The 61,593-nt window shown below is 31.6% G+C and overlaps 4 protein-coding genes, 1 long non-coding RNA gene and 2 pseudogenes across 34 annotated transcripts; 4 read left to right on the plus strand and 3 right to left on the minus strand.

Moving 5' to 3' along the window:
• Positions 1 to 9,015: 9,015 nt before the first annotated feature.
• On the minus strand, positions 9,016 to 20,781 carry LOC146887238 (uncharacterized). Of its 2 annotated transcripts, none has more exons than XR_014994298.1 (5): positions 20,541 to 20,781; positions 20,101 to 20,197; positions 18,894 to 19,010; positions 9,400 to 9,523; positions 9,016 to 9,279 (listed from the first exon to the last, which is right to left on the minus strand). It is a non-coding gene; the product is annotated as an uncharacterized LOC146887238 (long non-coding RNA). The 2 variants fall into 2 exon arrangements; XR_014994299.1 differs by lacking the exon at positions 20,541 to 20,781 and adding an exon at positions 20,380 to 20,532.
• On the minus strand, positions 11,947 to 14,350 carry LOC146887239 (uncharacterized; annotated as a pseudogene).
• A 3,438-nt stretch (positions 20,782 to 24,219) lies between the features above and the next one.
• LOC146887240 (receptor-like protein EIX2) lies at positions 24,220 to 28,594 on the plus strand. Its single transcript, XM_085672361.1, has 2 exons — positions 24,220 to 27,844; positions 28,368 to 28,594. Exon 1 carries the CDS (start codon positions 24,401 to 24,403, stop codon positions 27,839 to 27,841), a length of 3,441 nt encoding a protein of 1,146 aa, XP_085528487.1. The 5' UTR covers positions 24,220 to 24,400; the 3' UTR covers positions 27,842 to 27,844; positions 28,368 to 28,594.
• A 9,948-nt stretch (positions 28,595 to 38,542) lies between these two features.
• LOC114180839 (uncharacterized) lies at positions 38,543 to 40,818 on the minus strand (annotated as a pseudogene).
• Positions 40,819 to 45,366: 4,548 nt separating this feature from the next.
• LOC146887241 (uncharacterized) lies at positions 45,367 to 56,073 on the plus strand. 29 transcript variants are annotated; one of them, XM_085672346.1, is made up of 9 exons: positions 46,327 to 47,406; positions 47,504 to 47,552; positions 48,927 to 49,054; positions 53,480 to 53,829; positions 53,918 to 53,985; positions 54,882 to 54,921; positions 55,021 to 55,251; positions 55,536 to 55,612; positions 55,838 to 56,073. In XM_085672346.1, exons 4-9 carry the CDS (start codon positions 53,630 to 53,632, stop codon positions 55,846 to 55,848), a joined length of 627 nt encoding a protein of 208 aa, XP_085528472.1. In that variant the 5' UTR covers positions 46,327 to 47,406; positions 47,504 to 47,552; positions 48,927 to 49,054; positions 53,480 to 53,629; the 3' UTR covers positions 55,849 to 56,073. The 29 variants fall into 29 exon arrangements, 4 of the variants coding, with proteins under 4 accessions (XP_085528472.1, XP_085528473.1, XP_085528474.1 ...); XM_085672347.1 differs by having other exon boundaries at positions 46,328 to 47,406; positions 53,921 to 53,985; XM_085672348.1 differs by having other exon boundaries at positions 46,328 to 47,406; positions 53,480 to 53,985; positions 55,059 to 55,251.
• On the plus strand, positions 49,061 to 52,548 carry LOC146887242 (uncharacterized). Its single transcript, XM_085672342.1, has 2 exons — positions 49,061 to 52,089; positions 52,120 to 52,548. Exons 1-2 carry the CDS (start codon positions 49,856 to 49,858, stop codon positions 52,430 to 52,432), a joined length of 2,547 nt encoding a protein of 848 aa, XP_085528468.1. The 5' UTR covers positions 49,061 to 49,855; the 3' UTR covers positions 52,433 to 52,548.
• A 545-nt stretch (positions 56,074 to 56,618) lies between the features above and the next one.
• LOC114181233 (receptor-like protein EIX2) lies at positions 56,619 to 58,933 on the plus strand. Its single transcript, XM_085672343.1, has one exon. It carries the CDS (start codon positions 56,744 to 56,746, stop codon positions 58,850 to 58,852), a length of 2,109 nt encoding a protein of 702 aa, XP_085528469.1. The 5' UTR covers positions 56,619 to 56,743; the 3' UTR covers positions 58,853 to 58,933.
• The last annotated feature ends 2,660 nt before the right edge of the window (positions 58,934 to 61,593 follow it).

Here is a 61,593-nt window from a genome sequence, read left to right on the forward strand (position 1 = left end):
GTAGTTGCATGAGAGCATAGTTGGTGAATTCTAACCCCGGCAATATCAAGTCATTTCATTTCTAACCTTTTCCATTACTAAGTGCCTTTAACTTCCAAAGTTCAATTTTAATTATTTATGCAAAATTTAATTTCATACAAAAAAAACCCAAATTATGAATTTATTCATTAGTTTAAATTAGTCACTAATTGCGCAAATACTTAGTATACACGAGTCTCTTGGGAAACGATATCCCGGTCTTACCGGTTACTACTTGCATGACTTGGTACACTTGCCAAAGTCTTAACAGCTTTTCGCAATGTTTTGTGGTTTTACGTCGTGGGTTACGACATGGTTCCGAAAAAGGGTGTATAATGTTTATGTGCAAGCATTGACTAACATTTATGCAATATGTGTGGTGATTATACACGAGCATGAGTTAGCATTGATGCAAGGTGCATGGAAATTCTTGGGATGACTATTCGGAGTGGAAATTCTTGGGATGGTTTGATTTCAAATGGAAATTCTTGAGATGGTTTGATTCCTAGTGAAATTCTTGGGATAGTTTGATTTCAAGTGGAAATTCTCGGGACAACTTGATTCCAAGTGATACCCCTTATGGTGGAGTATGATTGCTGGTATAGACAATGAAGATGTGTTTATTTTAATCAGGGTGGAGAATGTTGGGCTGATGAAAATAACATGTCTTGAAAAGTCCCATATCGCCTAAGACAACCAAGGGAGTAAGTGTTAGTGACTATATAATGGGTCTAAAGTACATGATGTTCTTTGTGTTGTGTCAAAGACACTTCAAGCTTATATTTGACTTTTCTTATTTCTTATACTGTTGTAATAAGAGCTTTCGAGAGTGTGGGTGTAATCGGGGTTAAAGGGCATGAGTGTATTGTCTGTATGTTTCCTTGTGTTTATTTTATTTCTCTATTAATAAAGTGATTCTAAACTTCTTGTTTTTATTATTAACTTACATGATACTATCTAAATAAAATAATGTTCACTTCTTGTTTTTATAGTATAAACATAATAAAGATTATATGAAATTGAAACTCAAACAATATTGAAAAAAAATTATATTAGATTTCCGTTTTTTAATTGGGTCGTGTAATTCACTTTTATTATAATGTTTATGTTGTTTGTAACATTTTTTTTGAAACATTACACTAAAAAAATCACATAAAATATTTGGACTTAAATAAATAATATCATAGTTTAAAATTATAAACTTGTTGTTCAGAAAATATTTATCCTAACAAAAAATCAAAATTTGGACGTGGATTATTAACAAATATCCGAATACAACATTTTCATATTTTGACCATGTCTAAGTGGATTATGTTATGTTGGGTCTTTCGAGAGAGGATCATCAAGGGATATAACACTAATGAAATATGAGCTTAACTCACATACAAAGGATTAACATCACTCTTAATCCAAAACCTTAAGACAATGAGTTTATGGGGTCTTCATCCTTATATGGTACTCAACTTTCTCATCTTTACTCAACGTGAGACTTAGACTCACACTTGAATTCTTAACAATCTTTCATTCAAGTGTGAGTCCCTTCACATTGGCACTTCTCCCTCGAGCGGAAGTATTTTTTTTAAGCCAGGAGTAGCCTTTACTTGTATCGACGTTCATCTTAACGAGACACACTTAACTTAACTGACTCACATTGTTAGGAAGACTTTCAATACAATTGTCTGAGCTGATCACCACACGAACCTTTGCCCCTGATACCACTGTTGGGTCTTTTGAGAGAAGAGATTACCGGGAAGATACAACATCAATGAGACATGAGGACAATCCACACATAAGAGATTGACATGACTCTTAATCCAAAACCTTAAAACAATAAGTTTATGAGTCTTCATTCTTATATAGTGCTCACTTTCTCTCAGTTTTACTCAGTATGAGACTTAGACTCATACTTAAATTCCCAACCAATAAATATTGTGTTTATGAGTAGATCATATGATTCGGTATATACATTTTCAGATTTATATATAGATGTATATATGATCCGTCCAAATGGTGTTTTACAATTATAAAATAAAATAAGTATTATATTATTATTTCCAATTAAATATTTATAATTATAATAAACCTCTTCTAGTTTAAAATAGTATCGATTTTTATATATTTCTTTAATGAGCCCTATTTTCTTATATTGCTTTTATATTGTAATAGTTTAGTTATTTAAATTTATTAATATTTTAGACATCTTTAAGGGTGCTAAATACGGTAGCCTTATCCATTATCTTTTAAAACTATCGGAAACACGCGAAATGTTGAGTTAATGTGTTCAAATTATTTTAGGATAGTAAAATATAGATATAATTAGTTATTAGTTCCTAATTTTTTTTGTTTGGTTCAATTTGGTCCTTTTAGTATTGGTTGGTTTAATTTAATTCTTCAATTATTTAAAAGGTTTCAATTTGGTTCTTTTCGTTAAATTGGAGTTAACATCGTATCCATACAGGACACATGTCAAGCCGTGAAATTTTTCATTTTTTTTTTCTAAAAATTTATAAACTGACACATGTCATGTTATCATCATGTCACGTGGCAATTTATCATCATGACATGTGTTTTTTCAATTTAGTCCTCTATTTAAATTTTTGGTTCAATTTAGTACCATATTTATTTAAAAGGATCCAATTTTGTCCTTTTCAAATTGATACCAAATTAGTAAATAAGCTTAATTATAACTTGTATATACATTTTAAAATAATTTTTTTGAATTTATACATCAAATCACTACACCTAAATACTCAAATTATTTTATTTTTTACAAGTGTAAAAAATTACAAAGGTAATAATGTAAAAAATAAAATAATTTGTATATTTAGGTAGAGTGATTTGATGTATATATTAAAAAAAATGATTGTAACATTATATATGTATATATAAACTGTAATTAAGCTTATTTAATAATTTGATCTCAAATTAGAGAGGATAAAATTGGATCATTTTACAAAATAAGAGTACTGGATTGAACTAAAGATTTAAATAGGAAAGTAAACTGAAAACAACTATTACCACTACTACGTGTCAAGATGGTAAACTACCACATGGCACGACGGTAACCTGACACGTGGTAGTTTATAAATTTTTAAAATAAAAATTCAAAAAAAATTCAAAAAAAAAAAAATTCAAAACTTGACATGTGTCCTATACGGACACGATGTTAACTCCAACTTGACGAAAAATGACCAAATTGAACATTTTTAAATAATTGGGAGACTAAATTAAACAAACCAATAATAAGATGACCAAATTGAACCAAATCAAAAAATTAGAGGACTAAATCAGTAATTATACCAAAAATATATGAATATAATTAATTTTTTATACAAATATTGTTATAATAAAAAATAATAAAATGTAAAAAGTAAAATTAAAATAAAATACGCGTACCAAGTAAATTGAGTTGAGGTGGATTGAACATGAAATGTGCTCGATATGTGGTTGTATTTACTGTAATGTGACGAATCTTTTTGTTTTGTTTGGAAAATGTGGTATAAGGGACCATCCCATTATACACGACTTAAGTCTTTTTTCTGTTTGTTTTGTGGAATGTGATACAAGGACAATTGCACTTCATAATATTTTCCACGTATAATTAATCGCTAGTATGATAATACTATGAGAGTAGGTGAAACAATAAAATTAATCCATTTTGTTATGATAAAATCTATTAGTATGTTTGATATTATATTAAAATATAAATTTTAAATATAATTCAACTTTAACAAATTCATTTATAAAATAATATTATATTTATTTATATATTATAAATTCATCTCATTTTTTATCGACCTAAAACTTATTATATAAATTATAAAAGTACTATTAAATAATAAAATTCTCTTTTTCTTTGCGGTACGTTCTGACAAGTCATTTGAAGAATTATTGTTGTGTTGCTTGATTATTATTTTTTCTGACAGTATCTTCTGACAAGTCATTTAAAGTATTATTTTTAGTGTTTGATTTTCTGTTGACGGTATCTTCTGACAAGTCATTTCAAGGATTATTGTAGTGTAATAATTCAATTTTCTTTTTTATATTTATTATAAAGAAAATGATGTAATGACTACCAAAATTTGATTACTTTGTTACTCCCTAACGTGGCTTTCTAATTTTTAATTTTTAATTTTTTTTAACAATCCAAACTCAACTTGTTATGTAGTCTCTCCATATGGATATAGTGGAGCAAGTCGGCAATGAAGAAGTGCTCTAACTTTCGAAAGTTCCTCGAAGTCTTTTGATCGTAACTTTTTTCCAACCATTCACCTCATTCTCCCCAACCTTGATTGCGAGCTTGGAAAGGAGAGAGCGGTGTTGGTTCAAATGTAGCCTAGAATTTTTATTTTTGCTTCTTCTTGGTGACTCTATGCTTCTTCTTGGTTTAACCCACTCCCTTGCTATTCATTTTTTGGGGACGATGGGCACTCTCAGCTTTGCCTTTGGAGCAAAAATGAGCTATTCAACAAGTCTTGCCAAATTTACGAAATATAATGTTGGTTTGTGCTTTAAAAAGCCAAGTTCTAGTGCTTCAGTAATCTTGTAAGTAAATCAGGTGTTTTTAATGGTCAAATGTTAAATCAGTACTTGGAATGCATATTTGCAAAGCCAAGTATTTATAGTTGGAATCTTTAGTTGTCTGTAAAATGAAAATAGAATGTTCTTTCTATAATAACTTTCAGTTTTTTCTTTTTTAGGGAGGATAGTGTTAGCAAAAAGTTTTCTGAAACGTTTGTTCTGTTGAACCTATTACCAGTTGAAACTTAGTGGTAATTAATTGGCTTAACTAGACTTCAAAACAAATGACACAAAACTGTTAGAATTAATTGACAAATTAATTCTATTAGTGACTCATTTGAAATATTATACCTAGTACTTCTTTATCAAGAGTTGTTGTTCCTATACCTAGTACTTATTTATCAAGAGTTGTTGTTCCACATGTTGTAGAAACTCACAACAATCAAGAAGAACAACAAATTAATGATCCCGAAGTTAATAATGAACCAATAGTAGAACAACCACAAGAAATAGTATTAAGAAGGTCTCACAGAGATAGAAAGTCTGCTATTTCAAATGACTATGTGGTTTATCTACAAGAGTCAGAAAATGACTTAAGTATTGATAATGATCCAATTTCTTTTTCAGAAGCCATTAATGGTGATAATTTTGATAAGTAGTTAGAGGCCATGAAAGATGAGCTTAAATCAATGGCATATAATGACGTATGGGACCTTGTGGAATTGCCAGAAGGATGCAAGAGAGTTGGGTGTAAATGGGTCTTTAAGACTAAGTGTGACTCTCAAGGAAATATTGAACGTTACAAGGCCCGTCTTGTTGCCAAAGGTTTTACTCAGAAAGATGACATTGACTATAAGGAAACATTTTCGCCTGTTTCCTTATAGTCAATGACATATAATGACGTATGGGACCTTGTGGAATTGCCAGAAGGATTCAAGAGAGTTGGGTGTAAATGGGTCTTTAAGACTAAGTGTGACTCTCAAGGAAATATTGAACGTTACAAGGCCCGTGTTTTTGCCAAAGGTTTTACTCAGAAAGATGGCATTGACTATAAGGAAACATTTTCGCATGTTTCTAAGAAAGATGCTTTTAGAGTTATCATGACATTAGTAGCTCATTATGATCTTGAGTTGCATCAAATGAATGTTAAAACTGCTTTTCTGAATGGGGATTTAGAAGAGGATGTCTATATGGATCAACCGGTGGGTTTCACTGAAGAATGAAAGGAACACATGGTGTGTAAACTTAAGAGATCGATATATGGACTTAAACAAGCTTCTCGGCAATGGTATCTTAAGTTCAATGATACTATTGTGTCCTTTGGATTTAAAGAAAACACCATTGATCGGTGTATATATCTGAAGGTCAGTGGGAGTAAGTTTATATTTCTGATCCTGTATGTTGATGATATCTTTCTTGCGACTAATGATCTTGGTCTATTAAGTGAGACTAAGAGGTTTCTCTCTAATAACTTTGAAATTAAAGATATGGGTGAGGCATACTATGTGATAGGAATATAAATATTTCGTGACAGATCACAAGGACTATTAGGTTTGTCTCAGAATGCATATATTAATAAAGTTTTAGAGAGATTCAGAATGGATAAATGTTCAGCATCTCCTATTCCAATACAGAAAGGAGACAAGTTTAGTCTCATGCAATGTCCAAAGAATGATTTGGAACGGAAACAGATGGAAAATATCCCTTATGCATCTGTTGTTGGGAGTTTGATGTATGCTCAAACATGTACGAGGCCAGATATTAGCTTTGCAGTTGGTATGCTTGGTAGATACCAAAGTAATCCAGAACTGGAGCATTGAAAAGCTGCAAAGAAAGTTTTAAGATACCTACAAGGAACAAAGAATCACATGCTTACTTATAGAAAATCTGATCACCTTGAGGTGATAGGTTATACAGATTCAGACTTTGCCAGTTGTGTGGATACAAGAAAGTCTACATTTAGTTATGTGTATCTTTTAGCCGGAGGAGCGATTTCATGGAAAAGTGCGAAGCAGTCTGTCATTGCTGCATCCACCATGGAAGCTGAATTTGTGGCATGCTTTGAGGCCGCAGTTCAGGCTAATTAGTTACGGAACTTTATTTCAGGACTTGGAATAGTCGACAGTATTTCCAAGCTGCTGAAAATTTATTGTGATAATTTCGCAGTAGTCTTCTTTTCTAAAAACGACAAGTATTCTAAAGGTGCTAAGCATATGGAGTTGAAATACTTTGCCGTTAAAGAAGAAGTTCAGAAACGTAAAGTGTCAATAAAACATATTAGTACAGATCTTATGATTCCTGACGCTTTAACAAAAGGGTTACCGCCCAAATTGTATGCTAGTCATGTCAAGAATATGGACATTATGTCTACTAGTGAATGTTAAATGTTGAATGTGAATGTTTTTAATGTTTATGTGACACTTTGAGCTCCCTAATGTATAAATTTCTGAAATCTGTGTTTTCTTCTTTATGTTTATGCATGCAAATTATGATGAAGAAAACAAATTATGTTATGTTATTGCTTTGTAAAATGACATTATGTTTGAACCCATTATGGACTTCTCGTTTTTAAGGTCATATTAAGGAGAAAGGGATGATATAGTAGTACATGGAAGGGATCATGTCGACCAAATGATGTGTGATCGTCATGACTCTTATTATTTCTATATCTTTAATTATGAATAATGATGGAACCAATTTATGCAAGTTCTTTTAATGCGCATTATGTTTATGTATTAAATCAAATAAAGTTATGGCATCATATAAGTCAAGTGGGAGAATGTTAGAATTAATTGACGAATTAATTCTATTAGTGACTCATTTGAAATATTATGATGGGCCCAATTGTAATTTAATAAAATCTAAAGACTTATTGGTTATTATTATGAGAAGTGATAATAAAATAAAATAAAGATAAAGATAAAATAAAAATCAACTTGATGGACATTGGTTTATAAAAGGGATTGAGGTTTTGTCTCTGGCCATAAGGTTCCTTTCACAGTAACTCATCAAGAACGTGTGAGAAGAGAAAGAAAGACAAAGAGATAGATTGGATAACGGTGGTTGAAGAGCACACAAGATTATAAATTTGAAGAACGCATATTCACAGGATCTCCCATGGATCAAGGTTAGTGCTCTATTATGTTTTATCGTGTGAGAATCATAAATCTTAAAGATCCTTAATTAGTTTTACAAAAACCTGTCAAACATATATGGTGATCCAATTGCAAATAAGTGATGAGTTGGAGAAGACTTTTTGTATAAGTCTAATAAAACTTGCAAAATTAATATTTTGTATACATATAAACTTACATGTACTTGTTATGGACCAACAATGTAATTACAATTAGCTACTTATGAATCCAAACTATTTAACTTGCTTGATTGGTCTTCAAATAAAATGACACAAAACCTGTCAAACATATATGGTGGTGACCCAAATGCAAATAAATGACGAGCTGAAAAAGACTTTTTGTACAAGTCTACCAAAACTTGTAAAATTAATTGTTTCTTCAAAACCAACTTACATTTACTTCTTATGGACCACCAATGTGATTACAATTAAATGGTTGTGAACTCAAACTAATTAACTTGCTTGACTGATATCCAATAAAAATGACACAACCTATCAAACATATATGGTAACCCAAGTGCAAATAAAGGAGGAGCTGAAAAAAACTTTTTGTACAAGTCTACCAAAATTTGTAAACTTAATTTTTTTTGTACATACCAACTTACATGTACATGTTATGGACAACCAATGTAATTATAATAAATTGGTTATGAACCCAAACTAATTAACTAGCTTGACTGGTCTCCTAAAAAAATGACACAAAACTTGTCAAACATATCTAGTTACCCAAGTGCAAATAAGTGAGGAGTTGAAAAAGACTTTTTGCACAAGTCTACCAAAACTTGTAAAATTAATTTTTTCTGTACACAACTCACATGTACTTGTTATGTTCCACCAATGTTATTACATTTAACTGGTTATGAACCCAAATAATTAATTGACTTGACTAGTCTCTAAAAAACATGACACAATACCTGTTAAACATATATGGTGACCCAAGTACAAATAAGTGAGGAGTTGGAAAGGACATTTTGTACAAGTCTACCAAAACTTGTAAAATTAGTATTTTTTTCGTACACACCTAACTTACATGTACTTGTTATAGACCACCCATGTAATTACAATTAACAAGTTATGAACCCAAACTAATTAATTAACTTGACTGGTTTCCAAAAAAAAAATGACACAAAACTTGTCAAACATATTTATTGACCTAAGTACAAATAAGTGAGGAACTGGAGAAGACTTTTTGTACAAGTCTACCTAAGTTGACACATGAATATTTTTTCATGATTATCCAATTATGTGTTAATTTATATATAAAATTTATTAATTTTTAACTTTTACTAAAAGGAATCCATGTTTAATTGATGAAATACATTATTTTCTATTTCCACAAAACATATTAACTAAAAAATGCTAATAAATTGTATTTTTGTTTTTATTCTTGTATGTGTTTGATGAGATAACAAGATACATTAATAATACTAATAATACATATAAAAGTCATGAAAAATTGGATATTCTTGAAATTGTGACAAATTTTGCTATTCTTCTTCTCCTTGATCTCAAAGGTCTTCATCATGTTGTCGCTGTTGCAGGTTCTTCTTCTCTCAAGCTTAAAAGAACTCCAAAACTATATTTGTCACTCCTTGTCCTTAGGTGACCTTCACAATATACACAATTGAAAAAATGTCAATGGTTATAATATAAAGGATCACTTTTTCCTTAAACTGTTTATGAACTAATTTTTCAGACAACACATCCATTTTTGAAAAGCTTAATACCTGTGGCAATATAATCAAGAGCAATGTAGCCAAAGGTGCCCATCACCCTTGTAGAAACATGACTCTTGTCACCTTCTGGTCCATTTTTTGTCAACCCATTATTAGAGAGTTTTGGATTATAACTCTGTCATTCACAAAAACAAATTTTAGAAACTCAGGACTAACTAATAAACTTATCTCTAGCTTGTATGATCAATCTTATTTCACTAGAATCAAGTAAAATATTAGAAGTTTTGAGGTCCTGAATATTACGTCAACTTCATTAGTGAAGAAATTTAAGGCCCTTGGCAGCATGAGCAATATTCATAATAAATATCTAAACAGAAATGTGAATGTTGAATTTAAATTTGTCTAACAGAAATTAAATGACAATAACTGTATAATGTGAGATGATTTGCTTACTATAGAAAATTGGTTCATGCAAATCAAAGAAAGAGAAGATTATCTTCTCCATTACATCCTTTGACATCGCTTCCTTGAATAGATTACGAGAAATCGATTTTTGATGCAACCATCTTAAGTATGAGAAATCACATAACATGTAGCCAACTTCAAAGAAAAACGAAAAAAGCTACATAATTTTACTTCTATCTATTTAAGAAAGCATGAAATCTAAAATATGACCTATGAACCTAAGAGACTAGCTAAAACCAGTACAAACAGAACTTAAAACTACACAGGCTTAAAACAACTATGACAAACTATCAACTAATTCATGCACACTTAAAAATAGCAAAAGGTTAATGGAAATAAAAATAACTACTAAAAATTATGCAGAAATTTAAATTTTTCCTCTGTGCCACTTGATAAACTACTCTAGAAGACTACTAAAATGAGTATTTAAAACTGAAACGGGATTAATACCATTAGAATTAACTAGAAACAGCAACTACAAAAATATCAATTTCAACTACTAAAAAACTATTGCAAGTATTTATAAAATTAAAATTCAAATAAAAAAAATCATTTATACTTAGAATTTACTTCTTTAGTCATCCACTCCACCTCCTCATCACTTAATTTCTCACCAAGAATTATCATAACATGTATCAAGTACATTTAAAGGCCCAAGTTCAAAGAATAATGAAGAGACTAATTACCCTCATTGAAGACTACAAATTTTAAACTATTTTTTTAAATCACAACTAACATGCCGCTTATGTCGTTGATTCCAATCCCTTAGCTTTTCACAAACTAATACAGTAACATTAAACAAGTCTTTTGTATCAGGATGGAACTCATGAAAAATGTTTTTTTCACTAATTCCCAACTTTATATATCTGCAAAAAAATTTAATTATAGGCTCAAAGCTAATTTTAGGATATTAAATCAATTTATTTACTGGTATAAATGAAAAACTCCTTTCAGGATTATCATGATAATCCACTTCATTTCCTATGCATTTGTCTCAAAGTTCATCCAATTTTTTCTCAAAATTTTCCCACTATCAGAACTTATACAACCTCGCATAGCCAAGTATTTATAGTTGGAATCTTTAGTTGTCTGTAAAATGAAAATGGGATGTTCTTTCTATAACAATTTTCAATTTTTTCTTTTTTAGGGAGGATAGTGTCAGCAAAAAGTTTTCTGAAACGTTTGTTCTGTTGAACCTATTACCGGTTGAAACTTAGTGGTAATTAATTGGCTTAACTAAACTCCAAAACAAATGACACAAAACATGTCAAACATATATGGTGATCCAAGTACAAATAAGTGAGGAGTTGGAGCAGACTTTTTGTACAAGTTTAACAAAACTTGCAAAATTAATCTTTTTTATACATATAAACTTACATGTACTTGTTATGGACCAACAATGTAATTACAGTTAGCTACTTATGAATCCAAACTATTTAACTTGCTTGACTGGTCTTCAAATAAAATGACACAAGAAAAATGCTTTTGATAGCATGTTTGTCAAACTTGGTCCTGCCACTAAGTATAGTAGAAGCAAAAGCTAAACAACCAAAAATACGTAAATTTGTGAAATCTGGAGGATTGCCATGAAGTAATTCATATGGATATTTTAGTTTTAAAAAGGGATTGGGGAGCCTATTAATGATGTGTGTAGCATGTTTGACAGCAAAGGACCAAAAACAGGTTGGTAGATGGGCTTGAAATAACAATGCTCGACTAACATTTAACAGGTGTTGATGTTTTCTTTCAACAATGTTATTTTGTTGTGGAGTTTCAACACATGTTGTTTCATGAAAAATACCTTTATTTGAAAAAAATCATGTAAAATGAATTCCTTGCCATTGTCAGAACGAAGACGTTGTAATTTGGTATTGAATTGATTTTCTATTTGGAGAATGAATGAGGGCAAAATGGTTTTTACATCAAATTTCAACTTTAAAAGGTGTATCCATGTAAAACAGGTGAAATCATCTACCACTGTCAAAAAATATTTGAAACCATCAATAGAAGATGTGGCAACAGGGCCCCATATATCCACATGAATTAATTCAAAGAATCTAACACTTTTCCTTGTACTATGAAAAAAAGGTAATTTCTTTTGTTTTGCAAAGTGACAGGTATCACAAGGTTGAGTACAATAAAAAAGAATTTCATTATGTATGCTCGATAAATGTTTCAGGATTCTGTTGGATGTATGTCCTAGTCTAAGATGCCATAACATGGGCTTATTTTGAGAGACAATAGTAGCATACTTAGGTACAACACAATCAGTATTAGAATGTGAATCACATGAATCTAAAGCACTTGGATATTGAAGGTAAAATAAGCCACAACGTTGCTTAGCTGCACCAATCATCTGAAATGTTGATTTCTGTATAATGGCACAAGTTTTATCACAAAAAACAACATTGTAGTCAATATAGGAAAGAAGTTTAGGAATGGAAATAAGAGAAGCAACAAAGTTTGGTACATACAAGACGGTTTTAAGGGTTAAATTGCCAATATAAATGGTGCCAAAAAAGGAAGCAATAATAATAGTATTATTAGGCAATTTAATATGTATGGGTGTAATAGGTGTTAAAGAATGGAAAATATTTTTGGATGGACAGATGTGGTCAGTGGCACCACTGTCCAGAATCCAGGGGGAAGAATTGGAAATGCTACTTGAGGAAGAACTAACAGAGGTTTGGGCAGTGTTGACAAAAGCGGAACCAAGGTTTGATTGCTGAAGAAAAGCTAAGAGAGCATGATATCACTAACACAAAAAAGTCTTTTAACGTCCGACATTTTCGACCTTTGATGTCTGCCCAAACACCGACGTCGTATCGGGTGACGTCAAAATAACGTCGGAAAAATAGCAAACATCACTTGACGTCAGTCTTTTAAGAGTCCGACGTTATCCAACGTCGGGGCCAGTAACAACAGACGTCAATTTTCGCGCTGAAATGAGGGAAAGTATATTGATCCTTGGAGAAAGTAAACTGATCAGGCATTTGTGCTTCAACCACTTGAGATTGTTGTGGGGCATGATCAGAATCAGCTTCTACCAAACTAACAGAGGAATTAGATCCGGAGGAGGTAGAGCGTCCAGTCTTTTTATAACCAACAAGAAATCCAATCCGCCAAAAACATGTTTCGATGGTGTGATTGGTTTTCTTGCATTTTTCACAGAATTTAGCGTTTTTGGGTTTATTTGAATTCTGGGGTTTGGAATTTGCAAGGGATGATTTGTTGGAGGAATTAGGTTTAGAAGTGTCATTGGATTGAAAAGAAAACGCAACAACATCTTGAGATGAAGTAGTGACAGGGGTGGGGAGAAATTCTCTTTCATGTTGGAGAATCATGGAAAAAACCTGAACAATAGAGGGCATGGGGTCCATGATCATAACCTGAGAACGTACTTGGGAATAATCATCATTCAATCCTCTGAGAAACCGAATTACACAATCATCCTCCCTTTCTTTGTTCAATTTGGAAATCAAACCACACGAACAAGAAACGGAACAAGTGCAGATAAGAACACACTGATGCAATTCAAGTTCTTTCCATAAAATTTTTAAACGTGTGTAATATTCAAAAACGCTAGGATCACCTTGTTTGCAGTTCAAGATTTGATCTTGAAGATCAGCCACTCGGAATTTGTCAGGATGAGAAAAGCGCCCATTAAGATCGATCCATATATCAAGAGCAGTGTCCATCCACATGACAGACTTTTTGATTGAAGCACTCATAGAGCGTGTCAGCCAAGCCATGACCACGCGATTGCAGCGACGCCATGCATTGTGGAAAGGATTGCTGATAGGAGGGCATGGAAGACTGTCATTGACAAATCGTTCTTTGTTCTTGGTTTCGAGAGCCACCATCATTTCTATTTGCCATTAATGGAAGGTGTTTTCTGTGAGGGGAGATGAAACAAGAACAAGGGTTGGGTTTTCACCCGAGTGGAGATAAAGGGTTTGCCGGATTTAGAAGATGATCCGGAGGATTTTGGCTGGGTTGAGCCATGGTCGATCAAGAAGCATAAAGAAAGAAAGCGGAAACGAAAAAGGATATTACCAAACTGATACCATGTGAGTTTATTGAAAATAACAAAGGGTAATGAGCGGAGAAAAGACGTATAGCTTTCATTGATCAATGCACTTGCAAAAGCAGAAACTTAGTATATATAGAGCTAAGTAACGGTTTTAACAACCCATAACAGAAAGTCAGAGACTACTCTAATAGTTCATGTGCTATTTTCCTGTTTATCTTGTTTACCCATCAGATACCCGTTTACTCGTAGATACTCGCATAACTTCGTCATCAAACTTTATACCCATTCCTGACAATTGATCTAGGAGCCCTTAACACTCATTTAAGTGATCAAAAATAGAAGAATTCTCCCTGTACCTCAAATTCATCAAACAATTTAACAAATACATTTTATTATTGCCCGACTTAGAAGCATACAAAGACTCAATCATCTCCCACAAAGCTCTGGCATGTGTCTCATTAGCAATATGATTATAAACATTATCTTCAACATATTGCCGAATAAAACCACATACCTATTGGTGCTCAAAGTCCCATTCTTCTTCAGACATAGAATCTGACTTCTGTGTAGTAAAGACCAGAAGATGCAATTTCTTGACAAATAATAAATCTTTCATCTTGTCCTTCCACAAATGATAATTTGTACCATTCAAAGCAAACATTTTTGCATTTGCCTTCATCATTCAAACAAGTAAATATAGCCTAACCAAGAGCTCTGATGCCACTCTGATGGGAAAAACAACAACACAAACAATATACCAGAGAATGCAGCGGATATAATTTCCCCTAACTTGCAAGAATCTATGAGGAGCAACAATCAAAGAGCAACAATAATAAATCACCAAAGGCACAAATAAAGGCACCAAGATTTTTAACGTGGAAAACCCCTCAAATCAAGGGTAAAAACCACGAGTCGTCCAGACCAAAAAAATAGCTCCACTATGATCAACCAGAGTACAAAAGAGTCTGAATCCATAGCACAAATTAGTGCCAACACCCAACCAAATAACAAAGCAACAAAGCTTTCAAAATAGAGAAGAACAAGAGAGGAAAACCTATAATATCACTGTTGTAGTGAGAAATTAATATCTCCCAACTCAGACCTCGTATCAATGATCTGACCGATCAGAATGAAGAGCAATGAGTTCCGAACCTGCTGTAAAAATTCCAGCCCGATCCAACGGTGAATGAATCCGCAATGCCGAATTTACGGTTATAGCTCTCTGAAAAACGTGAACAGAATTTTCCCTCTACCTCTACCTCTCCCTCTATATGTTAGAGCTTTCAGTGTGTTCTAACTCTATTGTTCTGCCTCTCTATTTATTTTATAGCCCCCCTCCACTAGGTTAAGTGAGATATGAACTTTTCAAGTTTTGGGCCTTTTCTCCACATAGGAAGGGAGCCCAATACCCAACACCTTACAATGTAATTTTTTATTTTCTTTATCCACAAATGTGTGTTGTGCGGTAATTGTTAATATTATACTAGTTTTTTTAATCTGACAAAAACAAATTAAATTAATGAGATTATTGGATTACCTCAACCCATATACACAATATAAATAAAAGAAAACAAAAATATTAGTGTTTTATGGTTTTCTCTCCATACTAAGCCTACTGTGCATAAACCTTACATTCTCAAATAACACAAAAGTTAAAAACATTACATGCCCATACATACAAAGCAATACCAGACCTTACCACAAAAACATGAAAAAACGGATTTAACATAGAAAATCTCAAGTCACTTTTGGTCCAATACTGATAGTGATTTCTTTCATGTATCAACCAATAGATGCTTCATTCATGCTTGTTTCTTGAATCTCCTACCTAAAAGTCATGTTCCAGCTAGGGATGTCAATGGGGTGGGTAGGGTACGAGTAGTAGCTCCCTCGTACCCTACCCGTTGGATAAATATATGCTCCGTACCTGTACCCATATATGTGCGGGTATCCGGGTACCGGTATATTTTTTTAATATCCATGAATATCCACGGGTACCCGCGAGTATTTACAAAAAGAAACAAATTAATATTTAACAACAAATTTTAAATATAAATTCAAATAAAAGACAATGCATAACATTCATAAATTTCAAACAAAGTCCAAATAACTCATTTAAATAGTGTTAGTTTACAAAGAAATTATTTTTTTAAAACTAATTGATAAAAAAAATAGCACATTCAAAATCAATATATTAATATTTTAATCATATTTTTTTACTTTTTTAAATTTAAATTAGTGTAATAGCGGGTACGAGTATCTACGGGTATGGATACTATGATATTCGTATCCGTCCCGTTAATATGCAGATATAAAAAATACACGTTACCCGCAGGTATCCATTTACAATACCCATTTCCTACCTGTTGCGGGTTTTATCTACAAATACCCACGAGTACGAATTTTTTTGACATCCCTATTTCCAGCACCCCTGTAAGCTACAACATGCATATTACACAACCTACAACTAAACTGCAAGCAAATCCACAATACCTCCATTTGAATTGAACCTACACGCACAAGTATATGAGCACAACTTACTTGATTGAAACATATCATAACTTGATTAACAGATGAGCAAGTTTTAGCCTAAATATGAAGATCTAGAAGACATATTGTTAGAATAGTTTACCCCTTAAGACTCAAAACAACTTATAAATGCATTGTTTGAAGGCAAGTGATCGGGCTAAAACACAAATCAGAGTAAGAGAATGTTATTTTTAGATACTTTGTTGTGATCCAAGCCCAAACCGTTACTTGTGCTAGGGTAAACACTTCCTCCGCATCAATTTTATAATGCCTAAAGATAGATTTATTCCTATGATTCCATATATTCCTTATAACTGCTAACCACATACATCTCCAAACAATATTTTGTTTGTTGTTCAACCCTATAATGTGAAACTGTGAAAAGTGCTCCTTAGCACAGTTTTGGTGAACTGAATTTATCCCAGACCAAATGTCACACTTGTTCCAAATTTGACTAGCCACCGAACAACTAAAAAACAGGTGTGATATTGATTCTTTTATAATTCCGCATATTACACACATTTTGTTTCCTAAGGTCCTTCCTCTCCTAATTAAGTTGTCTTTTGTTGTAACTCTATTGATAAAAACTCGCCAAGCAAAATATTGAGCACTTGGTAATGCTTTGCATTTCCAAACTTTTACAAACTGGTAATTGTCATTCACTCTATTTCCATTACAAAACCTCATATATGCTGACTTTACCGTGTACTTCTTTTATTCAGCTACTTTCATAACCATTCCTCACTCCCATTTCTGTTAGGTGTACACTCTTGTATATCTTTTACAAACCGGTCATTGTTAATATTATACTAGTGAGAGAAGTTAACCACACACATCTCCCAATCTGTCTTTTGATGTAATAATAACTTCAGTTTTAAGTATATAAATAAAATTGATATCGAATATAGTGCAGTTAATTGATTTTACGAAATAATTATAATAGCTTGTGACCCAAGTAGGGATGACAAATAAACTCGCCTTCGTAGGTATTGCTAGAACCCGTACCAATATTGACGAGAAATCCCGACATTGGCTGGGTATGGGTATGGATATGGGGATGTACATATTTGTCTCGTCCCCGTCCTCATACCCGTCAAAATACTATGTAATATAAAAAATTATCTTTTTTACTCTATTATTATTATTATTATTATTATTATTATTATTATTTCATTTGAATAACTATTTTGTTTCGCTAAAACAATTTTTGTTATTTCTAAATCATTGGTTATGTTGATATTTAAAAAGTTTTCTTAGAACTCTAAAGTATTTTTCATTTTATCATACCTTTAATTATATAGTTGTTTTCCTTTGTGTGATCTCATTCAATGGTTTCTCAAATTATTTTTAAGACACACATTTGATAATTTTTATGAGATTGAAAAGATGTTTAGCACCAACAACTGTCAACGACACCAACAGTAGAATCACCACCAAAGCCACCAAATTTGTGCTGAGGGACAATTACAATCACCATTCAATGAATCAATTCCAAATATAAGGTTTCACACACAAGTTTCTACAGTTAGATACAAAAGGACTTTTAAAGGAGGATTAACGAGACATGATGAGCTAGTACATCTTCTCGAACTAAATCACAGATAATCATGAGTCTAACTAAAGGGATTCAAACTACTTTCAACTTAAAAAGGACAATAAATTTATTTTTATTTATATTCAACTTTCTAATTTTTATTTAATATAGAACATAATTTGCTACTTCAATCCTTAAACTAATAATATATATATATATATATATATATATATATATATATATTCATCAATTTGTTTAAATTTGGTAGAATTATTATAGTTCATCAATCGGCAACTATAATGAATCATCAATTATAATTTATATATATCCCATGCAGGAGTGATGAATACTACAACTACACCCACAAATAGAATATATATATATATATATATATATATATATATATATATATATATATATATATACTTGAAATAGTTGTTATAGATTAAGAGTTTATTAAGTTTGACTTTAATAGTTAAAACTCGTCAAATTATACAAGGCTGGATAGTTGGTCAAACTTTGAATTCATCCCTCCGATTATCATGAGAATGGAAATTAAAAGAAAGAAGTTAAGAATTGAAATATGACTTAATGAAACGAACTTAAACTTACAGTAAGTTAAAAATAAAAAATACAAGGTTGCAAGGTGTCAAATTAGTCCATGACAGTAGCAATAAGAAACTCTTTGTCTTACTTTCTTTTCTATTTTATGTTTTCACTATAATTTTAATAGTTGATATTAGAATCCTCTTGAGTAGAATGAATTATGAAACATCTACGATCTTGAAATGCAAAGGATCTTTCTAAGATAACTAGTGTTACATGCTCTATATGTCTAAGAGGAGCAAACCTTGATAAGACAAGGTCATGTTGTTAAAGGAGTTTTGCTAGTGAATCAAAATGATATAAGAAGGATAAAGAAAAATTAAGTAGAACAACCATAAAATAAATAATACAAGAAAAATAATGGTAAGAAAGACATACAACGATTGGAGCAGCCCCACATCGCCACTTGTTTACAGGATTCTTTAGGTTATTTATAGTTGCCAAATACTCATTGAAACCAACGACCAATATATGCTAGCAGATGTGTCCAAGGACCTGCAATGATATCAAAAGTTATTAACAAAAGTGGGAATGGGAAACACTTTCAGATGATATTGACTAGAAGAGCTAATAAAGAAAGGGACATGATACTTGGTTATCTCATGGTTATATCCTGGTATAGTTGTCTACGACTATTTGCTACTTCATGTATGACTGTTAGACAACAAGATTATGCTCAGCTTCTGTCATAAATTAAAAGGTTTAAGAGACACTTAAACTCTCCCTAAAACATGAATATCTTAAATTTAAAACCCAAACATCGGACCTTGAAGCTTTAAAAAAAAGGGAATATTTAATTATCTATATCAATTAAGAATGAAGATTGATTATTGGTAGTCTTTTTTTCTTCTTTTTAACCTTCTTATCTATATGTTATTTTTTACTTCTTTTTCTGCATGCCAATTCATTGATAAATAAGTTGAATTATATATGTAATTATGCATTTTATAGTTATATCAATTAAAGAGTACACTAAACTCATACAGCTGAAACATTACTCATTCAGTTAGTTAGTACTAAGTAGTTATCAGCTATAAAATTTTGAAGGAATCCTCTCCTTTAAGTTCTGATTTTAAGCAATAACATACTTGAATGGTGTAACAGGGCCCAAAATTGCTCGCAAACTAACAGAGACCCAAAATTCTAGAACGGCTAAAGCAATTAAAAAACTCATACTTTCTCCCTCCATTCCTTAACAATTGTGTTCTAAGGTTCTCTCTAAGTTTCAAACATTTTGCCAAGTGAGTACCAACAACTGCATTTACTCTTATTTGAAAAAAAAATGAATAATACTATGAAACAGTAGTGAAGGAGATACATACTCTCATTTGAAAAAACAGTAGTGATATTTCACAAATCATAAATCATGTATTATTATAATGGTAGGGTGTGGGAAAACCACTTTTATTCTTACTTTCACATTTCACATTGTTGGTGGAATCACAATTAGAAACTCACAGTATAGTCCCAAAGAAAAAGGTATTTTAAATCATGAAGTATTCCATAATTTTGCCCTGTTCCTAAATAAATAAGTGAAGAAACAGATCACAAAAGAAAATGATATGCTTGAGGAATTTTCCAGCACCTGTTATTAATCCTCCAATTCCTATCCCTACAACCAAAGCAACAATTTCCTCTCCCGAGTCTCTGCAGATCTCAGGGCCCGTTTTCTCGTAATGAATCTACATGCAGAAAATGAAATTTCTTTAGCATATCTTATAATCAGTATCTAACAATGACAAGCTATGCCTATTGGTTCCTTAAACAATGTAAGAACAACCAATCGCAGTCTTTCCTTTATGAAAACCACAAACTAAAGACGCGAGGTATATGAAAAGAATTAAGATGAGTAGTGGAAAGGTACCAAATGCTAGAAAAAGTGTGTTGACCAATTATGGAAACCAAAAATCAAGATGGAAATAAACATAAATTATGGAAATCGAAAGAATTAGGCAAAGAACTGAGATAGGGCATGAGAAAGAGAGAAACTGAAATCAAATAAAAAAATCGAGGGCAACAACGCACAATCGGAATGAGATCTTCAAAATGGGACTGAGACGAAATTATAAAGATGAAATCAAAAGAGAAATATCGTCAAACACGGAGTGAAAGGGAGAATGGTGGAAGGCACGCAGAGAAGAGTGAAAGCTACTTCATCTTCCTCGTAGGTACACAATCAGAAAGAGAGAAAAGCTGAATAGTCAAAGTGAAAAAAATTTTGAAGTTACGAAAAATGAGAAAGTTACGAAAAATGAGAAATGAAAAAATGTAAAGTGGGACCTAAACTTTACTGGGGTTCATTTCAAAACCCCTAACACTTAACGGAGGTTTATAAAACCTCTGACATTCTCTTTTTTAGTAGAGGTTATTACAGCCTCAACAAATAAACCTTCGTTAAAATCATATATTTTTGTAGTGTATGTGATAAAATATTATGTGACAACAACATTATATGACAAGGCAAGTTAACTCTTACGTTACATAATTAACTGAAAATTATCTCTATAAATTGTGTTATACTGGTGGATTAAACATATATTTTACTACAAGTTGAGGAAAAATTAAATATATATTAAGTATGTTACTTTCATGTCTAACTTATAATTTTTATGGAGATGTTTAAAGAAAATAGTATGAGCAGTTAAATATAAAAAATTAAATCCATTGATATACTTTTTTTTTTAAGTTTGTATTTAAATATTCAAATATAAGTGAAAGAATACGAAAATAATAACTAATGAAAGAACATAAAAGAATAAGAATAAATATGATAAAAAATTTCATTTATGTTCTTGCAGAAGAACAAATAAGATAAGTTAGGCACAAGCGTCACCTTACCATGTAGTCCGCTATCTCCTCAGTTGGCCTCTTCCCAGTCGATACATGTTAGCTTGGACCCAGGAGGGGTTACCTGCAGAAGAGTCTCCGAAGCTCAAGTAAGTCAAAGTTCTCCGAAAGTCAAATCAGTGATTAATGAATGCGTACCTTTAAATGATGGGGTCCACGTGTATTTATAGAGCATTAATGACGTTTGACCATTTCATGGGCTGGGCCTTGACTTGGGCTCTAGGTGGGGCTTGTGGGGCCAGGGCCCAAACCCAGGCCCTTAAGGTTTATTGGACGTGGACGTTTCCATTATGTTGAGTTCATTAAAGTGGTCAGCCTAGGTTCTAAACTTAGCAGATATGTTGGAGTGGTCTAGGCCGGCTATTTGTCTTGATGGCTTACGTTGGTGTAGGTTAGGCTAAACCGGCCTAGGCTGGATACTTGGCTGCCTTGATATGCACATTGTTTACTTATTTGGTCTAGTTTGGCTAGGTGTGGTACACTAGTCCCCCAGCCTTGTCCGATATGAGTTGTCAGTCAAGGGTGATATGTGTTAATATGCTAGCAGAACCGGCTAGGTGTGATACACCAGTCCCCCAGCCTTTAAGTGTGGTGAACAGTATTAAGGCTAAGAAGTTATAACCGTTAGAAGGTAGGTGAAGGGGTGTCAGTTGGTCAAATCGGAAAAGTTTTGGCGCCGTCGTTTTGAAGTGTCATATCCTTCTTAATGATGGTGTCGATTGGTCTGGGGTATTATTTTGGCGGGAAGATTTTCGTCGTTTGAGATCGTGGACTATAAATGTGGATTTGAAAACAGATGGGAGGTTACTTGTTTCATTTGCGAGAATTCTGAATCCAGAGATCTTGTGCACGTAATACTGTCCGACTAGTCCCCACTTTCGACCGACATCTTCTCGTAAAAAACAAAACCAAGTATGTCTAGTAGTGATAGCATGTCTACGTTTAGTACTATGTAATATAAAAAATTATCTTTTTTACTCTATTATTATTATTATTATTATTATTATTATTATTTCATTTGAATAACTATTTTGTTTCGCTAAAACAATTTTTGTTATTTCTAAATCATTGGTTATGTTGATATTTAAAAAGTTTTCTTAGATCTCTAAAGTATTTTTCATTTTATCATACCTTTAATTATATAGTTGTTTTCCTTTGTGTGATCTCATTCAATGGTTTCTCAAATTATTTTTAAGACACACATTTGATAATTTTTATGAGATTGATTCAAAATAGTAAAATAATAATTGTGAGAAAAATAAACTAATAGATTGACTTGGTGTATACATATGTTAATCTTTTTCATAATTTATGAGCGGTGTACAGTTCATAATTTTTTTAATAAAACAAATAAATAAATAAATTTACAATTATCAACCCACAAATCTTTTCTCTACAAGAAATACGTAACTTTGATACTTCATTGCATCTAAAGATACATAAGAGCACAAGTCACCCTTGTCGAGCTTTTATATATATATATATCACAAAAATAATGATAATTAATTTAATTTTCTTTTTTAATTAATAAAATACAGATTAATATTTATTTAAATTAATGTTTTAGAGGAGGAAAAGGTTTTAAAAATATAAATAATATTGTGCTTAGTTAAATATTGGTAACCATCTTTGTATTTTATAAATGTATGCGAGTATGTAGTAATTTTACTATGATTAAAGCAAGAATGTAATTCAATTCATTGTTGTTTGCAATTGGAATGAATTCCGGATGGATTAAATTAGACGTGGAATGGATCATATGAATTTAGAATGGATTAAATTAAGTACGTATGAAATTCAAATGATAGAAACAATCAAAATTTTCTTTTTAAAAATAATACCCATTAAATCGACTAGACTGACGTTAGCCTGATGCTATTTGCAAAAATTATTATTTTTTTCATAGTTTCGGCTAAGTCGACACATATTCTAAAGATATTAAAATGTTGTAAACTACGTATCGTCGGTTAGGTCGACTCTAATAATCATATTGAGTAGAAACTTGTAATTGCACTTTAAAATATAACAAAATTATATTTTAAAGTTTAAATTTTGTAAGAAAATTAAAATTGGTTATTTTGAATTAGTTGGAATAACCAAATTAATTTAAATATAAAGACACTTTTAACTGAATTTTTAAATTTATTAAAAAACAACATTTCATTTATTAAATTGTATATTATATTTTTGTATAATTAAATTAAATTTAAAATTTAAAGTTTAAAGTTAGATTATAGTCGAGCTGAATAGAATATGAATTTGTGGTATACTTGGTTCTATTCCGTTTAGTGTGAAGAGATGACCTAATTTTCAAAGTCTTATAATTGTTAGGAAAAAGTGGTATAAGGGAGCATCCCAGTATACAATTTCCACATTTACTGTCATATAAGGCCAATGCACTTTATAAAAATTTTCACGAATATTGTGGAATGGGATGGCTCAAATCTTTTTTTTTTTGTTTTTTCTATTTACTTGCATGATACTATCTAAATAAAATAATGTTCTATGGATAGAACTTTAGTCGTTTAGTGTAATGAGATGACTGAATTTTCAAAGTCATTTATTTTTTGTTAGAAAAAAGTGGTATACGGAACCATCCCACTATACAATTTCCACATTTATTGTTTGCGTGATAATGCTTCTTGTCTTTTAAAAGTCTTCTGCAATACTTTCTGTTTCTTTCGTGGAATGTGATATTAGGGGTCAATGCATTCACATCAAAATTTCCACATCTGGATTGGGATTGATCAAATCCTTTTTATGTTCTTTTTATTTACTGACATGATACTATCTAAATAAAATAATGTGTTCACATAAAATAACATAAACATACTAAAAATCAACTTTTTTGTTTTAGAATAGTTGCAATGATAAAATTCTTCTGCTAAATATGAATTCGAAAAAAGAATGCTACCCGCAGTCGTTTTCAGTTCAGTCATTTATGTATATGAATACCAATCTAGTTTGAATACTCACACTCACTGCATTTGATATCCATCATCAGTTTGTGTGTGATGATAACACCCACAACAACCTCAATGAAGAATCCAGTTCGTTTCAAATTCATGATCTTTGTGCTGTGTGTGTTGTCGCAGGTGGTTGTTAATGGAGAACAGGAAATGAGATGCATTCCAAGGGAGAGGGAAGCACTGCTCCAATTCAAGGCTGCCATTGTTGATGACTACGGCATGCTCTCCTCTTGGACCACTCCCGACTGTTGCCAGTGGGAGGGGATTCGGTGCAGCAACCATACCTCTCATATTCTAAGCCTCGACCTTCATGGAGACTATGGAGAACCCTTTGTACGTTTTATGAGCGGAGAGATCCACAAGTCGTTGATGGAGTTGCAACAATTAGAGTATTTGAATCTCAGTTCCAATGATTTTCGATGGAGTCAATTTCCAGAATTTTTTGGTTCTCTCAAAAACTTGAAATACCTTGATCTATCGTTAAGTTATTTTAACGGAGAAATTCCAAGTCAGTTTGGCTCTCTTTCTAATTTGAAATACTTAAATCTTGCTGACAATTCTATGCGGGGTTCAATCCCTTATCAGCTTGGAAATCTTTCTCAGTTGCAGTATCTTAATCTTTCCAACAATTATTTTTATGGAAATATACCATCTGAACTTGGAAATCTCTACCACTTGCAGTATCTTGATCTCAACAGAAATATTTTGCAAGGTAGTATACCATCTCAACTTGGAAATCTCTCCCAGTTGCAATATCTTGGTCTTATTAGCTACGATAGTTTAGAAGGAAGTATACCATCTCAGCTTGGAAATCTCTCCCAGTTGCAAGAGTTCTATCTTGGACGGTATCATGCTCACAAAATTGACGACAGAGGTCAGTGGCTATCCAATCTCATTTCTTTAACCCATCTTTATTTGGAGTCTGTACCAAATCCTAATACTTCTCTTAGTTTGCTGCAAGTGATTGCAAAGCTACCCAAATTAAGAGAACTAAGTTTAGTTGGTTGTAGCCTTTCTGATCATTCCATTTTGTCATTTAAACCATCTAATTTCAATTCTTCTACTTCCCTCTCCGTCCTTGATCTTTCTAAGAACACCTTCAAGTCACCAATGATATTTCAATGGGTGTCAAACATCACTTCCAACCTTGTTGAGCTTGATCTTAGTTTTAACCTCTTGGAGGGTTCCACATCAAGTCATTTTGGCATGGTCATGACATCACTTAGGCACCTTGACCTTCACTTTAATAGATTAAAGGGTAGTGATTTGAAATCCTTCGTTAATACATGCACCCTACATTCTTTATACTTGTATTCAAACAATTTGACCGAAGACCTTCCCTCCATTCTCGGTAATTTGTCTAGTGGTTGCGTTAGACACTCACTGCAAGAATTGGATCTGTCATCCAATCACATCACTGGCGCTTTGTCTGACATTTCAGTATTCTCTTCTTTAAGAAATTTGTTTCTTGACAGAAATAAATTAAATGGAACGATACCTGAAGATGTCAAGTTACCATCAACTTTGGAGGGTTTGTCAATTGACTCAAATTTATTACAAGGTGAAATTCCAAAATCATTTGGAAATACATGTTCTTTACGCTCATTAGCCATGTCAAATAATAGCTTGAGTGGGGAGCTTCCAATGATAATTTTTCATTTGGCTGGATGCGCTAGATATTCATTAGAAGAATTATATCTAGACATGAATCAAATCAACGGCACATTACCTGACTTCTCAATGTTCACATCTTTACAACAATTACATCTTTCTTACAATAAGCTAAATGGAGAGATTCCTATGGACATCCAATTTCCACCTAAATTGCAGGTCCTCTTCATGTATTCAAACTCTTTAAAGGGTGTGCTCACTGACTACCACTTTGCAAATATGTCTAAGTTAAATAACTTGGACTTATCAGATAACTCATTGGGCTTGGCATTTACCCAAAGTTGGGTCGCACCTTTTCAATTGGTGGTGATAAATTTGAGATCTTGTATGCTAGGTCCAACATTTCCCAAATGGTTGCAAACGCAAAACAAATTTGTTAATATTGATATTTCAAATGCTGCAATATCAGATATTGTTCCTGAATGGTTTTGGGCTAAATTACCACAACAAAAAGTGAGCAAAATGAATATTTCATACAACAATCTACAAGGTACAATTCCAAATGTTTCATCAACGTATGTTTCTAGTTCTGTATCCCTTGAATCAAATCAATTTGAAGGTTCGATTCCTTTATTCCTACGTAATTCTGAAATCCTTGATTTTTCGAAAAATAATTTCTTAGATCCTCTTTCTTTTTTGTGTGGAAAAGGTACCATCCAAGCTTTATACTATCTAGACCTTTCATATAACCAATTATTTGGACATATCCCATATTGTTGGAGACAATTCAACTCACTAGTTTATTTGGATTTGAGTCACAATAACTTCTCAGGAAAAATTCCTACTTCACTAGGATCGCTTCTTGATCTTCAAGCATTATTGTTGAGAAACAACAATTTAGTAGAAGGAATCCCTTTCTCTTTGAGGAATTGTACGGAGCTAATAATGCTTGATTTTTCTGAGAACAAATTATCAGGATCTATCCCTAATTGGATTGGGACAAAAAGTGAATTGCAAATTTTAAGTTTGGGAAAAAATCAATTCTTTGGGAGTTTACCATTAGAGGTTTGTTATCTCAGAAACATTCAAGTCTTAGATCTCTCAATAAACAACTTAAGTGGAAAAATTCCTAAATGCATACAAAACCTTACTTCAATGGCTCAATCAACATCTTCAACATATGGTGGAGGTCATTCATATCTTTCCAAGCGCAGTTTCTTTGTTATCGGTCAGACATTCGATTTGAATGCATTGTTGACATGGAAAGGTTTTGAACAAATGTTTATGAATAAAGGTTTGTCACTTTTAAAAAGCATTGATCTTTCAAGCAATCATTTCTCAGAAGAAATTCCTGTAGAAATAGAAAAATTATCTGGATTGATCTCATTGAACTTATCAAGAAACAATTTGATTGGAAAAATTCCTTCAAACATTGGAAAGCTAGCATCACTTGATTCTCTTGATTTGTCAAGAAATCGACTTGTTGGTTCAATTCCTCTAAGTCTTGCTGAAATTTATGGACTTGGTGTGTTAGATTTGTCTCACAACCATCTAGGTGGAGAAATTCCTAAAGGCACACAATTACAAAGTTTCAATAAATCTAGTTATGAAGATAATCTCGATCTTTGTGGACCACCACTTGAAAAATTGTGTATGATTCAGGAGCCAACACAAAAACCAAATGTTAATGTTTATAAAGATGAATACTCATTTTTCAATAATGAGTTTTTCATAAGTATGGCAATTGGATTTGCTCTAAGTTTTTGGATGGTGTTTGGCTCAATCTTATTCAACCGTTCTTGGCGACATTCTTATTTCAACTTCTTGATCGACTTAAAAGACGATATACATGTCAAAATAGCAATCTTTGCTAAAGTACTTAAGTGGGATAAAGATTAACAGGTAATAATATAATAGGTTTTATACAACTTTGTTTTCTGTATATATTAGATGCACATTATCATATATCGTTTTTCTGTAATAATAAAATGGCAATAACATCATTGATGCTCAATATACTTGATAGTCTTATAAAAAGACAATAGTTTCCCTTGATACCATGAAATCATGTTTTTTTTTTCTCTAGTAAACTTATGAGATCTTTATCTATCATTAGTTTTGTTTTTTTTGTTAACCTGATTATCATTTTTAGGAAAATAATATTATGACTATCATTTTTTTACTCTCATCTTTTACTCTCTAACGTGGTTTAGTGTGGATTATTAATTAATATATTACTTTCTTTTTCTTTAAAAAATTGATAACTCACACTAAGTTACGTCAGGAAGTAGAGGATGAGAATAAAAAAATAAGAATTATAGTATTATTTTTCTTATTCTTGTTTCTAAAAAGTTTTAAACATGCCATTTCTATGTACACGTTTAGAAGAACTAACATTCTTTGCATTTTATTTTTCAACTTTCAGGCACTTGAGACCGTCCTCTTGCACAACTCCATCTTTGAGCTTGTTATGTTTGGACAAGGCAATGGTTTCATTAAATTATAAACGTCATTAAGCATTGTGCTTGTATAATCTGTCATACATATTATTAATAATGAACTCATTTTTCTTATAATCCAAACTTCCAAACTAAATATTTTTTAGTTAATTACATTTCATATATATAACAGCGTGATGATCACCATTTTAAACTTATTTATAGAGATTAAATATTTGTGATATACATATAGTTGATAAAAAATAAATAAATTGAAAAATAATCATTTCAAATCCAATACATCTTAAATATTCAAAATAAAATAAGGAAATGAAAATATATAGAATAAGTTTAGAGTTTAAAACAGAAAGGAAAGTAGAGAAATATAGTGGCAAGGATGTGAGTTTATGTCAAACAAACATCTCATAAAATATAGAATAACGAAAAATTACATCTAATTTGGAATGTTTTAAAACCAAGAAAATCTGGACTTCTGATCCCTTCCCACCCCTAAAAGAACAATATTTGAAGAGAAAAAGAAGAATGTTGAAATTAAAGAGGTTGAGGATAGAATGCAGGATTTCTAACTTACTCCTGACATGACTCCTTATGATTATTATTTGATTTTAAAGTGTGATTAAGTAAAATTTTGAATACTCTGACTAGGTATTTTAATATATATCTGAGCATATAAAATATAATGTAATGGTTAGTGTGTGATTCAGATGGGAATGTTTTGATAGACCAAACAAAATTCCTGAAAGTGTGTGATTCAGGTTTTCTCCCAAAAACTGCTTCAAGTCTGAAAATAGGTCATGCAAACTGCAACAGTTGAACACAGAAAAGAAAAATATAGTGGAATTGAGAAACCAAACCAAAGATCTAATGTGGGTGCAAATCGTATCTTCTAGTGTCTTTTGAAATTGTGTAGGGAGAGGAAGATGCTTAGGAACATTCGTGATCATTCTCAATCACCTCACATTCATGATCATCTCCAACACCCCACTCTGCACTCCAAAATATACATTCAATATACCTTAATATTATTCTAATATCAATTCATGCAAAAACATTAATTCCAAGGTACGCATATATGTTGATTTCTAAATTTGTTCTCTATATGTAAAACACTCGGTGTAAACTAAGCCTTTGCATTTCTTGATCTCGCATATTCCACCTTAAATTTGGTTAATATGTAAATTCAAAATCTCTACCTATTTATCACACATGTTCCACTCATAGTACTTGATCTTCAGTCAATATTTTGGAATGTCAAAATTTTGGTTCAATTACTTTTTTGGTATATTTTGTTGTCAAAAAATGTTAAGTTGGTCCTCTTGTTTTTTTTACTCTCAATTTGATCCCGATTTTTTAAAAATTGGTACAATTTGATCATTTTCATTAAATTTTTTGAAGCTGAGTACGGATTTTTCATCAAAATTGACACTAGGATTATGTCAATTACACCAACAAAAGAAACCATCCTTATCCACAACTCCAATTTTTATGAAAAAACCTTGATCCGAATCAATAAATTTAACAAGAAAAAAGGATCAAATTGAATCATTTTTTCAAAAATCAGGACCAAATTGAGACTAAATAAATTTGAGAACCAACTTCATATTTTTGTACAAAAATAAGAACCAAAAGCAATCCTAAATTTTTTATATAAACTAGTAAAAACATTGAATTTACTTTTTTATAATAATAAAACATAATAAAATTATAATTATTATAATTATAAAATTAAACATAAATAATTTTTATAATTTTACTATAATTAATTTTTGTTTATAATGATTAAGTTTAAAAAAATAATCAAATAAAAAAGGATTAAATTAAATAATTGATATAATATTAATAAAATAATTATTTTTATTTAAAAAATATTTAAAATTTAAAATTGAAAAATAGATGTGGACAAAAATAAAGATTTTTTTCTTATATATAAATATAAATCTATAAACAAATTTAAAATATCAAATACATAAAATATATTTAAAATATCAAACTTTTAAAAATTATATATTAAATTATATAAATACAAAAAAAATTGGATCCATATCCGGTCACAACAAAGATCCGCCACTGATTCCACGTTACAATTAAAGAGGATATGTGCCTTATACTCTTCACTCGTGATTTATTAAATTGTATATTGAGTATTGAATGGTTAAATTAAATTGAGTTGAGGTGGATTGAAAATGAAATTTTAAAAGTACTTTTGTTTTGTTTCAAGAAAGTGGTATAAGGGACCATCCCACTATCCCACTATCCTATCCCACTGTGCACTTCATAAAATTTTCCACGTATGAAATGGGATCTAAAGTCTTTTCGAAAGTTTTTCTATTTACTTGCATCATACTATCTAAATAAAATAACGTTCACATAAAATAGTATAAAGTATAAAAATCATATGAAAGTGAATCTTATAAACAATTGAAATAAATTAATATTAGATTTTGTTATTTTGTTAATGACTTGTGTAATTCATTTTTATTAATATTTTTATGTTATATATGAATTGTTTTTCAACATCACACTAAAAAATCGTATCTAAAACATATTTCAAACATTACACTAAAAAAATATAAAACTTAAGTCATAATCGTTAATTCTGAAAAAGTATATTCTTTTTTTTATTTTAGTACAGTAAATTACTGAAATAAATTCGAGACAACCCTCTACCCAGCTGATCCACTTCAACCCAATTTGCCAATTTCACTTTCAAAATCCAATTTCACTGTTACTCATTGGAGACAACCCTTATGGTTGATTTGTACTTGGGACGTCCTAATTTATAACCGTAGTAATCCTTAAGACTATCACTGTTGTTATCTTATCCAGCGAATAAATCCATAACATTTTGTATGAGAGAGAGTGGGAAGGAAGAGAGCATGCATGATGATGATTGGTGTTCTGTGATGTCGCGGAAAGGTTGGAGAAAAATCCCACGTATAACAAAAATAACAAAATTCATTCACTTGAATTGTAGTTGCAATAACCAAATTATTTTTTGTGTTTTGAATGCATAAGATTGAGTTTTAATTAAACAAGTCAAAATTATAAAATTATTTTTAAATTTTTTAACAAATAGTTATAATGCAATGCAAAAGATTGAGTTTTATTTAAACAGGTCAAAATTATTAAATTATTTTTAATTTTTAATAAATAAATATTTATGTTAAATAGTACCACAAACATTCGCTTAAGTCTGAATTTTAATCTTGAGCTTTTAATTAGACTTGTTTGAGATACAAACTTATGAAATTTTAGAAGTCATATTATAATATAGAATATTATGAGTGTTAAAAATTTGTAGGATTTGTTAGAATAGGAAAGATATAAGATATATAATAAATATAAAAAATATGTTAAAAGAGAACATTTTTATTTTATTTTATTCTTTTATATCCCTTCTCACTCTCTATATATATATATATATATATATATATATATATATATATATATATATATATATATATATATCCACAAGAGATAATATATAATAAAGAATGAGTTCAAATAATATTTCAAAAATTTATTTGTACTTTATTTTATTTTTTTCGATATGAATGTGTTGTATGGGAGATTTATTTAATTACTAATATTAACATTGGTTAAACTAATGCAAATTAAATTTATATTAAAAATATTTTATTTAGTGTCGATTTAGACAATACTAAATTAAATAAAATTTAAAATAAAAATACATTAAAGTTGGTCAAGTCAACAATAAAATTCTTTATTTTAAATTTTATTTTAAATTTAACAATAAAATAACACTGACTTAATCATCACTAATTAGAGTCAACTTTCAAAGTTAATACAGCATCTATAACAAATACGACACAAAATCAACACTATTAATTAATTATTATGGACTTTAAAAAAAATTGTGGATTGTGGGTTGAGTATGAAATGTATTGTATATATGTGGTTTTATTTCTTTAAAGAGATAGATGATCCAATTTTGATAGCCTTTTTATTTTGTTCGAAAAGATTGGTATAAGGGACCATTCCACTGTACAATTTACAAGTCTTTCCAAGTCTTTTTGTTTCTTGTGTGGAATATAACAGAAGAGGCCAATGCATTTCACAAAAAATTCCACGTCTGGAATGGGATTGCTAAAGTCTTTTCTAGGTTTATTTTTTAAATGATACTATCTAAATAAAATAATGTTCAAAGAAAATAGTATAAACATAATAAAAATCATATGAAATTGAATCTCATACACAATTAAAAAGAATTATATTAGATTTCCGCTTTTTAAATCACTTCTTCAATTCCCTTTCAAACATTACACTAAAAAAATCATATGAAATATTTAGACTAAAAGAAATATCATATTTTGAAATACTAAAATGTTCAGAAAATGTTTATCCTAGCACATATCAAAATTATAGTGAGGTGAGGTGGGAAATAATATTATATATGTAGATTTACATTGTCTCTGATTTAAATTTTCCATGTCTTTTTGTTTCTTTCATGGAGTGTCACGATGTAAGAGGCCAATGCACTTCGCAAGAATTTCCACGTCTGGGTCTGGATAGGGAAAGTCTTTTCTAAATTTTTTTATTTGCTTACACGATACTATCTAAATAAAATAATGTTCTCATAAAATAGCATAAACATAATAAAAATCATATGAAATTGAAACTCAAACAATTGAAAAAAATTTATATTAGATCTCCGTTTTTCAAATGACTTGTGTAATTCACGATGTTTATGTTGTTTGTAACATTTTTTTTTCAAATATTACACTAAAAAAATCATATGAAATATTTGGACTTAAAATAAGACATCATATTTTGAAATTTTAAACTTGATGTTCAGAAAATATCTATCGTAGCACAAATCAATATTTTGACATTATACTTTTTTATTATCATTTGATATTACTTTTTATTACTATTTATTTTCGTTTTTTAAAAAAATATAAAAACTATTTGACCTTGGTAAAAGTTGTTAAATTGTGTCAAATGACTCTTTTTTTCTTACTATTATAAGGGTATGATCATAAAATAAATGTATGGATAAAAAAACGGGTGTATGATGTATCCTTTATTAATGGTTATAAATATTTAAGCAAATATACTTACATAATATCAAATAAAATAAGAGTTTCATTTTCATAATTGCATATGACAAATGTACACAAAAATAGAATAATTTATTTTTATTTTAAAAAGTAAAAAAATAGTTATCTCAATTTAAATTTAAATTTTATTTATTTAATTATTCATTTCTAAATTTAATCATCTCTCTAAATTATTTCTCTATATTAGTGGTTATATGTATCTCTTTATTAATGGTTATAATTTTTTAAGCAAATATACTTATATAATATTAAATAAAATAAGAGATTGATTTTCATAATTACATATACCAAATGTACACAAATAGAATAATTGATTTTTTTTATTTTCAAAATTAAAAATAGTTATCACAATTTAAATTAAAATTTTATTTATTTAATTATTCATTTCTAAAGTTAATCATCTCTCTAAATTATTTCTATATATATATTGCCTTAAGATATTAGAGACAATTCTTATAATTTTCTCAACGAGAGAATTTTTTCGTGATAATGAAGTAAAGATTGATTCTAATCTATTAGAATTTTAATGAAAATAATACTTTTTCTTATTCCATACCTCGATTTGACTCTGGTTTAGTGAATTACGATGAACTATGCATCATATATTTTAGAATATATGTGAATCTTTGCAGGAATGTCTCTACAGTATTTATATATTGAAATTGGAAGTTTTATAATATGGAACGTGTTTAATTATGAGTGAAATTTGAAGATATCATGATCAGTTACACTCCCTTGTCTAACTCATAATTAATTACATTTTAGTTGAGACTCAATTTTGAAGATTTTATTTAGGTTAAAATAGGTCTCAATTTTCGTCAAGTTTTATTAAATAAGTCTTAATTTTGGTTTTATATTCAAATAGGTTTCAACTTTTGTCAATTTTGTTCAATTGGGTCTTTTTTTTCTAATACCGTTTAAATTATTAACGGCCATGAACAGTGACTGTCACGTGTCACTTCATGATTTTTTTAAACTTTTATTTCCTTTTTTGAATTTTTTTGAATTGTTTTGAATTTTTTTATTTTAATGGTTGAGAAATAACGAGAATTGATTTTAATGAAACAAGAGTTCTTCGAAAAAAACAAAAATTAATAATAATAGAGTAAAGAAAGATAAATCTTTTATATTACCTAGTAAATAAAATGTTTATGCTATTAAACACTTAAATTGAGAGCGTTAAATATTTTCATGTGAAAGAAAAATATATAATAAATAAAAATATTAAAAAAGAATAGAAATATTTAAATATGAGACATCATAAATATTTAATTGACATACATCATTTGAACATAATTGAAAAATATTATGATAAGATAAAAAATATATTGGATATGCGAATGAATTTCATAACAAACCAAAGAATTCGAAAAATAAAAAATAAAAAGTTGGTATATATATATATATATATATATATATATATATATATATATATATATATATATATAAAAGGTTACTTAATTAACTGTGAAAATTTTAATAATTTAAATGGGGACGGAGATATGATGGAGACGGGTATTATGGCAGGTATGGGGATGGGGACGGGTATTATGGCGGGTATGGGGATGGGGACGAGACGGATATGTACATCCCCGTACCCATATCCATACCTAATTGAAAAAGTAGAAAATTTTCCATATTCATATCCATACCCAGTCAATATGGAGATTTTCGTCAAAATGGGTACAGATTCGGATAATACCCACGAGAGCGGGTTTATTTAGCATCTCTAATATGCATGTTTGGAAATCTATGTATTATTAGATGTTAAATATTAGCCAGAAATTAATTAGTAATGTGATGGGTTTACTAAGACTTTTCCAAGTCTTTCCCCAAACCATTGGAGGAGGCTATCAAATTTATTGTTACTAATCAAACTATTGGAGGCAAGATGTATTCTAACATATATTAACATTAAATTTTTATAAGTAATTTCATAAGAAATAAAATAAGGAATTAGATTAAAAATTTATATAAACAATATGTATTTAATTATTATGTAAGCTGAAATTATTTTATAAATTAAAATGGTTAAATTTATATAAACATTTAAAATCATTTTTCAATAATATCTTTCTAACATCTCTTCTAGATTATGCAGATAATTCGCATAAACTAGTTCTGTTTGAGAGTGTGTGATGCTATTAAAATAATTAAAGGCTAATTTTAACCAATCATAATTTCAATCAAGATATGATTTTATCTTCTCTCATATCATGATTTGACTCTTCTTGTGGTTGAAATGTCTAATTTTCTGCATGTATGATTTATAAAATTGGCGACAATTTTAAGTGAATGACTAATTATCTACGTGTGATTTATAAAATTGATATTAGAAGAGTCATGTCATGTGTTGAATTATTAAATTGCATATGAAATTTGTACCACATATGGTTGTATTTCGTTTTCTGTAATAATATGACCCAATTTTCAAAGTCTCCCAATTTTCAAAGTCTTGTTGATTTGTTCCTAAGAAATGGTATACAGGAGCATCCACTACACAATTCCCACATTTATTGTTTGACGTGATGATTGATCGAGTCTTCTTCTCCAAGTCATTTTACTTACATGAAACTATTTAGGTAGAATCTTGTTAACATAAAATAGTAGAAACATAATAAAAATCATATGAAACTGAATGTCAACAATCGAAAAAAATTCTAATATTTAGATTTTCTTATAACACAAGATGAAGATCCTATTCTAAAAATGTGAGAATAATCCAAATCCAAAGGGTTTTAGTAATTGACTCGCTCAGTATCCAATTCTTTTGAACTTTTTGGATTTTATGTAAATATTTCATTCAACGATAAAGCGACTTGTCCATCAAACAAGTAGTAGAATGAAAATCTAACGAGTTCAGATTTAAGGCTTAAGCAACAATAGCAAACTTATTGTAGAAGAAAATTTCAAGCACTAAATTTGAGGCTAAGCAGATCTTTTCTTTAGGAAGTTATCTCAGGAGCTACAACACCAAAGTATGAGGCCTGATCCATAAAAAAAACCCACCTAAGAAAAAAACTTTATAGCTAGAGTCACAAGTGCATTGGATAATTTATAAAAAAAGAGTTGCACCATTGTTTAAAGAGACTTTTTGTGAGGTTTATTTTGAGAGACTACAAGAGACTTTTTGTAGACAATTTCATGGTAAAAGAGAGATGATTCTTCCATATGTTGTAATGTTCTAATCTAGTATGAGGAGTTGGATCTCTTTAAGTGTTGAAGCAAAGATAACCCCTTTGGAACTCTCTTGCACTACAAGAAAATGCCCCATTAACAAATAATTTTAGTGACCAAAAGATGTTAGTCACTATACTAATCAATTTATATATCAAACTACAAAATAAAAAACTATTGGTTACTAAAATAGTTACTATTATGAATAAAAAATTACAATTGGTCTCTAAATTGATTTCTAACATTTAGCTACCAAAAGAAATTGGGCACTAAACATTAGCTATCAAGGTTTTTTTCTACCAAAGGAATTGATTTCTAAATTAGTCTTTAATTCATTAGTGACTAATTTAGCGACCAATTATAGTTTTTTTTCATAATAGTAACTATTTTAGTAACCAATAATTTTTTTATTTTGTAAATTGGTATCTAAATTGGTCATTATAATAACTAACAACTTTTGGCCACTAAAATTGGTTGTTAATGAGACTTTTCTTGTAGTATTGTATTGGTGTTGTTTTATTTATCAAAGTATGTTTTCATTACATTTCTCTCAATTAGTTTATGCTTGTTGTTGGATCAACTAATTACTTGTCCTATTTCATTGGCTTGGGATTGAGTGGGAACTAGTTCCAAATTGTAGCCCAACTAATTCTCCTCCTGCTTTTAGATTCTAGGAATAAATAGAGTCGATATACTAATGCAGGTGATTCATTCAAAGTAGAGATGGCAAATAAATTTGCCCTCGTTGGTATTATCTAAACTCATCCTCATTTTGAAGGGCCCGTCTGGGACGTCGAGACCGTCTGGGTCGTAGGGCATGTCCAGGTCGTAATGCCCGTCCAGGTCGATGCGCCCATTCGTGTCGTCGTGCCATCAGGGTTGTAAGGCCCGTGTAGGTCGTCAGGCTCATCCGAGTCATCGGGCCCGCTTGGCCCGTTCGGGTCTTCGAGCCCGCTTGGCCCGTTCGGATCTTCGAACCTGCCTTGCTCATTCGGGTCTTCGGGTCCACCTGACTCATCAGGTCTTTGGGCCCGCCTTCCCCGTTGGGCCCGATCGACTCGTTCGGTTTGTCGAGCCCGCCTAGTTCGTTCATATCTTTAGGCCCGCCCAACCTCTTATGGTTGTCGGGCCTGCCCGATCCGTATAGGTTGTCGAGCAAGGCCCGTCCAAGTCTGAATTTAGCACAGTCTATCTCAACCTTTAGTCTAACCCAACTAAAAATTTAAATTGAAAATTTTGATTGGATTTTTTAGATTATCCACATTTAAAAATCTTGATTTATAAAATGGATATCCAATCCATAAAATATATAAAATGTAGATTAGATTGAAATTCAGATCCATTAAATGGATTTTAAATGGATTGGATTTTTAATAAAATGGATTATAAATGGATTGGAATGGAGCAAAAGTAGATTGGATCAAGAAAATTATATTTTTTGCCCATCCCTAGAGACAATTAATAACAAAACAACCTCATAGTCAAATAAAGTGGTTGTATATATCTATATTTACCACATAGATTCACAATTTCAGCAACACAGCCTTCAAAAAACATCGTGGTTGCTACCTAAGATTTCTTTAACTATGACTATATGCTACTAAACAAGTATTGCATTATAGCCATCCAAAAAATAAGTGTTGTTGTTGCTTGTATTCTAAAGAACCTAAAAAAAACATTCTAGTCTAAATCATTCATATTTCATCATCATTATCTCCAAGATCTACATCACTTAAGTCATCTTCATCTTCTAGTGAATGTTCTTTCCCTTTCATTAATGTCTTCAAATTCCTCCTCATCTCACACTATGGATTTTCCTTTTTTATTGGTCTTGGCATTTAAGTTTCTTGGCCCTATATCAGCAAAAGAAAAAAAAATAAAGTTTAGTTCCAGTTTGTTGACATTCAAATTTCAACTTGTGAATATAAATAATTACCTTTCTTCCTTTTTTTTTTGTTTGGAGCTCCCTCTTCATCATCAAAGCACTCATGTATATCCATCCATGACGAATCAATAGGCAAACAAGGATTTTCTTTTTCTGTAATCCATTCATCATCTGATTCAATATCCGACAAACATATGGGATCATAAGTTTCCCCCTTCTCTTCTCTACTCTTTTGTCTCAACTCAAGTTGGAGATTGTACTTTACATAGACAAGAGCATTTAGTCTTTGTTGTTCCAATCTATTTCTTCTCTTAGTATGGACTTGGTCAAAGGTGCTTCAATTCCTTTCACACTCTGTTGCACTACATGTGAGACTCAAAATTTTCATGGCTATCTTTTGTAACTCTTTACCTTTTCCTCCATAACTCTCCCATCAAAGAGCTATCAAAATAAAGAAGTATTGAATTATAATTTAATGTAATTAAAAATTATAAATCGTATAAAAGTGGTAATGAGAGTAATTTCATTACTAGGTTGTTTCTTGTTTCTAGTAGCTATTGCCATGTGCATTCCAAAAAGCCCCTTAGCTCCCTTGAACTTTTCAAGTTGTTGATCAATTGTAACTCTTGTGCTAACATCCAAAACCATTCTTTCAAATGTTTCATATAAACCAATCAAGACCTCCCTATCCATATTGAAATTTTTGTCATAGTGATATCTAACACAACAAAAATAAATTGATGACATGAGAAGAACGAAAATAGAGGTACTTGGTAGGAAAAATTTAGGTGAAATATGTATTACCTATGATTGAGATAATAGGCATGGAGAGGCCTATGTAGTTGCAAATTCCACCTAGTGTCAATAATCTTCCACACTTTTTTATACCTTGTTTCTATCTTTTGGAAATTTTCAGCAATTTGCTCCTTTGCTCTATCCATTGCTTCATAAATGTATGGCATAGCTGGTTTTGCATCACCATCTACAAGCCTCAACACTTTTACGAGTGGAATCACACATTTTAAGCAATAGGTGATTGATCTCCAAAATCTACCATCACTCAACACCAAATTCATAACTTGCTTACCCTCACTTTTATTAGCATGTGGACTAGTAGCCCATTCCTTTGAAGCAAACATTGATCTAAGAGCATTCTTTTGTTGCTTAATACAATTTAATGTGAGATAAGAAGTAGCAAATTGTGTGACAACTGGTCTTGCTAATTCTCTTCCATTAGAGTAGCTTCTATACAAATTAAGAACTCACGTATGCATATATATGTAAGTGGTGATTTTCTTTGCATTGCTAATAGTGTTGTAAAATACTAGAAGCTCTCTAATATCTTCAAGAACCAAATCAAGGCAGTGTGATGCACATGGGGAACAAAAGAATTTGGTTTTTTTTTTCAATTAACATTCTTCCAGCTGCCACAAGGTTAGAAGCTCCATCAGTAACTACTTGGACAACATGGTCCTCTCCAATTTCCTCTACCATGCTGTCTAAGAACTCAAACATTTTCTTCCCATCTTTAATGACATCACTAGTATCAATAGATTTCAAAAAAAAGTCCCACTTGGACTGTTAACAAGAAAATTAGTCAATGATCTTCCTTTACCATCCGTTCATCCATCACACATCAATGTACATCCCCATTTTTCCCAATCAGTTTTATACTTTTCTAGACCTTGTTTAACATTATCCACAACTTTTTTCAAATATGAAACCCTTACCTCATGATAAGAAGGAGGTTTTAATCCTTTACCATATTCTACAACAGCCTTCAACATTTGTATAAAAAGAGGGTTCCTTACAAGGTTAAATGGCAATGCATTGCCATAAATACAGTTGTAAATTTCTCTAATTACATCTTCTCTATTTTTATATGATGCATTGATTGTCATTTATTGAAGATCATTTTTTTCCCTTTGTCACATCTCTTGATAAGTCTCCTCCACAATCAAAGCTGCCATCCTCTGTCTTTTTTTCTTTACCTTTTAGCATCTTCACAAATATTTCTTTCACATCGTCAGGTACACTATAACATGGAATGACATATTTTTTTGTTCCAACAAGGTGTTGTTTCATTCTTGCTATATCACCCCAACAAGTGTGAGAACAAAACTTGCATTTAACCTGTAGCCTATTTGGTGGAAGACTATCACAGTAATTCCAAGTAATGTCGACCTCCCTTTTCGACTTACTCATGTTTGAAGTTCAGCAACTACATAAATGAAAAATCCCGTACCCAGAAATGTGAAAACAACCTCCCTGCCCATAACCACCGCACCACCACAGAACCACGCACGACCACCACATAACCACCACACACACGAACAAAAGATGAATAGAGGAGTTTGCGAGACAAAAATGCAACCATTGCGCAACCACCGCACGACCACCACAAAACCACCGCACACACACAAACAAAAGACAAAAAGAGGCGTTCGCGAGACAAAACACAACCACCACCTCGCGACCACCGTGCGACCACCACAGTGCAAGCAAAAGTCGAAAGTCGAGAGGTCGAGAACGAAAGTCGAGAGGTCGAGAACAACTTCGTTCGCTAATGTTAATATGTTTCGAAGATAGAGAGTTTCAATGTGAATAAAATAAAGGGGGGGGGGGAATTTAGGGTTTTAAATTGGGGGTAAATTGGCGAGGGGAAAATTTAGGGTCTTAATTTGGGGGTAATTTTGTATCGCGAATCAAATCATGATTCTTACGATTCGCACTTGTATCGTACGATACGTTTATGATTCGAGAGTAAAAATGATACATCTAACGATTCGTATCGGGGATGGGCTGTATCGTATGATTCATATCGTAAATCGTACGATACTTACTACATTGGATATAATATGTAGAAGAAGTGAGAAATAACAGTTTATGGGTGAATAGTTAAGAGAAAAAGAAGCTAAGAACATTTATAGATAAATTCCAGTGTAGGTTCTATCTTCGTTTTATCGTTGGATGGGGTTATATGTTAACGGAACGACTTGAAATTTGAGTTCTCGGGTATATTTTTTTTGGGCGGGAGGTTCTTGTCCTTGGGCGAGATACACCGGTTGCTTGGAGATTATATATTTTTCTGATCTGCATAGTTTTTATAAAATTGAGTTTCCTAATCAATTAACCATTGGATTGAGTTAATATTTTGAAACTTCATCCGGAACATATTATTTTTTTATTTGACCATTTTGATTGTCAATTATAGGTATGTAGTTTGAGAATTATGCCACTCACTATTGTTGTGTTTTAGATTATGATGATAAATTTGCTTTGAAATTTTGGTGCAGTTGTGTGCCAAGTTAGAGGTGCTAAGCGTAGTCTAAAAGGTATATCTAATGTCATATTTTAATGATGAGAATATAATTTATGAGGATGGTTGATAATGAATATTATGGAATGGAATGTGTGATGTTGTGCAAGAAGAGTGTGTCTCAACAAGAGGTGAGAGGGCTTTGGGAGCTGATCCGGAGGATAAACAATGAGGGGGCTCTGGGAGTTGACCTTGAGGATAAAAAGTGAGGGGACTCTAGGAGCTGACCTTAAGGATAAAATGTGAGGGAACTCTGGGAGCTGACCCTGAGGGGGCTCTGGGAGCTGACCCTGAGGGGGTTCTAGGAGATAACCCTAAGGGGGCTCTAGGAGCTGACATTGAGGGGGATTTGGAAGTTGATCTTGAGGACTCTGACTATAGTCTATGGAGAGCAACAAGGAGTGATGGACTTGACGTAGTTGTATCGATGTTTGACTTTGCCTGTAAGACTCGAGGAGGAACAGGTCTGAAGACTCTTGGGGAATAGGAAGGAAGAGTTGGTTCAGTTTTAGAGGTGAGAGAGTCATGTGGATGATTGAACCTTTTGAGTTTACACTTAGATTTGTTGTTGCTGGATGATACAACAATTATTGTTATTGATTCAGTGATATTTGATAAAATAAATGATTTAATAATAAAGGCTTTTGAGTATTGTGTTGTAATAATTTTATTGTTTATATAACTTATGTTAATTATGATGTTTTGTTAAGTTAGTTCACCCTTATATATTTATGGTTGTGATTTTTTTGGTATGACTTGTGTTATACATAAATAAATGAGGTTGCAAATAATGTTATAGATGCATAGCCGTGAGGAGTAAGGGTTTGCATTGGAAAAAAAATCTTTTGTTAGATGTATTTTTGTAAACAATTTTAATTACTAAATTTATTTATATGTTTTTATTATTAAATAAATTTTAAAGTAGGACTATTTATCTGATGTAATAAATGAAAGTTTTACCTTCCATATATTTTTATATGATAAGAAACAAATATGTTTAGAAAATATGCAAAAATTCCTAAATATTTTAGTAGCATCCATCTTGACGAAGTGCAAGTCATTATATTCCAACATTTAAACCATAGTACAATCAATCAACGTCACTAACAAAAATATCATATTTTCATCGTAACATATCAACCTGCCAATTTCTTTCTCGTCCAACAACAACTGGCTTCGTCCGATATGAACAAAACAGAGAGTTCTGTTCCAGCACCCCTACACCAGTGCCCAATGACTTAAGCCTAGTGCCTAGCCCCGAGGCCACTGGAGCTCCTGGATTTAAATCCACAGTAGTGCCCGATGGTCCATGGTTGGCACCTGTCACTCAAACCTCTGAATATTTGAACACTATAATTAAATTTTCAGTGAATTTTCAGTGAGTGTCTATGTAATGAGTATAAGTTCTTGGGAGAACCACATCCCAAAAGCTAGCTATTGAAGTGGGAGAGCCCAAGTCCTTATAAGGCCTCCCCTTTGAGGTGACCTACCCGATATAGGACTCATTACATTATCACCCCTTATGAAAGTCGACGTCCCGGCCGCTCTCACCACCACGACGGGCCTCACCACCACTCCCCGGTGGGTCTATCCCCGGCGGGTCTACAACCACCGGTTGGCCGGCTCTCAATGAAAGCACCATTTGTAATGAGTATAAGTCCTTGGCAGAACCACACCCCAAAAGCTAGCTATTGAAGTGCGAGAGTCCAAGTCCTTATAAGACCTCCCCTTTGAGGTGACCTCCCCGATGTGGGACTCGTTACAGTCTAACGATACCGAGGAGTCATCCAACGCTAATGCAAAAAATAGAATGTTACCTATATAAATAAGATCCAATTCAGTCTTTTGAGAAATAATTTACTCTTCTCTTCTATCAAATGCATATTATTAGTTTCCCTCAAATTAAGCTATGAAAATCTCAATTAACCAATTTGATACATAATTAACCAGATTCACTAATTATACAATCAATTCATATATTACCACCATCTTTCACAAACCAACCATCATATTTAAACCAATTCAACCATTATCAAAAACCAATTGTCACACCAATTCCTCATACTATGCACATCAACCTATTCAATTCCAATCACAAACATGTATATAAATTTTTGGGTTAAATATGTTTTTATCCCTTCACTTTAAGTGAATTTTTGAATTAGTCCATTTCAAAACTTTAGAGCAATTTAGTTCTCAATCTTTCGAAATATGTAAATTCAGTCTTTTCAATCAAATTTTGTTAAATTTATTTGACATTTTAAGTGCGTTTCATAATAGTATTTGATTTAACATTAAAGTAAAAATGTGTCAAATAGTATAAACAACTCAAATACAATCCTGAAATACATACGAAACATTGAATAAATTTAACAAAATTTGATTAAAATGATTAAATTCACGTATTTCGAAAGATGAAGGACTAAATTGGTCTAAAGCTTCGAAATAAACTAATTCCAAAATTCACTGAAAGTTAAAGGACCAAAAATATATTTAACCCTAAATTTTACTACCTTTACTTACCTAGTTTCTCAATGCAGCCATAGTTTTTCTTTTTTATTCTAAAATTTGATTATTCAAATTTATTGAATTTTAGTTACATTTTCCTATCGATGTATTAATAGCTTTTAATATTAGCCATAAGTTATTTCTGATAAGGGTTGACGTATACTTTTCCAAGTCTTCCCCAAAACATCGACTACTTTCTGCTTCTTTTCTTTTACGCGTAACCTTTTTTGTTTTAACATTTTTATTGTTTAAAATTATATAATGAAAAAAATACTTTATCTACTTTGTGTACTATTGTCAACAAGAACTGAATATGTATAATATGCCAAACAAAATAAGATGAAAATAAATTTAAAACTATTGCAAATGAATTTAATTTTTATGCATATCATTAATTAATATAAATATTTTTTATCGTCAATTTATTTTTAAATAATTTCAAATATGATTTTAAAAATATTTTCTACAATAATCAACAACTCCACATAAAGAGCGATGAATAATAGGTGCTTACCATTTTGTTTATACAAGACGTATGAAATATCAATTTTAGACTTTTTTGCATTGGCATAATTGTTTTTTTTGTTTTGTTCTTACAAAGTCGTATAAGGAGGGACCATGCCACTTTATAGAATTCCACAATCACTGTTTAACCTAACGTGGAAGACAATTCAACAATATATTTACAACAAATTTGAATAAAAAATAAATATTTTATTTGTTAAATTTAAAAGATCACACATACTCTTATCTAATATTTTAAACATAAAAAAATTAATTTGATCTGGAAAAGATAAATTGATTTATGGTCATGATAAATAAGTTTTCAAGCTTCTATTTAGTCTGTTTTGTTTTAGAATACTTGCAATCATGTAATAATAAAAAATATTTATCGATTTCACTTAAGAAAAATATGTATGCTGCTATGCTATAATTGCATTTTTATTCTTTCGAACAAAATAAGGAATTAAGATTCGTGAGGTGATGAATTGTTTCGTAAGAAAAGTCGCCTTTTTTTATTTTAATTTTTTTTAATTTTGTAATTAGAGACTGAAGTCGTCGTCTCCACTTCTATGGTACTTTGTTTGGTGAGTTAGGGATGGATGAAGTGTTATATATATGGTTATAGACAGAGCTAAACTCACAGTGCCATATTGAGTGTGTTTGTTCAAATACCTTCCTTTGTGACAATGAGGAATCCAGTTGGTCTCAAATTCATGATGTTTATGGTGTGTTTGGTGTCGCAGGTTGTTTATGGTGAAGAAGAAAAAGTAAGATGCATAGAAAGAGAGAGGGAAGCACTTCTCCGATTCAAGGCTGCCATTGTAGATCGCTATGGCATGCTCTCTTCATGGACCACTCCCGACTGTTGCCAGTGGGAGGGAATTCGCTGCAGCAACCTCACCGGCCATATTCTAATGCTCGATCTGCATGGAGAAGTTCATGAAGAAATTACTTTCAATTTTTACATTGAATTTGAGTCACGACGTTTTATCAGTGGAGAGATCCACAAGTCGTTGATGGAGTTGCGACAATTACAGTATTTGAACCTCAGTTCCAATTCTTTTCCAGACACTAATATTCCACAGTTTCTTGGCTCTCTTACCAACTTGAGATACCTCGATCTTTCATCATGTGGTTTTGACGGAAAAATTCCGATCCAATTTGGCTCTCTTTCTCATTTAAAATACTTAAATCTTGCTAATAATTATCTGGAGGGTTCAATCCCTCGTCAACTTGGAAACCTCTTTCAGTTGCAGCATCTTGATCTCGGCGGCAATGATTTGGAAGGGAATATACCAATTCAACTGGGAAATCTCTCTCAGTTACAATATCTTGATCTCATTGTCAATGGTTTGCAAGGGAATATACCAAGTCAGCTTGGAAACCTTTCAGACTTACACGAACTCTATATTGGAAATGGTGGTCTCAAAATTGGTGATGGAGGTCAGTGGTTATCTAATCTCATTTCTTTAACTCATCTTTACATATTCAAAATATCAAATCTTAATAGTTCTCATAGTTGGATCCAAATGATTGGTAAGCTACCAAAATTAAAAGAACTGAGTTTACAAGATTGTAGCCTTTCTGATCATTTTTTCCTTTCGTTGAGGCCATCTGAATTCAATATTTCTACTTCCCTCTCAGTCCTTGATCTTTCCCAAAACACTTTCATATCACCAATGATATTTCAGTGGGTGTCAAACTTCACTCCCAGCCTTGTTGAGCTTGACCTTAGTAGTAATCTCTTGGAGGGTTCTGTACCAAATCACTTTGGTTTGGTAATGAAATCACTTGAGCACCTTAACCTCTACTCTAACAGATTCAAGGTTGAAGTTTTCCAATCTTTCATGAATATATGCACCTTAAATTCTTTAGACATGGGTGGAAACAATTTGAACCAAGGTCTTTCATCAATTCTTCGTAATTTGCCTAGTTCATGTGCTAGATATTCACTACAGGAATTGGATCTGGCATTTTGCCAAATCTATGGTTCTTTCCCAGATTTCTCCACATTCACAACTTTGAAAACGTTAGATCACTACAAAAAAAAAGTTATATAGCATAGGTCATTTTACGGAGGTTAAAAAGACCTCCACAAATAGAGAACAAATAGAGATCATATGAGCTGATTATGATAAATTTTTTAAAAGTTGATAGCAGAGGAGGTTTTTTATTTTTTTTGAGGAGGTTTATAACCTCCGCAAATTGCAATACATTTTTCTTCGAGCAAAGACACGTGTTCCTCCCAAATCAGAAAAATTAGAATGAAATTTTCAAAAACCAATCGAAAACCTAAGTTCTGTGTCGTAGCCTCCACCAATCGAAAACCTAAGCCAACCATCGCGTGCAGCGATCTCCGTCGCGCCGTCCCATCTCCGTCGCGCCCTCCTATCTTCGTCGCGCCATCACCGTCACGCCGTCGCGCCATCTCCGTCACGCCGTCGCGCCATCTCCGTCGGCGTTGTCTTCTTCGCTTCATCTCAGTCGCGTTGTCTCTGTTTCCCCTTTCTGTCGTCGCGCCATCTCTAGAGGTTCCTTGTCCATACCTTTTATGTTCCTGGTTAAGATTTTATGTTTACTGTGTGAGGTAGAAGTGTTGGATGTTATGTTTTGTTTTTTCTTTAACAGGCGATTCGGACATTGCTATCGAAGGGTGCTGCCTCCATTTCCTATCCTGGTAGTTATTCACTTCTCTAGTAGATAACATTAAGGTTAATTTTCCTCTGTTGGCTATTTTATGTGAATAAAAGAAGAAGATAAAGTGAATTGAACTTCTTCATTATGTTTAATGATGCTCACAATTTCTTTATTTGGTATTGAAAATAGCAAGTACTCTGTTGAATTCAAAAATTCAGATGGTAGAAGAGTTGATAACGTTGTTTATAAAAATGTAAAAATAAAAGACTAAGAGTAAAATACCAGAACGAAAACAAGCTGAAACACCGTGCAGGTTAAGTATCGTCCCCAATATGAATCACTCAGAAATGCTCCGATCAATGAGAACATGTAAACAGTTCCTATCCACTTACTGACATTATTAGCAGCACTCACATTGTCTTGTCCAAGAACTCTGGTTAGGAACAGAACCAAGTTCACTCCCACTCCAAAGAAGGCTAGTGTAGCTAGTGCTTGATTCACTGACAACAAACCAAAAGTGCATTCAGTCACGGATTATCATATACAATGGATTTATTGACCCTTCTACTAACAACTGTAAAAGTTATATTTGAAACTATTTCTTGAAAATTGAAAAGTGAATTAATCGATCATTTGTTCAGTACCTAGCAAGAGGCTTGCAACTTTCGCTCCTCCTATTTTCTTTTCATCCGCTCTGCTACTTCTCTCCATGACAGATTCCTCTCTGTAGCTGCTATTTCCTTCTGTTACCTATTTCAAGCAAATATCATATACAAAAGTAAAAGACAATTAACTTTCCATTTTTTCCCCATAAATATCAAAGATTTTCTAGTGCATGTACTTAGAATCAATGCATCGTACATACATATACAATCAGTTATTTTTCACCATGTCTATTACAGATTTTGAAGTCAAAAGTGGATCTATGTGGACAGTGTAATTCAAAATTTATGGAATCAGCGTTGAATTATTTGACACGTTAGACACCCTGTACTTTTAGACGTGTTAAATATGAGTGAGAGTTGTTCAATACATGTGTAGAAATAATTGTATGAATATAATTGTAAGAGCTAAGGGTTTCACTTTCATATGTAGCGACTAAGGATCCACATTCAATTCATATCTTAGTAAATGATATTTCCTGTAAGATTCTATCTGATTTGTGTTCCTTTGTTCTTGCTTAATTCTTATAATTAAAAATTTTCATGACAAAAGGTGATTTGGATCTTCTTTTTTTTTTCAAATATGGTTGTGGTCAAAAACAAAAATGATGGAATGGGATTCTATATCCACATGAAATGTGGATTGAAATCACTTGTTCCAGAATTGACAATTATTTCATGTAGCCTACCATTTTTCTTCCTGCACCATATCATTTTACTTAATTCCAGTTTCATCCTTAACTCTTTGTCAGCTAGGGAAATAAGAAAAGAATGGTGATTCGTCCTTGGAGAAGGTTGGTTAGTGGTTGCTGCGGTTTAGCATTGTTAAGCTGTTGAAGGAGCGTTGTTGGTCTTTGAAGAAGGAGATACATCGCTGCAGGTAATAACCAAGTATTAGGCCTTTACTAAATTATTAATAATAAAAAATTAAAATTACATAATTTTACGATAGTGTGACGGCCTACAAGCAATTCATCAACACCAACACGAAGCATTTTGAAAAAGCAAGTCGAAATGTAGTCCAAACTGTAAGAATTGAAAAAGCATTAGTTTTCAACTGGTCCAATTGTAATGAATTTTGTTACTAATGAGTTGAATTTATCTAGACGTTGTATCATACAACACGAAGCCTTTTGCTATTTGATTGAACTATTTGCTAAGCTTGAATATGCTGATAAAGTTTGGAAACGCTTTTATCATCTTTTAACACTAATTAATTGATTAATATATATATGTCAGCAATTGTAAATGATACTTATATAATATGCGTACATGTCAGCAATACATATATAATATTATTAATATTCACTCATCATCATATCATTTACTAAATTAAAATCATTTCTGAAAATAATAGCCTTTGAGATTAAGCAGCATGATATAGTAATAATTATCCACCATATTATATATACTTACACATGCATCACTCCAATCATAAAAAAAAGTGTGTCGAACATTTCCTAACGAATTAATCAAATATAATTTACTTTTTTGAATAGTCTTTTTATAATACATTATGTGTATCTTTATTAGTTTCTCCTTTCAATTTTAGAGCACATTAATTTACCATATTTCTTATTTAGTTATTGGTGAACCATATTTCTTATATTCTTCTATGTTTTATAAGTGTTTGTGTATTTTATAAAATACTCATTGTCATTTTGTTTAGGTATCTATTTCAATGGATAAATCTTGGATTGTTAAACCTCGGAATACAATTGAATACTCAATTGGTTTAAAAAAATTCTTAGATTTTGCTTTTGAAAATGGGGCTGTTGGAGATACAATTAAATGCCCATGTCCCAAATGTGGGTTTATGAAATGGCAAACTAGAGGCGTAGTTGAGGAGCACTTGATTTTAAAAGCATTTCCCAAAAATTATGTTATATGGAATCTTCATGGTGAGAAACAAATAGAAGATATTTCTAGTAATGAAGATGATATACAAGAGGCATTTCATTATGAAAATCCAATGGAAACAATGATCAATGAAGCATTTGGGCACTATAGGCAAGAAAGTACTAATCTAGGCAGAACACAACCATTGGGTGTAGATGATGTTTTGAATGAAAGGCCAAAGGAGGATCATAATGAGTTTATTGAGTTTCTCAATGATGGAAATCAAACATTGTGTGACGGGAGCAAGTACACAAAATTAGAGTTTGTAATCAAATTATATCACATCAAGGTTTTGTGTGGATTAAGTGACAAGGCAATGACTATGATCCTAGATTTGTTAAAAGATGCATTTAATGAAGCAAACTTGCCTCTTTCTTTTTATGAGGCTAAGAAAACCATCAACAAACTTGGTCTTAACTATACCAAAATAGATGCATGTCCGAATGATTGTATGTTATATTTAAGAGATGATGAAAAAGATTTGCAAACATGCAAACATTGCGGTACATCTAGATGGAACCCAAATAAGAAAAAAAAGCAACCTGCAAAAGTTTTGCGTTACTTTCCATTGAAACCAAGATTGCAAAGATTGTTTATGTGTTCTAAGACTGCAGAGCATATGAGATGGCATTCTTTAGAGAACAAGGATGGGTTCATAAGGCATCCAAGGGATGGTGAGGCATGGAAAACATTTAGTTTATTGCATCCTGAGTTTGCTTCTGATCCTCGAAATGTTCGTTTAGGCCTTGCTAGTGATGGTTTTAATCCTTTTGGTACTATGAGTTCTACTTATAGTATTTGGCCAGTGTTTTTAATTCCATACAATCTTCCACCATGGATATGTATGAAGCACACTTCATTGATCCTATCCATGATCATTCCAGGCAAGCAAATGCCAGGAAATAATATTGATGTGTACTTACAACCCCTTGTGGATGAGTTACGTGAGCTATGGAATGATGGTGTGGAGACCTTTGATTCTTCATTGAATGAAACTTTTAGGATGCGAGTAGCTCTTATGTGGACAATTAGTGACTTTCCTGGCCTAGGCATTTTATCTGGTTGGAACACACACACAGGTTTAGCTTGCCCTACTTGTAACTTTGATGCAAAACCTTGTCGTCTTCCTTATAGTAAGAAGTGGTGTTTTATGGGGCATCGTCGCTTTTTGAGTAGAAACCATAGATTTAGATTGAATCGTGTTCGCTTTGATGGAAGCACTGAAACAAGGAATCCACCACTAAAATTATCAGGATCTGACATTTTTAGGCAAGTTGAAAATATTAATGTTACATTTGGGAGAGGAGTAATTTTGGATGGTAGAGGAAAAAGATCTAGAGAAGAAGTTAAACAATGGAAAAAAAGAAGCATTTTCTTTGAACTTCCGTATTGGGAGTCTAATTTGTTACGCCATAATTTAGATTTCATGCATATTGAAAAAAATGTATTTGACAATTTGGTGTATACTTTGTTAAATGAAAAGCCTAAATCCAAAGACAATGTAAATGCTAGGAAAGATTTAAAGGAAATGGGCATAAGAGAGGATCTTTGGCCAGATGATAATGGAAGATATCACCTTGCTTTGTTTTCACTAACTCGTGATACCAAAAAGTTGTTTCTCAAAACTTTGAAAAATGTTATAGTACCGGATGGTTACTCAAGTAACATTTCTAGATGTGTTGATGAGGTGCATCAAAAGATATCTGGGCTAAAAAGTCACGATTGCCATATTATTATGGAGCAATTACTACCGCTGGCAATACGTAATTTGTTACCAAACCATGTCACTGCAACCTTGGTGGAGTTTTGCTCATTTTTTAAAGTCCTTTGTAGTAAAAGTTTAAATCCACAAGAACTTGAAATGCTTCAAGATCGCATTGTGCTAACACTTTGCCACTTAGAGATGTTATTCCCACCATCATTCTTCACAGTTATGGTTCATTTAACTGTCCATCTGGTGGAGGAAGCAAAACTTGGAGGTCCAGTTCATTATCGATATATGTATCCTATAGAAAGGTAATGCTTAGTACTTTCTCATTATTATAGGGAATTAGGTCATTTAAAGACCTTTGTACGAAACAAGGCAAAACCAGAAGGTTCTATAGCTGAGGGATACTTAGCTGAAGAGTCTCTTACCTTTTGTTCTAGATACATTGAAGATATAGAGACAAGGTTCAATAGACCAAGACGTGTTTGTGATAAAACAGGTGATAATGAGCCTTTTCTGTCATCTATCTTCCCACAAGGTGGGAAGCCAGTAGGAGGTTCCTCGAATTTTACTTTAACTCAGATGCAAAAACTACAAGCCCATCGATATGTGCTTTTAAATTGTGCAATAGTCACACCATTTGTTGAGTGAGTAATCTACATTAAGTGTGTGATTTGTATTTAAACTAATTAAATTATATTAGTCATGTTGTTTGATTATATATGTAGTGAATTTAGACAACTAATAAAAAGAAGTTCAAGGGGAAGACGACCTTCAACCACTGAGATCGAAACTAGAGTGTTTAAAGAGTTTGTTGATTGGTTTCAAAGGCGGGTGGGTTATCAAATAGTACACTTTCTGTTATTTACTATGTTTTCTTTCAATTATGGCTAACATAACTTCTTTATTTAGATTATGAATCCAGAAACAACAAATACAATGTCTAATGACTTAAAGTTTCTAGCACGAGGTCCATTGGAAAATGCTAACAGATTTACTGCGTACAACATCAATGGGTTTAAATTTCGAACATTGAATCGAGATGAGGGATTGAGAACACAAAATAGTGGTGTGTTTTTAACATCTAATACAGCTTGTGTATCAAGCAGTGTTGACAGGAACTTAAGGCAAGTAGACTTATCCTATTATGGAAAGTTGGAGGATATCATTGAGCTTAATTATTATGGTCAATTCAAAGTTGTTCTTTTCAAGTGTAAGTGGGCAGATACTACACGAGAAAGAGGATATAAAAAGGATCAGTGGAATTTTAATTGTGTTAACTTTGATAGACTAATTCATATTGGAGATCGTGAAGAACATGAACCTTATATTTTGGCATCTCAAGCACAAATGGTATATTATGTAGATGATGTGGTCAATAAAGGATGGAGTGTTGTTGTGCATTTAAAGCCAAGAGATTTGTATGAAATGGGAGAAATAGTAGAAGAGGTATATGAAAATGAGCCATACCAAGATCAAGAGCTAGAGAAATTTTATAGTAATGACAATGAATATGTGCAATTGGCTACAAACCATTTAGATGGTGATATCCCTGACTCAAATGTATGAGTTGAAAAAGTAATTAGTAATAAATTTTTTCTTAAAGGTAATGATTTTTTATATTCAAAGTTATTTTCAATGCATGTATACTTGACTCATGTTTGATTTTTTAATGTTGCTTCCTCTTGTCAATTTCAGGTTAGGAAGGACATATATATAAAGAACCTATAATAAAAAGTGTACTCTTTATTCTCTGATTCTCTTTCTTCTCTAGTTCTCTTTCTTCTCTGGTTCTCTTCACAGGTTATAACTTATATACAGTTTCTTGCACTTCATTAAGTATGATTTATGTTATCGAATATATTGATAATTGTTTGTCATTTCCATAATTGGTTCTTTGTTTTCTTTGATGATGTAAAAAGTTTATGTATCTATCTTTTCCTTACTTTCTGGTGGATGTGCCTCCCTGCAGGTGCTATCAAAGAAGCAATCAATACATTAAGGAGCAATAATGTTAATGCATTTGTTTTGGACCTAAGAGATAATAGGTGATTAGGCAATGAACATTTCCCATTATGTACTTTGAATCACTAGTTTATGCATAGGTCACTCCATCATTCTTATCTTTTATGTCAGAAGTGTTCAAACCATATTATCAGAAACACCTCGTAATATCAGAAACATCAGAACCCCTGGTTGTACTGGTAAGTCTTGCTTTCCTCTGTTGCATCAACATCGAGTAAAGAGTAGGCTCAAATGCATACTAGAGAGATATGATAGTTCTTATGGTCTCGTAGGTTTTTGTGTGCAAGTTCCTTAAACATGATTTTACAGAATTGCAAGTTGTGTTTGGCATGAGAAGCATATTTCGAGAATCAAGTGGCATTGAACAGAGATGCAGGGCTATTAATTAGTTGGGGGTGTTTGAGAATTCCATTGACTCATTATATCACAGTTAAAATACTCTCTCATGTCAAATTATCTCCATATACTGAGAAAACTGAAATTATAATTATCACAGTACAGAAATAAGATAGTTTTGTCTAAGTGGGTATGAGAGAGTCTCAAACAGAACTTATGGAAATAAGAAAACAATCATCTATGCAATTCTATGGGTCTTCATGACTTCTGAATTATGAATCTATGGAACTAATAATGTCAATGTATATACAGTTTCAATTAAAATTAGAGACCAAAGATCCATGCATTTTATAGACAAAGCCTGCTTCAAATTAATTGCAAGACACTGGTTGTAGAATTCTGCTACATGTCAGATCTATGCATCTTAGTAGGAACCTAAAAGATTGAAACATAGATTTAATTCCTAAAATCATCTCCCTTGCTAGTATTTACCATTAGTAATCAGAAAAACCTCAATCCTCAAACATGGTTGTAAAAGGAGAGGAAAATAATGTCATATGAACTAGTTATTATTACCTCTGCTATGCTTTTACCAGAGCCAAATGCACCTGAAATATTTCCACACAACAAACTTAGGCAACTAAAATAAACAATAATATTAAAAATGCCAGATTCAGTACTCCCTGTTGGCAAGTTATGGCTTGTTAGTTGCTTACCTTATTCAGCTTTGTTTCTGCAGAAACATGGAGCATTCTTTTTTTCAGCTTTTCTTTCATCAGGTTCATGGCAGATTTGTCCAATTCCTTCTCAGTTCTTTTTTCCTCCTTTTCACATTTTGCACTGAAATTCTCCTAAGCTGATTTGCTTCTTTGAAACAGCTCCCCAAGTGAAGTCTTGTGTTCTTTCTTTGCTGCAGCAGTTGTTTCAGACAGTTCAATAGTTGTTCCAAAGAGATATCCCTGGAGTGGACAAATTGCAGCACCATTTCCATTTGGTTCTGCACCTTTTATTGGCTTTCCACTGAGTGTTATTATCTGGAATTTATCCAGTAACTCGTTGAAAGGTGCCATACCTTGCTGTATTGGCCGTCTCTCACAGTTGCAAATTCTGTAAGTCAGTGTAATCTAAACCTCTCTGCATAATGATATTAATAACTTTATGATTCATTTTTTCCTCCCTGTCTTGCTTTATGCATCTCTCCTCAACTGTGTTAACTGTTCTCTATATTCTGTTTCTATTCTATCCAAAGCAGCATTCTGTTTATATTATACCTTGTAACATGCAGACTAATTATTCGCACTCATGGATTATAGTAGGGTGATAATTATTCGCACGCATTTTGTTTCTATTATATGTGTACTTTTGTAATGACAAATTCATTGCATGTAAATAGGTTTGAGGGTACTCACCCTTGGATTTCACTTGGTTTTCCTGTTGTGTTCCCCCATGCTGAAAGTGATCAAGCTGCAGGCAAGTCTCACCCTTGGATTTGATTTTTCTAAATACTATCTAATTTCCTTGATTTAGAACTTCATACATATTAAAGAATTATGGTCACTGTTTTGTATGATAATCCCCATGCATTCTTTATATCTAGTTTTCATTGTTGTGATTCACTTTTGGTTTCTCATAAATATATGTAGCCATGCCAAAGGTGAAGCGTTTCTCATAAATATTTATCTTTTATAATTTCAGCAAACCGGTGATGCAAATGAGCCCGAGTCTTCTATGGGTACAAGAGGATCATCTGGTGGTAGCAACATTTAGGGTGTTGATGATGTTTTTTAGGATGAAACTATTTTAGTGTGTTATGAACTTTGAATAAGTATGGATTAAGTTGTAATTGTTTCAATTTAAATTGCTTTTATGTTAATATGTTGATTTTGAGAATCAAAAGTTCTAATGATATATATTTGAGCACTTTGGTTGAAGTATTTGATTGAAGTTTACAAAAAATATTGTTGATGTAAAAATATAAGTACCTCAAATGATGACATACATTGTCAAGTATAATAGGAAATTCTAATTACAAACAAAATATTGTTTTTTTATGAGATTTGAATAATGCAAGAAAAATACAGTATTAAATCTACAAATTAAATAATACAAACGAAACAGGTTAAAATTTTTACAGTATAATCCTCAAATTGAGGAGGGTATTAACCCCCACAAAAAAAATGAAAAATAGGAATTTTGGAATCAAATAGGTTTATGGAAATAAAGGAGGTTTTAAACCTCTACAAAATATTAGTCATGAATAGGAGAGGTTATAACCCTCCATTAAAAAACTTCCACAATATAAACATGATACCAGGGGTTATAGAAAACCTCCACAAATAACTTGTGGGGAACCTAACTATGGAGGTTTGAAAAACCTCTACAAATTATTTTGTGGAGGGTAAAAACCCCCACTAAACGAAATTAAAACCTCCACAATTTAGCTTTTTTTTTGTAGTGGATCTTTCTAGTAATCAATTATCTGGGAAGATACCTGAAGGCATATTACCATCTCGATTGGAGTCATTGTCACTCCCATTCAACTCTTTAGAAGGTGAAATTCCAAAGTCATTTGGAAATACATGCACCTTACGCTCATTGGACATGTCCTCTAATAGATTGAGTGGAGAGTTTGCATTGATATTTCAAAACTTGTCTGGATGTGCTAAAAACGTGCTACAAGATTTGAAGTTGGATGGAAATAATATCAATGGTACATTTCCTGACCTTCAAGGATTTTCAACCCTGAAAATATTGGATCTTTCACGAAATCAATTAAGTGGAGAGATACCAGAAGGTAACCAATTGCCATCTAAGTTGGAGTCTCTCTCAATTCAAGCAAACAATCTAGAAGGTGGAATTCCAAAATCATTTGGCAATGCATGTGCTTTGCGGTTGTTGGACTTATCAAAAAATAGCTTAAGTGAAGAGTTTCCGGTAATAGTTCACCACTTATCTGGATGTACTAGAAATTCATTGGAAATCTTAAGTCTAGCCATGAATCAAATCAATGGTACATTACCTGACTTATCTATTTTCTCATCTTTAAAAGATTTAAATCTAGCTGGAAACAAGTTAAATGGAGAGTTTTCTAATGATATTCAATTTCCACATCATTTAGAAGAACTATATCTGCAATCAAACTCCTTCAAGGGTGTGCTAAGTGATTACCCGTTTTCTAATATGTCAAAGTTAAATTCATTAGACTTATCTGGAAACTCTTTATTAGCCTTGACATTTTCTCCAAACTGGGTTCCACCTTTTCAGTTAAGGAATGTAAGACTCCAATCGTGCATCCTTGGTCCAACATTCCCCAATTGGTTATACACACAAAACGAATTTATGGATTTGGACATTTCAAATGCTGGAATATCAGATAAGGTTCCAAAGTGGTTTTGGACTAAATTAGCATTGCGAAAATGGATTTCATTGAATATTTCATCCAATAGTTTATATGGTACAATCCCATATTTTCCAACAAAGAATCCTTATTCTTCTATAATTTTGGGATCAAATCAATTTGAAGGCCCTATTCCCCCATTTCTTAGAAGTTCCATATTACTTGATTTATCCAAGAATAAGTTTTCAGACTCTTTTTCATTTTTATGTGTGGGTAATCCAATTGGAATATTATACCAGTTAGATCTTTCAAATAATAACTTATCTGGACAAATTCCTGATTGTTGGAACAATTTCAAGTTATTATCATTTTTGGATTTGAGTCAAAATCAATTGTTAGGAAAGATTCCTACTTCAATGGGATCCCTCCTTAATCTTCAAGCTTTGTTTTTGAGAAATAATAACTTAACAGATAACATTCCTTTCTCCTTAAGGAATTGTACAAATTTAGTGATGATAGATATTGCAGAAAATAATTTATCCGGAATTATCCCGGCATGGATTGGAAGTGAATTAGGAAACTTGCAATATTTAAGTTTAAGAAAGAATCATTTCCAAGGAAACTTACCATTGCAGATTTGTTTCCTAAGAAATATTCAACTCTTAGATCTCTCACTAAACAAATTGTCTGGACTAATTCCTAAATGCATAAAAAAATTTACTTTAATGACTCAAAATCCATCTTCAGAAAGAGGCCATTGGTATGAAGTTGAGACTGCACGTTTTGAAGGTCCTCAATATTATGATTTGAATACATTCTTGACGTGGAAAGGCTCAGAACATATGTTTAAGAATAATGGATTGCTACTTTTAAAAAGCATTGATCTCTCGAGCAACTACTTTTCAGGAGAAATTCCAAAAGAATTTGAGATTTTAATTGAATTGGTTTCATTGAATTTGTCAAGAAACAATTTGAGTGGAAAAATTCCTTCAAATATTGGTAAACTTACATCACTTGAATTTTTGGACATTTCAAGAAATCAACTGGCTGGTTCAATTCCAATGAGTCTTACTCAAATTGATCGACTCAGTATGTTAGATTTATCACATAATCATTTAGTTGGTGAAATTCCTCAGGGCACACAATTACAAAGTTTCAATGCTTCAAGCTATGAAGATAATCTCCATCTTTGTGGACCACCACTTGATAAATTGTGTAATTTCGAATTATCACCAGAAGAGAAAAAAAATAAAATTCACGAGGATAATTATTCCTTTTTCAACCGTGAATTTTATATCAGCATGCCATTTGGATTCATTATAAGTTTTTGGGTGGTAATTGGATTCATGATATTCAGAAGTTCTAGTTGTTGAACAATTTATCAGACAAATATTAGTATTAAAAAATAAAGATGTTCTGTAAAGCACTGAATACAGCAAAAGGTTACGAGATAATATTATTGTAGCTCTTCATTAATAGTTCATTTTAGCATGCTTTTCTTTATTTCCATACAATTTTCATGTATTTAACATCATAATTTCGCACATCCTAATTTATTTCCCATGCCCTTAAATTTTTCATTCATTTAAGTGCCACTACAAATATTATTTAGGACAATTATACTATAACTTCCATTTTTCGAATCATATCCTTTATTTCTTAACATGGTTTAATGTGTGTTATTGACTAATGTATTACTACTTTTCTTAAAGAATCAATAGCTCATGTTAAGCCATGTTAGAGAATAAAATGAAAGTAAAAAAAAAAATCGAAATCAAAGTATAATTTTCCTATTATTTATAAGGTCATCATGTATGTAAACTAAAGTGTAGTGCTTTCTTTACTCACTTTAAGGTCTCTGAAATAACAATTACAATTCTCGTTTCTCAAAATTGTTTCCTTTTTAAAAACCAAATAAACAAAAAGAAGACAATAAATAGTTTTTTAAAGTGTTTAAAAAGTTAATGGTATGAATTAATGATTGTCTATTGATTTGATACATTTACTCATATGATTGAGATTGATACTCATATGATTCATTACTCTTTATGTAAATATTTGTATTAACTAGTTGATTTGTTTCCTTTATGAATTAAATGTTGTATCTATAAATAGGACTCTTCCTATCAATAATAAGACATAGAAATTGCTCCCTATTCTCTCATTCTCTATATTCTTCCTTCTATTCTCTATTATTCTTTCTCTCTATTATTAGCTTTATTTATAATACGTGATCGCACGATGCTTCAACCAATTGAGGGCTAATGGAAGTTTTCTTTTTTCTCTTCAAGAAAAATGTTCTGCGTGTCTCAATCCAAACTCTTTTTAAAAATTTCTTCATTTACAATTTTATCTTATATTTTTATTCTTCGGATAAGAATTGTTTGACTTTATCAATTTTCTTCTCCGTCTTATTATTATTTTTATTATCATGGTGATTATTATTATTATTTTATGTACTAGTTCTAAATATGCGAAACATTGTAAAATTTGAATTTGTGACCTTTGATATTATAAGGAAGAATTACTTATTAATTATATTGGATATTAAATGTTGAAATACATTTAGATCCAATGAGTCTTGGTGATACCATTAAAAAAGGAAATAAAGCATCTGAGCAACTAATTTGTTCCTACGAGAACAATATTGTGACAAGAGATTTCACAAATAAACAAGTATTACGAATTTATTTCATGTCTTTGTATGACTGAACAAAGTAATGAGGCTTTTGATAAAAAATTATGAGATCCATCCAATCTGCTTCATTCCCAGAATTGAATGCAACAATAAATATATTATGAATTTATTTCATGCCTTTGTATTGCTGAACACAGTAATGAAGCGTTTGATGAAAAATCATCAGATCTATCCAATTTGTTCCATTCCCATAAGTGAATGCAACAATAAATATTATAAATTTATTTCATGTCTTTGTATGGCTGAACAAAGCAATGAAGCTTTTGATGAAAAATCATCAGATCCATCCAATCTGTTCCATTCCTAGAAGTGAACGCAACAATAAATATTATAAATTTATTTCATGCCTTTGTATGATTGAACAAAGCAGTGAAACTTTTGATGAAAAATCATGAGATTCATTCAGTATGCTTCATTCCCAGAAGTGAATGCAGCAATAAATATTATGAATTTATTTCATGTCTTTGTATGATTGAACAAAGCACTGAGCTTTTGATAGAAAATCATGAAATCTGTCTAATTGGTTCTGCTCCATTCCCAAAAGTGAATGCAGCAACATTTTATTTATATTTTCATGATCGTAATATTGATTATGGACATGGTTATGAAGGAAATTTCAAAGACACATTTTGTCACCAAAGGTGGCACAATAGTGTGAAAAAGGGAAAAGAAACACATGAAAATATTGATAAATAAGATGAAAGTATATATTATCATTACGATAGTAAAGGCCATTTGAATTGTACTTGTCGTACACCAAAGCATCTTACAAATAATAGAAACACATTTTGCTTATGAAGATAGTGATTCTGATTATGGCAATATGGATGCTACTTATCTTGATATTATTATTTTATTTGCTAAACCAAATGGAAACATTGATCACCTCATTGGTTATGAAAGTGTTAAAAAAATATCATATTGATATTTATGTTTATATGAAAAATGAATGTTGGCACTAGCACCAATGATGAAGATATGTGTCTTATCTTATTGATAGTGCAACAACTTATACAATTCTCAAGAGTAATAAGTTTTTTTCTTGTTTGGTAATGCGAAACACCAATGTTAGTATTATTTATAGTACTACAAATATATGTGAAGGCTCCGAGAGAGTTATTATACTTCTACCAAAAAGTTGAATAGAAATTTATTAAGTTTCAAGAATATTTGTCTTAATAGATATCATGTTGAGACAAACAATAATGAAAAAAAGATGAAATATCTTTATATCTCTACAAATGAGTTGAAAAAAAAAAGTGTATTGGAGAAATTATCAAACTTCTCTTATAGTTTACACATATATTAGTACAATTGAGATGCATGTCATGGTAAACTAGAAGTTTACGAATCAAAATAAATGCCTTGTTTGGCATTATCAGTTGGATGATTTGTACTACACATATATCAGTACAA

The sequence above is a fragment of the Vigna unguiculata genome, chromosome 4 (assembly GCF_037176805.1).
Source record: "Vigna unguiculata cultivar grain cowpea cultivar isolate G323 ecotype 2 chromosome 4, ASM3717680v1, whole genome shotgun sequence".
Classification (NCBI taxonomy): domain Eukaryota; kingdom Viridiplantae; phylum Streptophyta; class Magnoliopsida; order Fabales; family Fabaceae; genus Vigna; species Vigna unguiculata.

Excerpts from the sequence above, each read along its gene's own strand:
- LOC146887240 (XM_085672361.1), top strand. The coding sequence starts at position 24,401 with ATGAAGAATCCAGTTCGTTTCAAATTCATGATCTTTGTGCTGTGTGTG.
- LOC146887242 (XM_085672342.1), top strand. The coding sequence starts at position 49,856 with ATGGATAAATCTTGGATTGTTAAACCTCGGAATACAATTGAATACTCA. Across the intron at positions 52,090-52,119 it reads TATATGTATCCTATAGAAAG|GGAATTAGGTCATTTAAAGA; the intron begins GTAATGCTTAGT and ends TCATTATTATAG.
- LOC146887241 (XM_085672346.1), top strand. The coding sequence starts at position 53,630 with ATGTTATCGAATATATTGATAATTGTTTGTCATTTCCATAATTGGTTC. Across the intron at positions 53,986-54,881 it reads CAGAACCCCTGGTTGTACTG|AAACATGGAGCATTCTTTTT; the intron begins GTAAGTCTTGCT and ends TTGTTTCTGCAG. Across the intron at positions 54,922-55,020 it reads TTCAGCTTTTCTTTCATCAG|CTCCCCAAGTGAAGTCTTGT; the intron begins GTTCATGGCAGA and ends TCTTTGAAACAG.
- LOC114181233 (XM_085672343.1), top strand. The coding sequence starts at position 56,744 with ATGTCCTCTAATAGATTGAGTGGAGAGTTTGCATTGATATTTCAAAAC.